The sequence below is a fragment of the Argiope bruennichi genome, chromosome 2, assembly GCF_947563725.1.
Source record: "Argiope bruennichi chromosome 2, qqArgBrue1.1, whole genome shotgun sequence".
Lineage (NCBI taxonomy): Eukaryota > Metazoa > Arthropoda > Arachnida > Araneae > Araneidae > Argiope > Argiope bruennichi.
Window position 1 is genome coordinate 65,241,461 of NC_079152.1, and position 72,089 is coordinate 65,313,549.

At 28.9% G+C, this 72,089-nt stretch overlaps 1 protein-coding gene across 3 annotated transcripts; it reads left to right on the forward strand.

Annotated features, from left to right (window-relative positions):
- Positions 1-6,622: 6,622 nt before the first annotated feature.
- On the forward strand, positions 6,623-29,484 carry LOC129962425 (glucosidase 2 subunit beta-like). Of its 3 annotated transcripts, none has more exons than XM_056076187.1 (5): positions 6,623-6,753; positions 8,677-8,739; positions 13,537-14,000; positions 18,915-19,051; positions 27,841-29,484. In XM_056076187.1, the coding sequence occupies exons 3-5, from the start codon at positions 13,561-13,563 to the stop codon at positions 27,894-27,896; spliced, it is 633 nt and encodes a 210-aa protein (XP_055932162.1). In that variant the 5' UTR covers positions 6,623-6,753; positions 8,677-8,739; positions 13,537-13,560; the 3' UTR covers positions 27,897-29,484. The 3 variants fall into 3 exon arrangements, with proteins under 3 accessions (XP_055932162.1, XP_055932163.1, XP_055932164.1); XM_056076188.1 differs by lacking the exon at positions 6,623-6,753 and adding an exon at positions 6,893-7,032; XM_056076189.1 differs by lacking the exon at positions 6,623-6,753 and adding an exon at positions 7,085-7,127.
- Positions 29,485-72,089: the final 42,605 nt, after the last annotated feature.

Here is a 72,089-nt window from a genome sequence, read left to right on the forward strand (position 1 = left end):
ACGGTTGAGACAATCAAACCAATTGAAATGTTTAAAGTATTATCATGAATATGATATTAATAGAAATTTCAGGTTCTTTTTTACTGTAAATGTAAAAAAATTCGGACTTGAGATTTTAAAGAATCTTAAGTTTCAGGCCTTCCTTAGGTGAAATGCACATTTTTCGAATTATGTTTGTCTATCTGTGAAAATGATAGCTCCAAATATTTTGAGAATGAATTCTAGAAGAATGAAATTTGTATATGGTCTGTAGTATAATTTTGCAGATTTTTGTCAAATTTTGAAAGAAATCCATTCTGGGAAAATCTGTCTGTCCGGCTATGCGAATATAAGTTAACACGATAACTGCAAAACGAAGAGATCTAGATGGATAAAATTTGGCACACAGATTTAACATCTTATGTGTATATATATATAAAATTTGGAAGCAAATGCTTTAATTGACCGTCCATCGATCTGCACTTTCACAAGCAAATAAATGCGATGGCTTAAAAACTTAGTGTGTGATTACAATTGATTATCATAAATTTTTATTGCAATTAAGCCGAAAATATGCGTCAAAAGTACGCATTCACTATGTATTAAATATATCCTAGCGCAATTTACCAAAAACTGTTCACCAATGGTTAATAATGTACAAGAACATTTATTAGAGAGTATGTAAGAAAGTTTTGGGAAACCACTCCAGCTGGTTTAATCTCAGAAGTCATACATTAGTTGAAAGTATAACATCAGATCAAGCAAAATTGAAATGTAATGTGAAGACCACAGCCCACCATTTTTTCATTCTTATGTTAAGTCAGTAAATAAAAGAAAATGTACTATTCTTCTGAAGAATACATTTTGATAGAAGAAAGCTTAACCGATTGCATTTTAGCTTCTTCTTCTTCCTTTTATTTTCTTTCTTTTCGTTTAGGTTCCAGTTACTCGATCCTGTGTTGCTATTTTTTTAGTCTATCGTGTCCGAGTAATCGTATACTATCGTTTTGGACAATTGTTGAAATATCCCAAAATTAATAATAAGAACTACTCTTACAAAATGGTTCCTTATTTCTTAAGTAAATATCTATTCATAAGTATCGGCTTTCAGATTCTAAAGCTTTAGGAAAGGAGACATTTCTTTAAGAAAGGAGACATTTTACATTTCTTTATCATTTAAAACTTAAAAATACTTTTTTACTTTTTTAAGAGCAAAATTACCATATTAACGATTGAACTGAAAACTTGAATAAAGGAAAGTTTTAATAGAGTGACATATTTATAACGTTTGTATATATTAACATAGTAACTAAACCTGTTTTCTCGTATATTCTTCAGTTATTTTAAATTGATTTGTCTTTGTAACTGGGGATATTTCATTATACAAAACTGGTTTAAAGGCAAATAAATAAATTAAAAAAATTAAAAAAAAAGGTTGCATTTGGAAAATTTGAAGATTAAGCAATTATAAATATGTAAATGGTCCCTTAATGAATGTAATTTACATATTCTCAAAGAAAGCATTCTTCCTCGTCGAATAACCTTTTTACATTGATATTAATTTTCATAAATTATAAGCAATAACTAGTGTTCGGAAACTATTTTTAACGGACTGTATATAAAAATCACGAAAATTTTTTTCATAAATTCAAATTTCATGGTTTTCAAGTAATATCTCATTAGAAGCCCTTAACTGGTAAACAATGAAAATACTTTTAATATTACGATTAAAATTTCAGATTAAAACTCTCTTCGAAAAATGTAATACTCATAAAAATTTACAAATTTCTTTAAATGCTGTGAAATTTTGAATCAGAATAAAGGCTGCCTAACGCCTTCAACAATATGGGTTTGAAACAATTTGTGTTTGAATAAGTTTGAAACAATACGGGTATTTTAGGAAGAAATTAGTTGTTTTGAAATTGTGGTTTGATGACGAGAACGACACTTATGTTCGCGCCATTTCTCCAGACATGTCCCTCAAAAGACACTTTAGAAGAAATAACGGAATATCGAAAAATAATCATATCCGAAATGAAAGAAATGTATTGAAGTACGTCTCAGAAATATTATGGAAATTTTCCCACTTCATCGCTGAAAACTGGGCATACATATTCAAACTATTTTATCGTTTCCATTCTTTGTTTTAAAAAAATTCTTAAAAAAAAAAAAGAAAGAAATTTCCTTGTCAGGATTGCTATGGTTGCAACAATCCAATGGAAATTTTATGAAATATTTTAGAGTTTAATGAAATAAATTTTGTTCATTTACCATATCATACCCTTTGTACTGCCTTTAAGGTAATGCTACACTAACATATTAGCTGAAATTCATTAAATGTGAAGACAAAGTGATATAATTCTCATTTATTTCAAAATAAGAATATATTTTAGAAGTTTAAGTAAGACCTTGCACACCTTGCTAAGAAGAAATATCGTCACCTCATTAATTATTTTATGTATTAAAATTCCAGTTTCCTAAAGGCTCTGAGAAATCTTGTACCAGGAAATAATAATCAGTTTAATAGAAAGGACCAAGTTATAGAATTGAAGAAGATCTTTAATATGTCTATCGAAAGATAACTATTCTTTTATAAATAATCCTAAGCGTTTAAACATGGACAGAATAGCCAAATATTTGGATTTGGTGTAGTCTAGAAGAGCAGAAAATAATAATTATGAATAAAAAATGAGAGGAAAAAATAAAACAGAATAGAAAAGAAAAGAAATTTCGTGTCTGAATATTAGTGGCGCCTAATGATTTCAATTAGATCAGAAACGATCGTTTCTTGAAGGGTGTAAAATGCGATTATGAAGAAAGGAATTGAGGAGGCCATTGATCGAAAATCATTATTGAAAATGAAAAAAATATTTCTGTTTGCTTCAAAGTTGCGACCAAGTGCTCTCAGAATTCCACAAGAGTTGAAGATAAAATTCGACACTTTTAAATCCTCCTCATCAGAAGATTGGGGAAGGAAAGCATTCTATTTTCTTGACTGATCTGATTCATTGTTGAAGAATGCTGTTTGTCAGAGTAAGAAACTATTTATCATGATTATCTTCAATGTTATGAAACAAAGTTTCATTAATTCTAAGTGATCCAAAGTTTGGGAAATCTTTAATATTTTACTATTTAAGAGTTTTATATTACTGTAGTGAATGTCATAAATCTCATATACCTATCATAAATCATATCAAATATATGTAAACTACAGGCTCCGTCGAGGCTATGTGTGACGTAATTGGCGCGCCGCTCATCATCCGGGCATTGATGCTCGAAGCTTCTAAAAAAGCTATTCTCTCTTTCGCTTCGGAACGCTCTCGCACACTGCCGCGGTGAAGCTCGAGCAAAAATCAAATGTTTAATTTCTTTAGTTAAATTGTAAATAAAATTATTTTTCAAAAACGTTGCAATAATTGGAGTCTCAACAAATACACGCAACCTTAATTACGACATTACTATTAAAGAATTTCGGTTTTGTCTCTTTACTGGCTTTAGGAAAAAATGTCTCTAAAATTCCATGCCTTGACAGAAACTTATATAAATTTGAGGGACTGAAACAGTTTGGTCCATTTTATCTTCGAAGTGCCAATCGCAAAGCAAGCTCTCTAGCTATGCACTCTAATACTAATTTTTTAATTAGTAGTTTTCGATCTTCTTATGTTGGGAATTTCTACAAGTGCCGATCTTTGTGTATGTGTAGATTGTGTTTTTTCTACTTGTGCTTCATGTATGCTTGTAGAATAAAGCATCTTTTTCGATTATTCAACATGTTAGCCTTCAGTCAATTACATCCACTGGACGAATTTTTAAATATGATCACCAAATAAAAAAAAAAAAAAACTTCAGATTATTGTACTTAATGGTATTTTAAAAGAAATAAATCATAATTCATGATTCTGAGATTTGTTCTTTGTTAGAACTTTTGCTGAGATTTGTTCTTTATTAGAACTTTTGAAATATTCGTTTTGAAACTTCTTTAAATTCATAGTTCAATTATAATACTTTCATTTTATGTAATCAATTTTTTATTAATTTAATTCCTCGCCTTTTACTTTCATACATGAAAACATAGCTTCCGTTAAAAGTGTGAGAGTGAAACACATTCAATTACGAAGCAGATAGAACACATAGTTTGAATAACTGAATGAATAACAATAAGAAAAATATTTATAATTTTCTCCTTAATTAGTCTGTCAAATGCATTTTGGAGCTGAAGAAATATTTTCTTCGAAAGATAAATACTCTTAATTAATTGGTTAGTTATATTGATATAAATATATTAAAAAGATATTTCCTTTAAATCAGTTAAATCGGTAAAGAGGGATGGGCAAGGGATAAAGGTTAGTGATTCCCTTGGTATTTGTCTCATGGACACCTTGAAGGTGGTGAAAATCAAATGTTTAATTTCTTTAGTTAAATTGTAAATAAAATTACCATATTTGGTTTTCACCACCTGTTGAAAATCAAATATGGTACGGAAACAAAAAGATAAAGTTTTGAGTAGGAAAAATTAAGGAACTGTTGTTGCATTTTGTTTTAAGGTTTGGGTCTGGGTTCGAAGGCGTATTTAAAAAAAAATCCTTTTATTATCAATTTTAATCGATTTTCTTGATGATTATGACTCAAAACAATGAATAACATCAATTAGAAAAATTTAAAAATAATTTAATTAATTAAAGTGAGATATTTTAGATAAAGTTTGATGAAATTACAGCAAAATGTAAAAGACTCTACACTAAATTCAAATTCTCCAATTCAAATTATTTTTCTACACAACATAGTTATTGTATTTATAAAGGCAATGAACTAAAAGCTAAGAAAAATATATAAATAAAAGAAAGTTATGGATCTTCGAGCATTTTTTTGGTAAAAATACTGTAAAACTCATAAGTACTAGTGGCAATAAAGTGCTAAAAATAAAAAAAAACTATTAACATTAGACCTAAATCCTTAGTACATTGCCTTCATAACACTCATGGTAATATATATGCAAAATTTCAAGAAAATATATCCATAAGATTTCGTGAAACTATGTTTTGCGTAGTAAAATTTTGACAAAAAACGCATTCTTTAAAAAATGTGTGGTGAAAAGTTTATAAGTCAGATAACAGCGACGAAACGTGGGCAATTGCTTTTGTCTTGTACTCTGGTTACTCGGCTGCGAACCACAAAGTCCCAGGTTCTATTCTCGCTCATAACAATCCGCTACAAATGAATTTAAAGTTTTTATTAGTATACATCTAAAACATTATTTCATTTTAAACACTTAAAATTCACCACTTTTGTAGCAAATACCTTCCTTATTCCCTATTTTATTAATTTTTATTCTTTCTAATAGTCCATTTTATTTTTCTGGACAATTTTGTAACAGGAAAAGATTTGCCTTTTTGCAGCAACAATTCGCTCGTTGTCGAAGCTACTGTATTGTGTAGCATGTAATGACTTGGAATAATACCTAATTCATTAAAAATTTCTATTATGGTAGAAAAAAAACCGTCATATTATAACAATAAAGCTATATTAGTCCCTAAACGCAAAGTTTTCAACTCAACAAACGTATTTTTGGGAATAATTGTCCATAATACATTGATCAAACTTTTATTAAAATTCTGTGTTTTCGCATGAGGGCCATTTTTTAGAAGAGTTTGGTCACATAATTTAATATAAGTAGGCTTAAAAATATTCATAATATATTTTGGGAGTCCTATACTTGAGTCTTTATATTTTTGCCTTCTGAAAGTGCACGTTGGTATTTGCACCAAGAATCCTTTCGTTGTGTGCGTTATCCATGCATTGGCTTTTTATTACTGGAACAAACATGAGCAAATGCAGCAATTGTTGTACTTTAAATCAGCAATGAATTACCAACATTGGATCTTATTGCAACGCCAAATTAGTTTTGTAATTTATTTATGACATTGTCTGTAAGTTTCCCTTTAGCCCCGAGACCTTTAATAGATTTTTTAAAACTCTCAATTGAGTAACCACTCGCTTTTGAACATACCCTACACATTCACATTTCACAACAGAACCTTTAGTGAATTTTAATCAGTGAATATTATTGGTATTAAAGTGCAAAAAACTGGTGCAATAAACTTCCGGTTTTTTCCAAGCTACTTCCGGTTTCGTTTTCGTTAATGTTGTTTTAAAGAAACATCTGTATCTTCTGATATAATAATCGTAGAAACAAAACAAATACAGATTTGGAAACTTAAATAATTTGTATTTCAAAGGAAACAATGTAATAAAAAATCGTGATTTTTAGTCAAAAGCTGACTTGGCAACCCAGGCAGAAACCTTAATAAAAATGTAAACTTCTCGAATCCTTACAAATACCTTACTTTTAAATATACTGAAAGACGATTTATAATGGTATCAAGAAAATGTTAGTTCTTTTGGTTTAAATCGAAACGCCATAATTTCCTAGAATCTTTTTCTTGGCAGTTATTGTGATTTGATGTTCTGCCTTAAATGCTCGTGAAAGATTAAACAGCAACGTAGAATATCACATATCTCCACTAACTGAAATTATTGGAGAGCTTTTAACTCTCCAATGCATTAAATGGGATTCATAATGCATTTTTAATTATCTCATTTCATAAATTTGTTTGGCACGTATATCAGTCCTCTTCTTAGATCACGGGATATCATACGCTTATCACAAAACTCATAGCCAGATTTCATTGTACAATAGTCGTTTGAAAGATATTAGCAAGCTGGCACATTCTCGCCAATATTGATTCTCTCTTCCCCTAATAGTTCTTGCTCTACGTATGTCTTTTTTTTTATTTTTATGAAAGTTAAAAACACAATTCAATCTTCCTAGTGTTTTTTTTCTTTTGTTTGCAGCTAATAGATTTAATTGCAATAGCTGTAAACAAATAGATTATCACATTTTACACTGCTCACATTTCTGATTGCTATAATATGTCATTAAATCTTGATATGGGTATGCCAAAGTTATGCTAAATGAAATTAAATGGCATACCCAACTTTTTTATACAACCAATGAAAGAACGAAAATCTTCGACATTTATACAGACCGGCAAAGTACATAATTTATAGAATTTTTGTTTTTAAAGTGATGTTTATACCAGATAATTTTGAATTGAGCTGTAGAATAGCTAAAATATTTGAATTTTAAAGGTAGTTGATAATCAATAGTATAAGTGTTTATATTTAATTTTATGTTTCTATAGTTATATTATATGTGAACTATTTAAATAAATGTTCAAGTGTTTACGTATAAAGAGAAAATTGCATTATTTAAGTTTTGCTATATCTGTTGGTATATAATGTGGCTATTTTATTTGAAGAACTTTTACTTGTCTGTTTAGTAGCATTCATGGAGAGATAATATTTTTTAAAAAAACATGCACCAATTTTAATTTTGGTAGATATTAAAATTTTTTGGTGATTTCATTTTCTGTAATGTATTTTTTTTGGTTTATCTGTAAAACATTTGACACTTTTTGCAAAAATAAAATTTTGTATTTGATTTTATTCATTTGTTAGGATATATGTTTTATAATGTAAAATTTACATCTATTTAGTTCATAACTGGAATTTTGAGAATACTATACCAAAAACTATGAAGCTTTCTACTTATTGAATTATTTTAACCTCTCAATGAAATTTATATGATTAAATTGACTATACTGATTCTATTTAAATAGTATAATCTCTATAAATTATTTAAATATTTGATGAAATAATCAGTTTTGTTGAAGGTTGTAAAAATCACAATCAGAAATTTTTTACATGGAGTATCAATTCATCAAATATCTGGCTAAACTTATCTAAAATTTTCAACACTGTACAATTATCTGTAAAAAGATAAATATGATTTCGATGCAATTCGGTTTGTAAATTGAATTTCTTTTTCATCTTAAGAATACATATTTATTTTCTTGCTGAACTTGAGAGTGAAAAAATATTGATTTGTCCACTTAGGGGATCAAAGCTTTTTTATATACATATAATTAAAGTTATATATATGTATATAACTCTTGTAATTATTCATTAATATGTATGCCATGTTTTTGAATAGGCAGCTGTCTAGAGCCATTGAGTTGAGTGAAGCTGCAGGCAGATTTGTTGCATTTATTTTATTAACTTAGTTGGCAAATAAAGAAATATGTAAAAAATGCAAATAATATTAAAATAGAATAATTTGAATTCTTTATCAAGATTAATTGATCAGATTCCTTTCTTCTTAATTATATTCACTTAATTGTTATAGTATTTTTAACACTGTTCATCTGTTTAAATATTTTGTAGTAGCATGGATGTTGCGTAGTTATGCTTTATAATAAATAAGAAAATAAGTATAACCTTGCAAAATTAGTAAAATTTATAAAAAATTATTCGAAAATGCGTATTAAATTAAATATATGTTGAAATATGAATATATATATATATATATTGTATTACAATTGGAGCTTTGTAATAGTTGTTAGATGCCTACTACTGTGAATAGATAGGATAAAAGAAATTCAGTAAAACTAAAAAAAATTCAGCCCAATTGATAAGTTAATTATCATTTAGTTACCTAAGTTTTTAAAAATTATTTTCTTATAGTGCTTTGTTTTATTTTATGTCTAAAAAAATGAAATTTTTATTCCTTTTGTTTTGCAATTATTATAATATCTACATAAAGTATAAACAAATGAATTTTATATATTTTAATTGCAGCTTCGTTAAAGAACAGCTGTATCGGGAGTTTGGAATGTCTGCTTTTCCTGCTGTATTTTTTAGGTAAAATTTATGATCATTTCATTTAGTAAAATGGATTTATTTATCTTACAGGCAGTTATTTTTATTTTAATAATCTCTCGAACTGTTAACTGTAATTAGTAACAAACAAAATTAAAAATAGATACAACATTAAAAAGGTTCCGATCCCTTTGTTACTACTTCAAACTGATTTTCAAATTTAATTTTTTACCGTGATTTAATAATAATTTGACAGTACTTGATTCATTGAATGAAAGATCTTAAAGCAATGTAATATATTTAGTTAATACAAGCATATTACTTAAGTGTTGCCTCTGACATGTAATCATTACAAATTACAATCATTACAATCAATTAACTTTACTTAAAAAAAGAATGAATTCAAAAGATAACTATTTGTAACTGAAAATTTTAAAACTTTGGTAACATTTTGGCACATCCATCATTCTTCGTCCTCATTTCCTCTTCTTATAACAGTTACTGGTTCAATTCTTGGGGAGAAAAAAAAAAAAAAAAAAGGTCTTTCTGACATTTTCACTTTTTCACTTAAGTTCAACTTTTCATGTGGATTTTTTTAATGTCTTAACAAATAAAATTCAAGTAATGATACACTGTTGTATCAGCAAATATTCCTGAAATTTCATTAAGAATTCTAAATCTTTTTTTCTACATTTTCTGGGATACATTTCACATCCTTGTTAATAAGGAATCAAAACTTATGTTTAATTGAAATTTAAGAATATTTTAAAATTTACTCCTAGAGAGAAAGGAGAACCAATCTTTATATAACATTATTGTTTGCTATCTCTTTTCTCCAAGAGAGGCCATATTTAAGCTATAGAATTCACAATTTCAAATTTCTTTTAGTTTTTTTTTTTCTAATGGCATACATCCAAAATAAATTTTCTTATAATAATTTTGTACAAACAAATTTATTTATTATTCCTATATGCATTGCATTTAAAAGTTTAAACCCAGGAGACCTTTGATTGGCAGGTGATCAAAGCCAGTATTGATTACCTGATTGTGTATTTTCATTACACCTTTTTAATAAGATTTAACTCTGAAAAGTTCACATTTTTTTTTTGTTCAACAGGCTAGCTTTGAAACTCTTTCGTTCATGATTTTTCTACATAATTAGATGGTTATGCATTTTGATTTCACTTGTACAGTAACATTTATGTCTGAAACGTTCGCTATAATAGTAGGATATATTTAATATTTAACATTTCAGATTCAGGATATATTTAATTTTGAAACACTTTTCAGTCTATTGTTTTTATGTTGCTAAACATGCAGTTTGTCTTGCTAGTTAATTTTGATTCAAATATATGCTTTCTAGCTGTAGGAATCATAGGTATTTTTCCATTAAGATTGTTCCAGCTCATATTATCTATATTTTTAATAGATCCAATTTTATTTTTTAATTTTTTTTATTATCAAATTTTAAATTTGTATTATCAGGGTCATGTATAACTTTGCTTTGACTTATCATAGAATTTTCTATCGATTTTTCTCTTCCAAACCTTGAATGATTCATTTTCCCCAATATTGAAATATTGTTCAATATACTTATCTTAGCCTTAGTATAGTAAAGGCTCTTCAAAAATTCAAACCACAACATAATTCAGTAGAAGATGTTGAAAGTCTGATAGATGGTAATATCTCATTACCCTGGGTTAAAGCCCACATTGGCATCAAAGTTAATGAACTAGCTGATCTGGCTGCCAAAGCTGCTTCATTTTAATCTGCAATCTAGATTATCATCTTGGAACATCTGAAAGAATGATCAAAACTCGTCTTCATAAAATTCTCATCAATGAATGGCAATCAAGATGGATAATGAAAAAGGCCACTTTACTTTTAGTATCTTTTCTCAGGTAAAAAGAAATAGATGTATTGACAATAAATAGTTAGCCCAATTAACTACAAACCATGAACTTTGCCTGCATTATTTTAAAAGATTCAGAAATTGTAGTTGTAGATGTGGTAATGATTATGATGACATTCCACACTATATTTTCCATTGTCCTCTTCTTCATCGTTTGAGAAAATTTATTAAACCTGAACTAAATATTTCCCAAATTATATCAAATAATAAATTGACTTTAGAAGCTCAAACTATCTTGGATTTCCTCTATCATAATGAAAGCAGGATTTTCTAAATTGTATAATAATTTATCCTAGTGTGTCAAGCACTGTTAAAATTGAACAATATCTTGTGAGTATAAAAAAAAAAAAAAACCCAACTCTATCTGGTTTTTTGTTTCTGATCGTGGACTCTACCTTAGACTGAGCCACTGTATATATTTATTTTTCTGTTTATTTTTTCATTTATTTACTTATTTTTTCATTTATTTATTTATATTTTTCTCTGTGCTTTTATTTTTTCATTTGTTTATTTATATTTTTCTCCTTGCTTTTATTTTTCTGTCTTCAAAGTTTAAACTGCCTATTTTTGGCAAATTTAATTATTTACTAATTAAGTTTCAATGATACTGTTACTGAGGTATATTATGTAGGCTCAGCTGCTTAAGCCATTTAGATATTCTCCACTTTTTTTTTTTTTTTTTTTTTTTTATGCCTGCTCTTTTTTTTTTGCTCTAAGTTTTTATTGGGGGGGGGGCTTCGGTTTTTAGCTTCTAGTACACAAGCATATGAAAGATTTTTTTGAATAGCTATTCCTTTGATAGCTTTTTAAATTATATTTTATAAAATTTTAATTATGAGCTTTTTATTGGTGTAACACCACTTTTGGCACACAGCTAATTATCATCAGAACACTTATCATGAATTGGCAACATCTACAAATTAATCCTAATTTATTTTCCTTATTCATTTAAGTGTAAATTATGTCATTCAAATGAAATAATTTATATTCTATAACATATACAACCGAATTAGTTACATCAAGAGCTTTTATTAATGTGTTAATGATTTTTGAGTTAAAAAAAAGAGTTTTCACTGTTTTGGTTTAATAAGGTAGCCAGGCAGCAGAAATAATAAAATTGTCTGTATAGTTCTACTTATTTTTGATTAACAGGATAGAAAATTTTATCCAATCCTTACATACTCTAAGCTGTTTTAAATTGATAAAAGTCACAATTATTAATATGTTGACAGAGCATTAAAGAAATTATTTTTGTTAATTTAAGCTGAATTAATTTTTAATATCTTTATGATTAATAATTATAATCAAATTTGTCTTCCTGTCTGGTTATAATATATCTATAATCAAGAGTAATGGTAGACATAATCTTTTTTTCTATGTATTAAATAAATGTAGTGAGGAAAAATAAACACCTTTAATTAAAATAAACAACTTTATTTTTAAATGTATGAGAATACATTCATTGTGCTAGATGCAATTAATAAATATTCATTTCACAAGATATCATTTATTAGTTATGGGAACTAAATTTTGTTTAGCTAAATAAATTAATTTGACATAAAATATTAAAATACATAAATTAATTTGATATATTTGAGGTTTAAATTTAGTACTTTTGATTAGTACTTTGTAGTTTGTCTTGTCAACCTGAGTTGATTATAATTAATGATTTTCATAAATTTTTCATGACTTTTTTTTAATAAAAATAATTGCTTTTATTGATTTTCACTTTTGCTGATTGTGGAAATACATCTTTACTTTTTGCTTTTTGAAGTCAGTGGAGTTGTATGTTTCTGAGAGTTTCCTAAAGAAATCTTTTTTTAATTTATCACTGGACTTTAAAAGTGGTTGTTGAAAAAAAAGTTACTACAGCATTAAAAAAAAAAATTAAAGGATTATAATGTGGAAATAATGTTTAGTATCTTTATTAGTATATATATAAAATATTTGTATCTAGGTTAATACATTATGCGCTGATCTGAGTGGTTTTTCAATTAGTTTATTCATACTCTTATCATGCTTTTAAACATTAATCTATGTTGTAAGTTGCTTTCTTTTAAATTCTTTAAAACTTTCTTATTTAATTGCTTTAGGGATTAAAAAATTAGCTTTTAATTGGAATAAAGAGAATTTTTTTTTTGCATTTAATCATATCTTTAAAATTGTAAACCTATTTAATCTTTTGAATAAAAAAAATGTATATAAACTTGAATTATTTGTTTTTAAACTGAACATGGAAAAGTGAAAAAATAAAATTGTATCACTTAGAAGCTTAAGAATTACGTAGTAATTTTATTTGACTATGTTAAAAAAAATAAAAACCCACTACTGTTTGGCTGATAATTTGTTAAATGTCTCACAGTTATTTAAATATTTAAAATAGTTACTGTTTTATTTTCATTAACATTTTTGGTTTGAATATGTTGAGATATTCTAAGAAATACATATTCCAATACGAATGGTAGACTTTTTGAGAAAGGATAATTTTCTTCTAATTTGTTTTACATAATTTATACTTACAATTTTTTAATATTTACAAATTCAGATGTTAGCATATCAGTCTCATTTATTTTGAAGTTTACATGGAATCAAATATATCATATGAAATGCTTTTTTCTTTTATATTTTTGTATGCACTTTGAAACTTTTGACATAAATAATATTAATTTTATATGGTTTTAAAATTATAAATACTTAATTTATGAAATTTTAATGTTTGTTTTGTTTTATTTAGTTTCTTAAAAATGTTTTAGTGCTCTAATTATACATAAATAAATCTACTAAAGATAAATTTAATGAAATTTTTTAGTTCTAAAGCAAACAAATAAGATAACTATGGATATGATAAAATATGATATAATTCTTATGTACCTTTTTTTTTTTTTTCATTTCATTCATACTTTCAAATGTATTATTTTTATTTTCAGATACGTGTCTTTGAATGCATTCTGATGAGTTTTTTTAGGTTCAGATATATTTTTCGCCAAAAATATTTACTTGTTTTCACGATCATCGTGATAATTCTATTCCTCATGTATCAACTCTTTTCTGTTGGACAGCTGGGTAAAGAATTATCCAGAAGAAATCCTAGGCCTAGATTACAGACAAATTTTAAGAATTATGAAAAAGCAGATGGCTTTATGCAATCAAAAAGTGCTGACAAGGAAATAAAAGATGATGCTTGGCATGCATCATTGAATACTCAAGAGAATACAAAATTTATTCTTGGTGTGTTGCCTTCTAGTCAAAGATTCTATAAACCTACACCTCGAAATACATTTAAATGTATAGAAAGTGGGGAAGAAATTAACTTTGCCTTTGTGAATGACAATTTTTGTGACTGTTCAGATTTTTCGGATGAACCAAGTACTTCTGCCTGCAATTCTGGAAAGTATGTAATTTTTCTTTATAATATAGAATTCTAATTAATTATTATTATGTTTATATATTGTGCCAAAAATATGTTTTGAATGCTTGAATGGATTACAGTCTTTTTTGAATTTATAATATAATGCTATTTATACGTTTATTAATATATTATGGATTTTTGTCCCACTGCCCTTGTTGTTGAAATTATTCACATCTAAAAAAGTGCTAAATTCTGATAGCTTACTCCAATGCTTCATAACAACAATGCATATTATTTTCATTTTTATTTTGATAAACATTGTCACTGTCAAATCACAAAACTTATCAAACATATAACATAAACATCGCTGTAACATCTTACACAGTGAACAACATAATAACAAATACATTAATTTGAGGATCCATTTATATGTAAAATAAGAACTGTGTTTTCATTGTCAAGAGGGCATAAAATATGTATTGAACATTATTTTGGAAAATAATTATGTTTTTGTGTTTAATTGATTCTATAGTTATTACGATTCAATTCTTTAAATTGACACATGATTAAATAGTTTTTTTTTCTGTAAGATCAACAGCAATTGTTCACAATACAAATGCTCATATAAATGTCACTTTTCTGTTATCATGGTTCAAAATATGACCTACTCCTTCAAAGTACATTAACACTAAGGAAGGGGGAAGGGCTTATACATTTTATTGTATATGCGGTACTTACGTATTATCGCAACCAGGTTGGCGCGATTTGTAAGTTTAAGTAAGAATTAGTCGCCAAATTTGTACAAGTTGAGTAAGAATTAGGGTCGCCAAATTTGGCGATTTATGCAAATTTTGGTCTGGTTGCGTTAATACGTGAGTACCGTATATGCATAGAGTTCTAATATGGATATGATCATGTTTGACCAAAAATGTGAATTAATCAAAAAAATCGATTTAATAAAAAATTATCAAATACTGATCGAAGGACAGCATTCATTAAAGAGCCGGGATAAAGACTGTGGATGTATAGAAAAGTAATTGCTGTGTGTGTCAGTGTGTACAATTTTAGAATATTTATTTGAGAAATGATTATATGTATGTGAAATTCCATTGTACTAGGGTTTGAATCATTTAAGAATAATAATTGATGTTGAAATTTTACTTCATTGCTTTGAAAAGTAATATTAACTTAAATGATGTCTTTCATCTGTTGAAGGGCATTACAAAAAGTAACTATTTTTCATGACATAGCATACGAAATATGGTTATAATTCTACATACAATTGAAAGTTTGGAAAATGTCCTGCAAAGAATTGCATATTCTCTGCCATAAACAGTTTATGAATTTGTCCCTAAGATTTGGTATGTTAACACTAGAATTTGGGCTTTTTTTTTTTTTTTGTGAGGTGAAAATTAAATAATACCCACAGATTCATTGTTTGATTTTGGATCCATTTGCGTATAATATTTTGATTAATTTATGTTGAAAGATTGGATTAAATTGCAATATAGATTTGAATTCCTAAAGTTTTACTTCTTTTTCTTGAGATTTATCTTAATTGCCATGCATACAAATAAATAATAATATGAAAGTTTGTTAAATTTTCTGTTCTGAATGGCATGAGTTTATGGAGTGTATAAATATTTCAAATTGGATTGAAAGTGAAATGTTAAATTTTTATAAAGGATTTAACTAAAAAAGATTCTATCTGTATTTATTTCACATTAGCCATCATTGATGATAAGCTAATATTTATATCCATATAGTTTGCTAGGAATATTAATAGTTTTCAATTAATTTGTTAACATATTTTGATTCCTTCTACAAATTATTTTTAAGCACCAGATTGTGATAGACATTAAGACTGAACTTTACTTCTTTCTGTTGTGAACATGAATCTTCCTAATGGACTCGTAATGCTTTTAAAAATATTACTCTCTGGGTAATCTATTTTTTAAATGGTGAATTATCATGCAGTATTGTAATTTTACTTTCTTATTTTTTATGTAAACTATGTATGTAATAACCAGAATCTTTCTTATCTTTCGACTGTAGAATTTCTTTAATTAATCATTAAATGTAAAGCTCAAATATTTGATCAAATAATGAATGATTAATTTATTTTGAAAAATGTTTATTTGGGTATTCAGTTACTTTACTTTGGCTTTTGTGAAAATTTGATAAAATTTATAATAAACTTTAATACTTTTTGATATTTCTTTATTTTTTGTTTTAATAAAATTTATCCCTTTTTTTCTAAATATCTGATTGTAACTTTCAACTGCATTTTGTTTTAATTAAAATAAGATATTTTTTAAATTGAAGCTATTTGAGTAGCAATAAATTCTATTTGATCAAACTTTTGCATTGCACTATTTAAGAAAGTCAAAGTAAAAGCTTATAATATAGTTGTATAAATTCTAGATTAATATACATTCTATCTGTTTTATCTTTATGTATTTGTGCATTCAGCCTGCACCTGACACAGCTGTTTAAAATTTTTGATAAAGAGATTACATTTTTGAATTGTATTTAATTTATGTATGAAATATGTTTTTAAGTATGAAAGAGAAGAAGAATCGTACAGTAATTTTTTGTGTGTAAAAACAATTTTTAGTATTTATTTATTTTATTATTATTTTTTGTTTAATTGTATGCTCTGCATTTTTATAAATACAGTATTCTAATTAAAACTTTATAAAATTTTTTTGTATATTTAGACCATATTGTTTACCGAGTTAAGATAATTGTTGTAAAAGTTACAAAATTTTTACTGTTCCCATTTTGTTTAGAAAAATATATAAAATAATTATTCATATAGTGAGTGGTACTATATTATGCAAAATTTCTGTATATAAAATTATCAAATTCAATTATTTGAAATTGTTTGAATTTTAATAAAGTTGGAAAAATAATGCATAATTTTGACAATTTAATTCAAGGAACTAGAATTCTCTGATTTAAAGAAAAACCACAGTAATAATAATAAAAAGAAATAAATACAATAATTTTTAAAATTCTATAAATTGTACCTTTTTTCTTTTTTTGTAAAAATTAGTGATTAACTCATTTCCTTTGTGTGTTGTTGAAGTAATTATATTTTTTATCATTAGTAGACTGACATAACTCAATTGAATTATAAAATGAATTGATAAATATAGAATGAATATTGACTGACAATTGAATTATAAAATGAATGAATATAGGTGAAAAGAAAGACAAAGGCTTAAAATATAATTCTACTGTTTTGCTGTATTCTTTTCACTTTTTCATACTTTGCTTTATTTTTATTTGCTAGTTTTTCAGTCACTGTTTGCTTATTATCATATCAAAGATGTATTGTCTTAAAAATTTTTTTTAAAATGTATCTTTATGTTGATTTTGCTTTTATTTTCTACAACACAGCTTTGTTATCATGAAATAATACACATTTTTAATATTGTTGAATCAAGTTATACTGATTAATTGGATCAGAGCTTTTAACATGCATAAAACAGGGCATACATTATTATTAGTCTGATTTTTTTTTTTTTGAAAACAATGAATTCAATTGAAATTATTTCTTGTCATTTATTTGATTAATGTTGATTTGTTTGACTAATCCAGATGAATTATAAACTGCTATCATTGAAAAAAAAATGTTAATTTCATATTCACAATTATAAATGCTAATTTCATATTCACAAATATAAATGTTAGTTTCATATTCACAAATATAAATGTTAGTTTCATATTCATAATTATAAATATTAATTTCATATTCACAGGCAAAATGATTTTTCAGAATAATGACATCACAGCTACTTTGGAAAATTGAAAAGTAGTTAAGTGACCCTTATTCTTCTGTTGACTAATTAGTCTAGCTCTATGCTATAAATTTTTAACTTAATTACTCCTTTTTTTTTGTGTATGGAGGAAAATACTTGCTAGACATAGGAGAAACAATTTTTCCCCTGTCAAAATTCAATATTTTATATTTTGATGATTCATTAAATTTTTTGAAGCAGCAAACTTTTCTTTTTATTATCTTTTGCACTATTTAGGATGATTATTTGATTGAAGGTTGCATTTATTTTATAAAGAATTAAGAAATTAAAACTGGGCCTGTAGAAGCACACAAATTCCAATTGATGGTTTTTGTGTCATTATTACTAACAATATTTGCTTATAATTCTGAACAGTACAAGTATAAATGTTGATGCCAATAATTAGTATCATTTGAATAGAATTTTTCTGCATGTTTTTATTTACCTATAAGAACATTTTTGCTGATTGAAGTAAAATAAAAATTTTCACATTATTAGTTTTAGCAGTTTTTATTTTTAAATGCAAAGTGGACAAAGTTTCAAAACTTAATTTTGTTTTGTCTTGTTTTATGTTGATATTCAAACATGGCTTCAGTATTCATTTTCAAATTCAAATTTTTGTGACGGCAAGCATGCGCTTTAATTTTGCTTATTATAGAAGAGGATACTATTATGATCTTCAAGGGGGGGAGGGAGACATTGTTTGAATTTTTCATCGAAATAAATGAATTTTATAGCTTTAATTTTTAATCAAACATTTTAGAATTTTTTAAAACATTAATATTAGATTTTAAAGTACATCGGTAGGTGTAATTTGCCATTTTTTTATTATTTTATGTTGTAACATATGAAATTGTACTACATATGTTTAAATATATATGATTTTTAAGTATTCTGGTTTATGAATATTTTAAATAACAAGCCTTACTTTTATCAGTCTACGTTAGGATATAAACAATGCACTGTTAAACTATCAAAAATTTTCATCATTTGGTGACATTAATATTAATGCTTTTAGATTTTATCTCCACATTATGTGTTTTTAAAAGTTTCAATAAAATATATTTATTTTTGTTATAGAGTTTTTGTAATTTTCAATTTCAACGATCATTCTTCAAAAATATTCTGATTTTCTTATATCTTTTTCAAGGTTTTATTGCACTCATCAGTCCAAGCATAGTATCAGTTCTGTGTTATCATACAAAGTGAATGATGGTATTTGTGATTGCTGTGATGGAAGTGATGAATGGTTGCATATCACACTACCTGAACATACTTTAGTTCCTGGTAAATATTCATTATTTTTTGCACATTTGTTTTTGCAATTCAATTTCTACTAATGTTTACTTTTTGTTTCAAATTTTAGTATATTTAGAAGATACAATATTAAGCATCTTACAAAATCTGTTGCATTCATAAATAATAGTAGTTGAAAATAAAATCTTATTTGTAATCTGACTAATTAATTGATTATAGAAAATAGCTTCTTTAATTGCTGGATGCATTGAGGTTACAAATGAAAATATGTAGGCCCACATAGTAATTTTGAAATAATTTCTGAAAATGTTGAATAAAGTATGCATGTATAAAAATAGCAATAAAAAGGAATAAGATTTACTATTTTTGCCCTTGTTTACATAAATTATTTGTTTTCTTATTCATAATTTAAGTAAAATACATATTAAACATATCATACACAAACATAATTTTAATTTAATACATATTAAAAATTTTTGTGATACTTTTGCTACCAGATATTTTTTGTATTTGCATCTTTAGTGAACTGTATAATCAGAGATCTTGCTGACTTCTGAATTAATTATTGATATTTTACGAGATTCTTTTAAGTATGGCAAATGTCTTCATATTCAATGGATATGACATGACTAGTATGTTCACAATATTTATCATGTTCTGCAATTTGTGTTTACTAACTTAATTTGTACATTTCTTACTAAGATTGATTGATTGTATTTTCTTGTGTGCAATACCAGTTCTAACTATTCTGCACGAAACAATATGTATTATTGTTGTTCAAGGTGCATATATTAATAAAAGAATAGGAAAACAACTTAGTGATATACAGGAAAGAGACACAAAAACAGAAAAATTAAATCAAATATGATCCTCCAAATCAATTTCTGACATAAAATGAAAAAATTTAAATTTTTGGTATCCCCCAATAAATATACATGATTAAGATGAGATTGTTGAAATATTTTATTTTAAATTGTTAAAATTGTTACATTTTGTGAAATATGCCTAATGGATAAAACTGTGTTGTATAACATTTGCATTGGCTCACCCTTTAGCAGATGATTATGTTTATATATGACACTAATTCAATGCCTCATTAATTTTATAATCGATTTAGAATTGTAATATGCTTGTTGGAAACTTGTCGTTGATGGTTTTATATAGTAGAGTTTATTATGCACTTGATTATCCCAATCTATCTGCCATTTCTTTTGGATATTAAAATTTATATTTTGAACCACAATATTTTGGGGAACAAAGCAATTTTTAACAATAGCAGTTTTTACTGCTGTACTCCTTCATTTTCTGAAATACTTACATCCCATGGATCTTATATATAATATTGTTTTTAAAGAAAAAAAATTAGATTCAAATGTACCAAAACTAATGGGTGGCTTTGTCTTGATGTGCTCAAGAGGGCTTCAATAAAACTTTTCAAATCTGTATAAATAATCTATTACTTTGCAATATTATTGTTTGTAAAGCTATCACAATGGCATAAATTTTGGCTATAAATATCAAACAGTAATCATGTATCTTTCCAGATCTTATTAAATAATTAAAAACTGCAGCAGAACCAACATGTTTCCTTGTTTTAGCTGATTGAAAATAGTTGAAATCAAACTGAGTCAAATTGTTAACTATTTTGATATCCACTTTTGTTCAAGGCTGAGTTAAATGTTGTATTAATGTTCAAATTCTATGTCCAAATGAGGTGACATATAAAGGTTTATGTGCACAAAATGTCCCAATAAAGGATTGAGAACTCTTTCATGCATAAGGTTTTGTTATTTTAAAATACTATTCCAGAGAAATTTTTTGTCACCTTAGTATAAATCCTGTACTATATCCATACTGTTTGATATCCTTAGTCAAGTTAATATAAATGACATATAAACTATGTACAGATTAGGTTAAAAGGTTCTCAATGAAAGCCTGAGTTCTAAATAATGTGCAGGATTTAGTAACTATAACACTGATTTAGAGGCAGGTTCATAAACTCTGAAGCCATAGTCTAATTTTAATATATTAAGGGATTGAAAACTTGAACCCCAAATTGTATTTGCTAAAGCTTTTAAAAGATTCATTGTCTTATTAAATTTTCATTTCAGATAAAAAAGCTTATTTAAATGCTAATATTTCATCAAAGATAATAACAAAAAATTTGGTCTCTGATGCTACAGATATAGTAGAGTTTCTAAGATAAATTTCAGAATATGTATAGAGCCCATGGATTCTTCAGAAGAGAATGCAACTTACTTTTTGATATGATAAAATAAATCATTTTCTATCTGTGCAGTTATTAAAGTTTCTCACTGCTATTTGTAATTACCATTCGATAAAACTCATATTAACACCTGAATGATGTATCTGAAAGTCATTTACACACTATGAACATATTGTGGTAATTGCTGAATAATGCCATTTAATTTAATGATAGATAGAATTTCACTTAAAATGCTTCTCTGAGGAACACTTTCATGTTTTTTAATGTTGTCCGATAAAATATCATCGTTTTGAATCCTAAAAGTTCTTGTTTGAAGAAAATTTTGTGATAAAAGATTGGCAAATTTCCTTGAAAATCCATGTTATGCAAATCTTTTAAAATGCCATAATGCCATGTTCTATCATAAGCTTTGTCTGTGTTGAGAAAATTGAAACAGAGAGTTTCTTTATCACAAAATTGCTATAATAACGGTTTCTAATATTAAAACATTGTCAGGGATTTCTCATCCATATCAAAATCCTCCTTTTTTTTGTTGAAAATTTGATAAAGATTTTTTCCCTTACCAATGGGCTACACAAGAATTAACCATTCTGTCCATTAATTTACAAAAACAGCTTTTTATTATAAAGAAGAACCCTAACTTTGAAATTAATAACTCAGAAATAGTGATAGATAAAAGTATGAAGCCTGTGGTATATTTATTATATAGAAATTGTAAGAATCTGATACAGAAACTTTAAAATTTTAGTTTCGAATTGCACTGATAGATGAAATTACAGGTGGCATTAATGGGTCCTTATAAAGAGAGCTCAGCATGAACTACTCAAAAATTTTCAATAGACATGACTGATGTGTTAGTCCGACATATGAACACACTCACACTATTGTTGCATCTAAAAATGTAGTGATTCTTGCTGCAGATTATTGAAAATCATCTGTATAAATTTGTCCATAGACTTGCAACTGAATCTGAAATCGAGTCATCCAAAATTTACAGAATCATAAGAAGATACTATAAATGTTTGTACAAATTCTCGACTTGATTTATGATTCTGGTTTCAATGTTGACCAAATATAGCTTACAAATGAGGTGCATTTTTATCTGTTCGTAACTAATACAATTGCCAGTTTTGGGGTATTGTTACTTAAATTTACAGTTTTATTAAATTTACTGTTTGGATGCAGTCTACTCTAAAGGCATCACTGGGCTCTTGTGCGAAACAATAAGGACTAATTATATTGTGCTCTTGCAATAGTTTATCACTCAACAGACATTGGGTGATTAACCAAGCTTGTCATAGTTCATGCAAAATGGTGCTGCTCATATGTATTATGAGATGCTTTTGATTTTTTGAATAAATGAACTTCAATGATGGAGTTACTATGTTGAACTATTCAACATTTAAAGAATATGGAGACATAGACTGGCCTCCATATTCACCAGAACTCACCTGACTATTTTCTGGGATGCACAGTCATGGACCATTGCATACCGTAATAATGTTTTGATACTTGATGAGAAGCTTGTATGTTGATTTCTGATGACACACGACAGAGTTGCTGATAATTTCATTCTTCATCTGTGACATGTGTATTGTGTAAAAAGGTGCATATTTGAATTGCTTTTGATATGAATATTATAATTAGATTGGATTCTTTTTTTATGTAAGAGCCATGATTTTTAATATACTACACCAAATAAGAGTGAATGCAATGTATAATTAAAATTTTAATGATATTGTATCAGGTTCTTATTTTTAAAAATTTCTTTTAAATAAATATACCACCAACATCAAACTTGTATATGTTACTATTTCTAATTTATTGATTTCAAAGTCATTTCTTCTTGAAATACCTGTACCTTGATTACATTAACTTTTATATGAAATAAAAATTGATGATGGTTTTAGTTAAGGAACTGGTATTTTGGTTTCTATGGAAATAATTTGATTTTTTTTTAAATATAAAAATTGTTACCAAATATGGTGAATTTCTAATTAAGATTTTTTACACATATTAAAATGACAGTTTTGGAGAAAATAATTTTTTAGTTTCTATTAAAGGTATGGTAATTTAGTCAAAGCCATATGATTAAAGCCATCCTAGCCAAAGCCATATGATTTAAGGATAGGATTGCACAAATCAAATCTGCCAATAGAGGAGCACAAATACCACTTGTTAATGATTCTTGGATGCACTTATGTACTTTGGGATTACAAATAATGCAATCACTATACTACAATCCACATCAACCACACACACAGTCTGCTTAAATTGCTGAACAAGTTTCGCACAGGACATACATAAATGGCCTTTTTTTGGAAGCCAGGTCTGCCAGCTAACTTTTAAATTTCCTAATTAAACCAGTTTCCAGATTTTGCTACAATTTACATTTTAAAATAATATACTTCTACCATTCATTAGTTTTGCCACAATAGCTATACAGTGTTTTTGTAAGAAAATGCCATCGTATATCAGTAACTGATTAAAATGAAACTTTCTATGTAATATCTACTAGTTTTACTCAGTAAAATATTAGTCAAGTACATGTGCCTTTCAGTGATCCCAACCATCTTTTTTTTTGCATAAGTCATTAAATTTTTTCTTAATTATATTGCCAATTCACTTTTCCTTGTAATTTAGTCACTTTTAATTGCACTTTATTCAACTATAGTAGAAATGAGAAATCAAACGTCTAAGCAATTAAGATTTTTGTTGTGTGCCATTCTTTCACTGTACTCTTTTTCTTCAGATACATTTGTAATCTCCTTCTTGTATTTAAACTTCATATATAATTTATTTTCTAAATGTCAACATATATTTATGTTTTAAATTTTTAAGTATATCCTTCCTCATATTTGTAATAATATAGGCATATTGTATTAAAAACTATCAAAGCTTAGGAAAAATGAATAACAGCAATTTTATTGGCTAAAGTTGTTGAGCCGGCAATCCAAAACTAAACTCTAAGTTCACATCTGTACATGTTATTGAATAAAGGAGTAAAAAATGATGGAAATTTTGATATTATATTTTTTTTGTATTAAAAAAACTTTTTATATAAGAAAAAAAATTTAAATAATGATTTTGTATTTTTCAAATAGACAGAAAATGAATAAGTGTTGGAAATTAAATATGGAAACAAAGAAAGTCTTTATTTTGTAGTGACTGATTCTTGAAAAACATTAAAAATAGTATTCTATTTTGTGGTGACTGATTCTTGAAAAATAATAAAAAATTAATATTCATAAGCTAAACAGGCATTGGAGATTCAATTCAGGCTTAAAAATTATGATAAAATGCTAATGCTCATATGTATTTTTTTGTAATCCAGTATCATGATTCTAATTGAAATTGTAAATTGAATTTTGTTTTTGTTCATGAATTCTTATTGACAAAAAAACACTTTATCTATCAATAGTTTTTAGTAAACCTGCTATTATCAACAAAGTGGAATGTCTGGAAAAATAATGCAGACATTCATTTGAAGTTTTAACCAGTTATTCTCTTCTATGTAACATATATTTAAGTAGAATTCCAAAAACTGCTCAAATTAAAAAAAAACATTTTTTTTTTCCTTTTTTTAAATTGGCATTTTTAAAAATTTACTCGTGTCTTATTTAAGCTATCATAACACTCTATAGCTCATATAATAGATCTTTTTAATATATATGAATTTCAGTATCTTAAGATTGCCTCCCTAACTAATAGCATTTTATTTAAATATGAAAAATCAGTGTTTTGAAACTTTCACTATCTCTCATCCCCTTATCCATTAAAATATAACAAAATGGGGTTTGAGACACTATTTTGTTGGATTCCGAGTCATGTCGGAATCATTGGCAATGAGCTAGTGGATAATGCTGCAAAGAGTGCGTCTTTACTTCTTCAGAGAGACATCCCATTCAGAGATGCGAAAAAGGCAATTCAACGTCATTTGTACTCACTCTGGCAGAAGTCGTGGAATGTTCAAAATAATAACAAACTTCGCACTATAAAACCTATTATTTCATTCTGGCCTTGTTTACCAGTGCGAGAGCTAGACGTCAAATTGTCTAGACTCCTCATTGGCCACCCACGTTTTACTCATAAACATCTTTTATTCGGCGATCGAGTTCCTTTCTGCACGAGATGCAAAATGATTTTAACAGTTCTTCACCTTTTAGTTGAGTGTTCTGATTTTAATCATCATCGTTTAAGATTTTTTAATGCTTTGACAGTGGACATGCAAATGCTTATAGGGGAATATTCTCACAAAAATCTCTTTAAATTTTTAAAAGCAATTGGTTTTTTTTATCGTATTATTTAACATTTCATTATGTTACCACTTTTTTATATCTTGTTCACTAAGTTAAAGAGACATTGGCATGTAATTTTATCTGTCAGGTTTTACTTTTACATAAATTTACATAAAAACATGTTCTTTATATTTTTACCGTATGTCTGGCACAGTATGGTCAGGTTTGGCTTTTGTGCCACTAAGCCTCACAATCCATTAAAATATAGTATAGTATTCTATGTGTAAACTTAAAGGTCTATTTTGTTGAACCAACTCAACAACTTAAGCCAATAAAATTGCTATTATTTGTTCTTTCCTGAAAAAGTACAATTTGACTGAAATGTAATACAATTTAAAGCCATAGATTTCAGCATAGCAGTAATGTCTTCAGCATATATTTGCATAAAGGCTTCATTTTCAATGTCTCCCATTTTTAATGCTGGATTAATTACTAGCAACCAAAGACTAGAATTTAAATTTGAATTCTGAGGTACTCCAATATTGTATTTCTCTTTCTGCTAATCTGTCTAGAGATATATTTATCCTGGAAAAAAATTAAAAAAAAAAAAAAAAAAAACCCTCATCAAAATGGTTGTAAACATTTTGTGTTTAAAAGGCTGTAAATAAGTATGCACACTATTTAGTATCATTGTATAGAGTTGTAAATGCATTTTGTATATCCGCATTCATTATACAAGATATGGTTTTTATTCTCCTTTTCTTCAGCAAAAAAATCAATGATATACTTCAAGACATTTCTGGCTCTTTTTCCTTTTTGGAAACCATAATGTTGAACATTGAGTAACAGATTTTCTTTAATTATCTTGCCAATATTTTGGTCATCAGTTTATGGAGCACTTTCTTTCATATAGGAAGTAAGCACTTAGGTCAATAAGATTTGTAATTTCTCATATCATTAGAATCTTTTCAAATCATTAATAATTTAGCGTTACTCATATCTTTAGAATCTTTTAGAATCAATAATAATTTGGCATTGCTCATACCTTTCGAATCTTTTAGAATCATTAATAATTTAGTAATTTTCCATCTGTGCAGATCTATATTGTATAACTACCTATATTTAGACAAAAGTTAAAAAAAAAATGTGATCATAATTTATATTATAGTTTTTCTGTATAAATTCCATGTTCCAGATATTAAATGTTTTCATGTTAACCTTTTGGCTACGATTGATATATCAGTATGTCCTGCATTTATTTGGGCAAGGACACACATGACATTCTAATACATCATAAAATGTACTATTCTTACTTACCCAAAAAATTAAATATGCTCCAAATGCAAAAATTTTTTTCAAATAAATATGTACTCAAAGGGCTAATAAACAGGTTTCAATTTCACTTATCATGAAGTCTTCTGTGTATAGACATAAATCAATTCTAACAATAATTCAGTTATATCTTCAAAATATAAATTAAGATTTCCTTATAATGTGTGTCATTTCATTATTTTCCTTAACAGTTTGTCAAGTTTTAATTTCCACCTTTATACTTTTAATTATATCTGAAATTGTACTCTGGAATTCTTCGCAATATTTTTCAAACATTAACTAAAACATTGTTTTGCACTCTTAATGACAAGCTTATATTATGTTGGATCCTTTTTGTAGATAACCTGTTTTATCATATTTTTACAACCATATACAGCTACACAGAACTTCTGAATTTTGTTATGGACAGCTTCTAAAGAATATAAATTTAATATAACAGACTAAAGAAGAAAATGTTTGTATTTTGAACTGTAACATTTTTTTAAGTATGAAGATCAGTGTTCATTTATAGTATATATTTAATTGAAATTTTTTTTTAATCATAAAAAGTTAGATTAAATAAATTTCTAAAATTAATACATCTAATCTAAAAATCTAATCTAATTTTAAAATTTTTGAATATCTATTTGTAATTTTGCAAATTATATTTAACTTGGAATTAAGTAAATTGACTAATATAATGATTTACAAGGTTTATTTGAAGTACAGTAAACTTATTTATTTTCAAGATCTTAATATTTATGGACATAATAATATGTTGTGGACAAGGAAAAAAAAAGTGAACGAAAGAAATGATAATTCTTTGAAAGCAAATAAAAACAAGAGATATGTGATAAAAGTGATAAGTTTTATTAATTTGTTCTTAAAAATAGAGAAAAATATCTTATCTGCCTATTTATTATTAAAGCTTTATTTACTTGTGCTAATTCCTCATACTTGTTTGTAATTATTATTCACATATTTTTAGAGCTTAAATTGTTTTCACATTTAAAATTGATTAACATTTATTTACATATACTTAGGTAACAAGCAGAAAGGAATTTTTCAAGTGCCCTGTCCTGTGAATTGCATCTCCTAACATTGATTTGAAGCCTTCTCTCATTTCAGCAATCTGAAATTTAATAATTGTTGTGAAATGATCTGTGAAACAGTTAAGCCTCTTTAATTCATTGTCTCAATCATTTTATTGTAGAATTATTTTATTTCAACAAAGTAGTCCATCTATATCATGTTTTGATATCCTTTTTCTTATTTGATGAAATTTTAAAATATACATGACTAATCGATATAATTGTGTAAATTTGTTACTTTGATCAGATTATATTATTATGTGCTATTTTTTTTTTTTTTTTTTACATATCTTGTGCCTTTTTTTGTTGACAGTGTACATATTCTAGATAGTTTCAATTTTATTTGTTGTCTGTTTAATCCAGTTTTAGTATTCATGAATTGAATGTTAGACAATTGAAATAACTCTGACGATTCATTCATATGGAAGATAAAAGTAGGTCTGTCTAAAAATATTTAATGTTACAATAGATAGGCAGCTAAATTTTAGTTTTATTAAATGTTTCTTTATGGATAATGATTTATGTACAGTACTATGTTATTCTTGAATCTTCTTTAATTTATTTAGCAAATATATAAACTAGAATTAATAGATAAACTTTTTTTTGTATAATTTTATATTTTACAAATCTCATCACTAATAATGATTTAATTTTATTTTTCTTTAATAATAGTCATTGCCAGAAACATAAATATGTTCTGATGCTATGCAACAGTAAAAATTTCTGTTGAATTTTGCAAACTGCTATTGTGTAAGTAGTATATAAGTGAAAAGTTTAAGGGAAAGAAAATTCATTTTAACAATAGTCAAAATAAAATGCTTTAAAAAATCATTCATATTAAATTTTATTATTGTCTTTGTTTTAAGCACTTTGAACAATGCTTCATATTTCCTTCATACTCAGATATATGATTATTTATTTGTTAATTGTTTTAATCATTATATTTTAAATTTAAGTGACATTTTTTTTTTTGCTCTAACCATTGTGATTTTAAAAATGTATTTAATTATTTGTGTGTAAAATTACCCTCCCCCCATTCTTTAATTTAAAATGGCAGCATGTTAAAAATAATTAAACATGAATTTAAAAAATTCCTACTAAAATTATAAATGATTTATTACTTAATGTATAGCATTTAAACATTATATATATTAAATGCGTTTTAATTGAATAATGATTATTGGTCTTTAATGTTTGCACTAATGATAAATGTTTGTTTTCTCTTGAAACTAACCTTTATGAATTTCTTTTCTTATATTGTTAATCAAGTAACTTTATAAATCAAATTTTTAAGTAATAATGAAAGTATTGCCAGTAACAGATTGCATTTACTTTCAATTTTTTGAATTTGTTAAAGAATAAATGAAAAAATTAGATAAACAAAAGGTATCCTTTTCCTTCTGAGATCCTGTTTAATGAGGCTTTGCTGCATTTGAAATGAAAATGTTTGTTTTAAAAATTGCTACTTGTATTTTTAACATATTGTTATTTTGTATTTAGTTTATTCTTGTTGTATGAAACCCTTTTGGCATTATGTGTTGCCAATGGCATTCCATGTATAAATGTTATTGTGTATTGTTATAAAAAAATAATAAAAAGGACAATTATACTTCTTTTAATCATGTCAATTTATTTTTGTTGAAATTCGAAAGCTGTATTTTTAATTTGTTAACATGCCAGTTTTTAAGATTGTGTTTAACTTGTTACGTACTAACAAACGTTTTCATTAGAAGTAAAAAATTTATTTTAAAAAAAAAGATTCTTCAGATAGTAATTGATTAATATCTTAAAGCAAATAAATAAAATAATTCGAATTCACAAGGTATATCGTAGGATTCTGTTATTATTGATAGAAAGTTTTTTTCATTATTTCTTCAAAATCTTTACTAATAAATAAATATTTTTGTTATTTAATAATATTTAATAATTTTCTCAAATTTGTTTGAATCTTAAAACATTATTTAACAGTGAAATTATCAATGTTTATTCTTCTCTTAACAAATTAGCTCAGTCAAGAAGACCAAAATGATGTCTTAAAACAGTTAATTTGAGATCCTTTTTATAAATTTTTAGACATTAATGACCAGAAATACACATGAAATTTGCTGATAACTGAAAGATGTATTAAATGTCATAAAATAATACTCATGATATTATGTTGAATTTCAAAATTTAATTTATCCGTGGAAAAGTGTTTATCAGCAATTTAAAGAATATAATCTAAGTGCAATCTTGGAATTTCAAACTAACTAATATTTTATAGATATTAGTTCATAATTTCAATTGCATTCACATTTTTATAGTTTGCTTTGCAAATTTAACAAACTAAAATTTGCTCAAAAAAGTTCCTTATAATGTAATTATGGAAAAATGAATTATTAGAACTTTATATAATGCATTCTAAAAACTTCTATATGTCAAAAAAAAAAAATTCATTCTGTTTAATTTATTACACATATAAATATATGCTTGTTAATGTATTCATATTCTTAAGATTGCAACTACTTGTTATGTTGTCACAAACGAAATCAAGAAAACTGAACTTGTGAATTGCTGTTGATTGAAATAATTTTTTACATTGACTAATACACTAGGTTAGATGACAGTGTTGCAGCTCTCAATGAACTAAAATGAATATATATATATAAAATATAAACTTTTTTTTTAAAACTGCAATAAACTTTCTCTTCGTGTTGAATGTGATAAATTCAGTGCTGTATTTTATCATTTACCATCATTTATTTCTCTTTAATGAATGTGCTGTTAATTGGTTAATAGCCTCTAGAGTTCTTTCAAAAATCATCCTAATTAAATTCCCTGCAACACAAGGCTAAGAAAAATAAGTCAAACTATCAAATACTATGAAATCTTCCAATGCTGGAGTAGTATTATCAATAGATGTTTACTGCATCAATAGATCTTCGAAAATAACTGCAACTCTAATAAAAGATTTAAAAATAATAACCTTTAGTTCATTTAAACTGTATGAATCTCATTTCAATCATAATATAAGAAGCACCAATCAAAGTTCCTTATGACCTATTATAAGAATTATTGCACTTTATCTTTGCAATAAAGTTCAATATTCTGAATGCTTTACAATGTTTTGGGGATAGTGATTTGATGTGGCTTACTAGAGCAAAAAACATTTCTTGATTTACTGCACTAAACATAGGGTGTGTACTTACATAATACATGGTCGTGTTCCCAAAAGTCAATTAAAAACTATCTTATTTTGTAAGTAGTCAATTTGTTTATTCTCAAAAAAATAAATAAATAAAATAAAAATGTATAGGCCTTAAAATATGTAAAAGAAACATATGTAAATATGCTAGTGAAATCCAATTATTTTTTTAAAAAATAAAAAGATGATATGGTATTTTATACAAGATGTCTTTTAAAATAATACTGGAAGGATTAAGACAATGTAGTCATTGAGTATTAAGATGTGAGCATTCTATCAGAATGTGCTGAACTGACATTTGTATTAATATAGTGTATGATATGGTATGGTATATTATGATTTTTGACACAAAGTCCATTTTTGGACAAACTACACCATTCACAAGTTTTTTTAAGTTTCAGGATAATCAGTAAAAAATGTAAATAAAATATGTGAAAGTGTGAAACATCAAAATTTAAAAATATGTGTGAATTATGACAAGGTAAAATCTGTGAATTATGGGAAAAGGTAAAAAAGCACCTAAAATTTTATATGTTGTGAAAAAATAAATGACTTAAAAATTCTAAAAAGCCTTGGGGTAATGTTTTTTACTCTTGAGGATTAGGTCAGGTCAATTAGGATTAGGTCAGAATATGTAAAACAAAATTGACCACACCACAGTCCGTACAATAGGGGGCTCGTTCGCCACACAACAAATGTCAGTGCGTGTTGTTAAGGAAAAGGCTTAGTGAAAATTTAAAAGTTTCCTTAGAATATACAAGAACTGAAATCTGCTCTTCCTTGAGATTTCTTACTAAATATTAAGCTATTGAAGTATCAATTATTCAAGCGTTTCTGCTTTTTGTCAATTGTGTTACGGTATTTTTTAATGGTATATTTTATATGGATGTTTTCAGTTAGCATTCGTTTTAAATTTTTGTAATAGCTATCTCTTAATAATGTGATGCATATATATGTGGATCAAGCCTAAAGCCATAAGTATGATTAGATACCAGTAGGAAAACTGAAATGAAAATAAAAATGAGAGAGGAGAAAAGATTTAATGATTAATGCTTATGAAGTCACAATTTTTCTGCTTTAAAATAATTTTAATCTTGACGAGAGAGAGAGAAAAAACTACATCATCTTTTATCAGTCCAGAATTACATAAAAATTATTGCACGATTCCATAACTGACACAGAAGAGATAACATTTTTTTTTTTTTTGAGCTTACAGAAAGTTTTCAGATGCCTGTCAGAAAATGAGCTCTTTCTAAAACGATGAAAGCCTACGAAAAAAATACACGCATTCTCATGACGCTCTAAAATCGTCTTTCCTTTTCGGATAAAATAATATTCCAAAACTATACTATTCTCTCAAAGTCTACCTGAACCAGTACTATGCACAAAGAAAGCTATTTGGAAAGCAGCCAAAACATTTTTTTCCCCCTCCGAGATGAAAATATCTTTGGTGAACTGCTTCTCCAAATACAAAAGAGTTTTGCATGGCAATTTTCCCAATCCAATACGGGCGTTGAAATGTGTCTAGATATTTCATGCTATCATTTTCCAGCTTCTGTTCCTGCATAAGCGAAATGCATGAAAAAAAAAAAAAAAGGAAGCGTTTGCTCATCTCTTTCTCGGTAAAATCTGATTGTGAAGCTACAGGAATTCTGAATTTCATTCATGCAATTTTGTTGTGTGTATTTCTATTTGTACAGTGACATGATGCTTTTAGGAAAGTTTTGGATTGAAAAGGAAAAAAAGATGGATAAAAAAAAACGGTCCAGGAAGTCTCAAGATGTGCCAAATCTTATTTCTGTCCCTACTGGATTGGATAAAAGAATGTGGAAGAAAAAAAGTGAATTATTAAAAGTAAAATAAAAATAATCCAGAACTGTGTTATTATGAATGAGGCTCATTACTTGCATTTATAGCAATTCAAATTTCACAATGATTCATGAGCTTAATTCTGAATCGCCATCGTAGTAAGAAAGTTGAGCTTCGGGACCAAAGTTTAATAGGCACGAGAAAGAATTTTGCTTCAAACATATATCTACAGCAAGTCTGGTGCATATTAAAAACGTTAGATCAAATTTTCCAAATTCGCGGTTCGTAATGATTATCGTCGGACAGTATTTTATATCAGAAAATGCAACAATATCGTAATCTGTGCTTAATACCAACAACTTTCCTTACCGCCAGACAACTTTTGGAGATTAGTTGTATGCTCTTTTCTAATAAAAGGTGTTTTTCTCAATTTTTATTTCAAGTTATTTGATTACTAAAGAACCAGCTTTCAATAAAATTTGAATTTTACATAAATATGAGAATACTTTTTAAAAAACGCCTGCTACAGAATGAACTTTTGGTGGGATGCTTTTCTTGGTTATTTTTTAGTATTTTCTAAAACAATTTCAATGTAGTTGTTAACATATTTATTAACAATCTGAATAGAAATTATCTAAAAGGTGAATTGTATATACAGGTGTTTATCAAAATAATGGAAACATCTGCTACTATTTTAATATCTAGAAAGCGCTTCATAGATATTAAAATCAAATTATAGCAATCAACTTTTTTAATATAAAAAGTATATATATCAAGACAGTATGAGGTCACTTTAGTGAATCGGTATAAGTCTGGAAATTTTGTTTTCAATTTAAAATGGGAGGCGTCTAAGAAGCCAAATTGTAAAAGCTTACCTGGTTGGAACAATTGTGACTAAAACATGCCAGCTTTTAAGCGTATCTAAAGGTACAATGTCTAAAGTAATGACAGCGTATACACGAAGAGGCAAGACAAACTCGGCAAAGCAAAATAGTTGACGAAAGGAGAAACTGAGTGAAAAAGATCGGCGGATATTGGAACGGATTATAATGTCTAAGCAGAAAATAAAGGCAGCCAAAGTGACCGCAGAGGTCAATCAGCATTTGGTTCTATAGTGTCAATAATTGCAAAACATTTGCAGTAGGGCAATAATTCCTATACCAATTGTCACAGATGTTAATTCCATATGGTACAATAACCATAACAGCTGGTCGATTGATAAATGAGCGGTCATATTATCAAACGAATTATCTTTCGTACTCTTCCCCACAACAGGGTTGGTACAATATTGGAGGACACCTGCATACGTGTATGGTCATGTTTGTCTTCTTCCACCTGTCAGGCATTGAGGTGGATCTGTCATGGTATATTCAGCCATGCCATGGCATTATGATAGGAAAATCGTAACCCTTAAAGAACGGATTATTGGGGAGAAGTATAGAGAAGTTTTCTGCTGACCAGGACCATCCTATGATGCAAATTTTGTTCCCTGCAAGAGATGGAATTTTCTATTTATGCAGCTGGACATGTCCAATCTTGATTTGATGAATAGTAGGACGAAGTGAAATATCTACTTCGGCCCGCACAATCTCAACCTCAATATGATCGAATTTTTATAGTCAAATTTATTGTTGATTCCGGAATCGACATCTTCCGCCGGCATCTTTACCAGAACTTTCATAATATCTCCATGATAAATGGTATAATATTCTTCTAAACACTATACAGTACATGTACAATTTTATTCCCTGGAGAATCTAAATTGTATTACATGCTGAAGGTTACGCTACGATTTATTAATAAAGACTGTTGTATTCTTTTATGGCGTTTCTATTATTTTAATAACTACCTGCATGTTTAGTTATAATAATTATATACCACTACATCCTACTAAACGAAAATGGCATTTTAGGATTCCTTTTCTTTGGTCATTTCTGATTGTGTTAACAACAAATCTATTTATAACTGCATCTTACTCCGTTATATATGCATTTATTATCATCTTATGATATACTGTTTACATGAACATAATGGAACTTTGTAAACGGCCTTTTGCACTTTGGCGAAGGAACAGACATTTGGTGGAGAATATTTTGGAGAAAGGGAGAAAAAAGTGGCCTTCCAAATTTTCCAGCATAAAATTGCCTTTTCTTTGCAACAAATTGTTCCCTTGGAAATAATATATATATTATTGGTAATAATATATATAATTATTCTTGTATAAAAATGGTTAAAATAAATCTTAAAAATCACCTGGGGTTACTTAACTAATTCTTAACGTTCAGAGACAGAACCTTTTTTTCAGAACAAATTTATTCCAAATCTAAAATTAATTAATAAAAAAGAAGGAAATAGATTAAAAATTAATAAGTCGCATAATTGACGTCACAGAACCATAACAACAGATTAGAAATAGACAGAAACCACAAAGTTTGATTTATTGTCGTTTGCACTGAAATACATTATCTGCAGAATAATTACACGTCTACCAGAGGCAGAATTGTTTCATACTAAAACTGACTTTGCTAAATGGACTCAATGTCCTTTTATTTCTGCATCATCATTAGTTGCTAGTATTTATTACTAAGCAAATTCAATACAATCAGTTTCACCTTATAGTCTTTATCTACAAACGAAACGCAAAAGGGGGAACCCAAAGTTAGGGAAAAGAAATTTCCTGCCTGGTAGTCGGTTCTCACTTTCCTCCTGATGAGTTATGAAGTGTGATAAAATCATACATAAAATAACATAACATAAATTTTAAAATTCCTGATCATACGTGATTACTATTCATGAACTATAAAATTTGCCTGTGGTCAGTTATTATTTTTTTATTACATAAATGCATCATTTCCTCCATTAATAAATATTCTTGTAGCCAATAATAAAATAACTTCCATAACGTCATTAGCATTCCTTTGTTATAGCGAAATGAAAAACAAAGTGAATTAATTAAATAAAGCTGCAGAAGTTGTTCTGGAAACATGATGGCCTTTAGAACTTCTTTTTTTCAAAACATTGTTATGGATAGAGTTATTTATTCCGCTGATAAATTAAGTGATCAGATATGTGTTCAAATTTCAGTGAAATTGGAATGCCTAAATTTTACAAACACCTACATTCCAAACCAGCTACTCTGGATTAAAAAATACTCCAAACATGATATGAAATTATATGCTAATTTTAAATGTTTGAAAATATTTAACCTACGGAGAAATTATTGCACTTATGAAAGGAAATAAATATGCTGTCAGTTCCAGACTTACGAATATTCAATTTGAAATTCTTCTGAAATTAAATTTGTTAATAAGATATTTTATGAAGTAGGCAAATTGGCATCAGAGAAGAGATGGAAAGGACAGGATCATTATATTAACTTCAGCTTTGCCTTTTTTTTGTGCCATTCTCCATTTCGTTTTCTCTTTGACAATGTACAATTTTAATATTTTCAGAAAATAATAATTAGTTAAGCGATGAATTAAATATTAATTTCATAGCAGTTCCAGGGGTTCACATGGTTGGGAAAAAGAGGAAAAACTAATTACAAGATTTAATGGTAGTAAAAGACAATACTTTATCGAGGGAGACAGGTATTAAATATTTTAATCTTTAATATACAATTCATTATTAATAAATAATGCTTATAATAATTAATTTTATATTATAGACTCAAAAGTAGAAAATAATGGAACACAAAGTTTTTATTGATTACTTTAAACGTATTTTAAAAGAAATTTATAGAAGAGAAATATATAAGTAATAAGAAGAATTTTAAAAGAAGTATTTTAAAAGAAATTTATATTTATATATTTATATTTTTACACACATTTTTATAGAGAAAACAATTAATTTTTTTATTGACTCAATCTTATTAAATGACATTAATAGTAGTAACTTTATGAATAAATTTTAAATACAAATCATATGCTGAAAACGTTTGAATGTTTTTATCAATTATGATCCAGTAATCAGAGCTTTTAAGAAAATTGAAAAAAAAAAAAAAAAATGCAACCGAATAATTCAGAAATTTTTTCATTAATGAATCGTAATTTACACTAAAAAAATAGAAATTACTCTATCAAGTAGTCAAAATTTTGCATTAGAAAAAAAAAAGATTTACGTATTTAGTCATAATTTAGGTAAAAACTGAAAAAATGCACGAAGAATTAAAATCGCATCAAAAACTTCAGCATTTTAAAGCTATCATTTTCTCATTTTAACTAAAGACACCGTACACTTTATAGCTCACTTTCTATAAAATGGTGGAGGTAAAAATTTTTCAACTACATCTTTTTCTCAGTAGGTTGTAAATACAGATATGGATTAAAAAAGAACCTAGTGCTGTTAATCTAATTTTTAGATAAAAATATGCAAAAACGCTTAATTTTAAAATACTAAAGTAGAAGAATAATCACTGTCTCTTAAATTGCTTTTTGATAACAACGCACACCATTATGCAATTCTTATAACGATGCTCTTGTAGGAAAAGAATTTAATAAATTAAAAAAAAATCAAAAACAAAAAGACTCAGAATGAATAAAACTGCCACTAATAATTTTGTTGATTTGTTATATTAAAGTTTTCCAAGTACACAAAGAAAGACATTACAGGTCTCTAATAGGATGAATATATATCAGTTTATTCGCAACAAATCACTTTCAACGACATCTATCGGCCAGCAAGCAATTCATTTTTTTTTTTCTTTCGTTTAGAACTGATTCTTTTTTTAATTTTATCTCAGTGCTCTTAGCTACTAATTGAATCCCAGGAATCATTTCACTAGCATTTTTTATATATGGCACTTAATAAATATGGCATTAATGGCTTACTTAATAAAGTATTTTTAAACTTCAAATTTTGACAGATACTTGTACTATTTTAGAAGTCTTACTCTGTTATTCTCAATTGTACTGCATGTTTTTTGAATTTTTGGATATTTCACCTAAAGTTTGAAATAAAAACTTTAAATGGATATGTTCTTAAAAAATATAATATTTGAAAGATAAATTAACATTGAACTTTTATATGTACTAAATAGTATATATCTTAGTTTATGTAATATATCACATGATAGTGAAAATTTTTTCCGATTCATTAAGAAATATTCAATAAAATTTTCTAACCCAAAAAAATTTCAGCGTACAGCAATAAGAAATAAAACTTTAAATTTAAAAAAGAAAGTGATAATATATTTTTACATACAATTATATTACCAGGAAAGTAAAAAATGTTTGTAAATGATCAAAATTTTCGTTCTCTTATGAAATAAAACTTAATCAATAACTGCTGCTAAATTCAAAAATTTTATGAAAAAAACACAAACACTTCTAACAGGAAGATATTTAAATGAAATGGCATGCCGAAACCACGTCTTGATAATTAACAATAGAAGAAAGAAATCCTACTTTGATCATAAATCACAATCAGGATAACAATTTCATAAAAGCAAATGAGATATCTAAAACATATTTGACGGGAATTTTTAGGATTGCTATAGTTTCGTTTCAAATAACAATTGGATTTTCAAACAAACGCTGTAAGATAAAAATCATCATGGTTTAATTAATTTTTAGTCTATTTAGAAAATTCAATTAAATTTTATTAAGGTTAAGCAATTTAAATTAATTTATGGCATTTAAAATAGCAGTATGTTAGAAATTTTTGAAATTAAAAGCATTTCAATATATAAATGCCATTTTAGGAAAAAATATCTGAGTAAAAAATTAGTGCTCGTATTATTATTAATGTTCCTGTAATTAGTTTGTTTCAATTGAGACGCTTCAAAATAATGAAAATATTCCAAAATTCTTTTTTCGTTTTTCAACTAATCAACACAATACACATCTTCTAATCAGATTATTTTTTAAAATAAGAAATAAATTTTGAATTCAGAAAATGTAATTTCAATGTATGAGCTTTGAAATGGAAAAAATTAAAAAAAAAAAAAAAAAAAAAAAAAAAAGAGCGAGACAGAGAATTTTTGTAACTTGTTATTGGTTAATATTTCAGTCTAACAGAAATGAATTATTATATTTATTACTAGCCGCCTTTGGCGACCAGCCGGTTCGCCAATCTTAATGTTCGTTAAAATTTTAATAATTAAATATTTTATGCAATTCCAACTTTAATAGATTCTTCAGCAAAATATTTTAAAACTTCAAATTTTGATAGTCATATAATTCACTCATAATATTATAAAGGCCTTCAGTCATAACGTGATATGTATCTCTCTAATTTTCTGTTACCCCTCGTAGAATTTATGCTTTAAATTAAAGTGTAAAGGATTAATCTGCAATTAATATAATAATATTTTTTACTGAAACAAAGCATTTTTTTTAATAATATGATTACTGATAATAGAGTCACTGAGCGTTTAAACTTTATGGGCACTAAAGAATATCTTTCTTAATTTATATAATATCTCAAGAATTTGTCAACAAAATTTTCTCAGATTCATCATGAACGGATCGATTCATTAACAATGTTTCATTTTAAATGCATCAAACACTAAGAAAATAAAATGAATCGTTTAAAATAATCGGTCGAAAACAGGTTTAAAAAAACTACTTAAAAAACGATGCACTTAAAACTATAAGCATATATCAAAAAATATATAACTAACATAAATACAATTTAATTACAAAAGCATGCAATTAGCCTAAAAATAATTTAAATCATTGAAAACAGGTTAAAAAAAACTACTTAAAAAACGATGTACTTAAAACTATAAGCATATACAAAAAATATATAACTAACATAAATACAATTTACTTACAAAAGCATGCAACTAACCTAAAAATAATTTAAATCATTCGTTGATAATGGTTGTCATGGCAACGCAATGCGCATGCGTGAATTTTCTTCGCCAGTTACGCTAACGCAAATGCGTGAATTTTTCTACGCCAGTTGGGGTAACGCTATGCAGATTAGAAATTTTTAATTTCCTTTATTCTGTGTTATTTTAATTCAAAAGTACTTCAGAATGAATCTGAAACATGGATTAATTAACAATGTTGAATTTTAAATGCATAAAACATTAAGAAAATAAACAGAATCGTTTGAAATAATCCGCCGAAAAATCTTAACCCTAGCCTCATTACTGTTGGGAGAAAAAAAGAACTAAAGCCTAAATCATTTGGCGTTGGGGAAAATGGAAGATTATTTTGGCGGAAAAGTTGGCGGTGGGGAAAATGGAAGATTTTTTGGCGGGAAAGTTAGTTTTTAATTAATAATTAAAATTCTAATTAAAATTTCAAAAAAAGGGACCCCAGGTGCACATTCCCGACCTCTAAGGTATACATGTACCAAATTTGGTAGCTGTATGTCAAATGAGCTGGCCTGTAGAGCGCCAACACACACACACACACACACATTGAGCTTTATTATAAGTATAGATAGATAATCCCACATATATCGTTATTTTGTATAAACTAATAGTCTTATTGGTTTTGGAAACCTAGGTTCTCTACTAAATAAAAACAATCCCTAATGTTCAAGGATATATGTAAGACCAGAAAAGGGATTTGCCTCTCTCGACCTTAAAAGAATGTCGTAACATTCACAGACCAATTTTACTTAAATCAATAGTTGTATTTAAATGGTATCGAATTGTAAGGAAAAAATATGAATAATCTTTTTTGGAGGAATACCAATGTTTTAGGTGTAATATGTGTTTTGTAGGTGGCTTCACACATCTGAGGTTTTCTTCCCTTTGTCACAGAAAAACGAGATTTGAAATTTTTTGATAAAGATTCTTTCAACTAAATTGATGGCTTCTCCTTTTTAATACGAGGCATGAAATCCGAAAATACATAAACAAATCATCTGTCATAGTGGTTTACGGTGATTATAAAATGCTGGTGGTAGTGACACGAAATCCGAAAATACATAAATAAATCATCTGTCAGAGTGGTTTCTGGTGATTATAAAATGCTGGTGGTAGTGACATGAAATCCGAAAATACATAAATAAATCACCTGTCATAGTGGTTTATGGTGATTATAAAATGCTGGTGGTAGTGACATAAATCCGAAAATACATAAATAAATCATCTGTCATATTGGTTTATGGTGATTATGAAATGCTGGTGGTAGTGACATGAAATCCAAAAATACATAAACAAATCATCTATTTTCGGATTTCGTGTCACTACCACCAGCATTTTATAATCACCATAAACCACTATGACAGATGATTTGTTTATGTATTTTTGGATTTCATGTCACTACCACCAGCATTTCATAATCACCATAAACCACTATGACATATGATTTTTTTATGTATTTTTGGATTTCATGTCAGTACCACCAGCATTTTATAATCACCATAAATCAATATGACAGATGATTTGTTTATGTATTTTTGGATTTCGTGTCACTACCACCAGCATTTTATAATCACCATAAACCACTATGACAGATGATTTGTTTATGTATTTTCGGATTTCGTGTCACTACCACCAGCATTTTATAATCACAGTAAACCACTATGACAGATGATTTGTTTATGCAATTTCGGATTTCGTGTCACTACCACCAGCATTTTATAATCACCGTAAACCACTATGACAGATGATTTGTTTATGTATTTTCGGATTTCATGCAGCATTTTATAATCACCATAAACCACTATGACAGATGATTTATTTATGTATTTTCAGATTTCATGTCACTACCACCAGCATTTTATAATCACCATAAACCACTATGACAGATGATTTGTTTATGTATTTTCGGATTTCATGTCACTACCACCAGCATTTTATAATCACCATAAACCACTATGACAGATGATTTATTTATGTATTTTCGGATTTCATGTCACTACCACCAGCACTTCATAATCACCATAAACCACTATGACAGATGATTTGTTTACGTATTTTCGGATTTCGTGTCACTACAACCAGCATTTTATAAACACCGTAAACCACTATGACAGATGATTTGTTTATGTATTTTCGGATTTCGTGTCACTACCACCAGCATTTCATAATCACCATAAACCACGATGACAGATGATTTATTTATGTATTTTTGAATTTCATGTCATTACCACCAGCATTTCATAATCACCGTAAACCACTATGACAGATGATTTGTTTATGTATTTTCGGATTTCGTGTCACTACCACCAGCATTTCACAATCACCGTAAACCACTATGACAGATGATTTGTTTATGTATTTTCGGATTTCGTGTCACTACCATCAGCATTTTATAATCACCGTAAACCACTATGACAGATGATTTGTTTATGTATTTTCGGATTTCATGTCACTACCACCAGCATTATATAATCACCATAAACCCCTATGACAGATGATTTGTTTATGTATTTTCGGATTTCGTGTCACTACAACCAGCATTTTATAATCACCGTAAACCACTATGACAGATGATTTGTTTATGTATTTTCGGATTTCGTGTCACTACCACCAGCATTTTATAATCACCATAAACCACTATGACAGATGATTTATTTATGTATTTTTGAATTTCATGTCACTACCACCAGCATTTTATAAACACCGTAAACCACTATGACAGATGATTTGTTTATGTATTTTCGGATTTCGTGTCACTACCACCAGCATTTCATAATCACCATAAACCACTATGACAGATGATTTATTTATGTATTTTCGGATTTCGTGTCACTACCACCAGCATTTTATAATCACCATAAACCACTATGACAGATGATTTGTTTATGTATTTTTGGATTTCATGTCACTACCACCAGCATTTCATAATCACCGTAAACCACTATGACAGATGATTTGTTTATGTATTTTCGGATTTCGTGTCACTACCACCAGCATTTTATAATCACCGTAAACCACTATGACAGATGATTTGTTTATGTATTTTCGGATTTCGTGTCACTACCACCAGCATTATATAATCACCATAAACCACTATGACAGATGATTTGTTTATGTATTTTCGGATTTCGTGTCACTACCACCAGCATTTTATAATCACCATAAACCACTACATAAACAATACATAAACAAATCATCTGTCATAGTGGTTTATGGTGATTATGAAATGCTGGTGGTAGTGACATGAAATCCGAAAATACATAAACAAATCATCTGTCATAGTGGTTTATGGTGATTATATAATGCTGGTGGTAGTGACATGAAATTCAAAAATACATAAATAAATCATCTGTCATAGTGGTTTATGGTGATTATGAAATGCTGGTGGTAGTGACAGGAAATCCGAAAATACATAAACAAATCATCTGTCATAGTGGTTTATGGTGATTATAAAATGCTGGTGGTAGTGACATGAAATCCGAAAATACATAAATAAATCATCTGTCATAGTGGTTTATGGTGATTATATAATGCTGGTGGTAGTGACATGAAATCCAAAAATACATAAACAAATCATCTGTCATAGTGGTTTATGGTGATTATAAAATGCTGGTGGTAGTGACATGAAATCTGAAAATACATAAATAAATCATCTGTCATAGTGATTTACGGTGATTATAAAATGCTGAACGGTAAATTTCGAAAAATCGAAATAAAAATGATGTTTAGGCTTTCGATTGACTTGGAAAAATGCTGTGAAATATAATTTCAATTTCGAAGGCAAAAATCAGTAATTGAATAATTGAAAAGAAATAAAAATAGGTAAACTAAAAATTTTTCTGAAGGATAATAAAAATTAAAAGAAATAATTCAATTTTATAATATAAATAAATTAAATAAATTTCAAGATTTTAAAATAGATTAAAAAAACAAACAATTTTTTAGAATTTGTTTTGGCTGAAATATTGGTTTCTGTAAGATATTATTCTCGGAATTTTATTTGAGGAGAAATCATTAATAAAAATCTGAGAAACATTTTATACAGAAGTCTTGAGAATTTCTGTCAAAAACCTCTAATAATGCAGCAAAAGTTTTCAAATAAAGTTGAAAACTAAGATTTATTTTAATAATTTTGTGATACTATAAAACCAGTACATTGGCACATTAGGTAGTGCTTTGATACTAATGAGAAAGCGATGAGAAAAGTTGCCAATTTCTTAGAATAGCAAAATAATCCGTTTGTAATATCTAATAATGCAGTTAATCCAAGAAAATATAAAACTTAAAAAATAATTAGTATATGATTTTATGTAGTTGTATATAGTTCATATGGTATCAAAGGCATGGTTTTTTGATTATTGTTAAATATGATAACTGCTGTTTATTTTTCAGTGTCAGTTTGTTAGTCCTTTGTGCTCTTCCGTCTGCATTAATAGGTTAATACTAATTTCTAAAAATCGGGAATTTGATAGTTTTTGGCAACTAAAGGTATTTTGTACGACTCATGGATTAATACTTTTTTCGAAACTCTTATGTCAATCACGTTTAAGAGTTTTGATACATTCAAGATATAATTCTCATCAATTTCAATAAACAGCATGTATTCACGACAAATTTGAAAAATATATAACTGCAGTTGGAAGAAAGCCATAAAAAGGAACTTTTCTAAGCTATATTGTTTGTATTTTATTTAAATACATTTATGTGCCATTTATTTAGTTATCAAAGAAAAAGAATCATCTCAAATCTTTAAGTAAAATGTCAGAAATACATATGGTATATTTATCCTTTCCTGTAACATCATGGAAGGTTGTTTCATATTGCTTAAAGTAGTTACCTTTGTAATAAATCTTGTTGTGATACAAATGATGAGGGAAATTTAAACTTAACAATGCAGTTTTCTATGACGAGTTTGAAGCTAAAAGAACCCTAGGAATTGTAAGTAAGGCGATAATTTAAAGGCAGAAATCGTGAGATAGTTTTTGAAAAAATTACACGGTTTCGACCGTGGCAGATGGACAAAATGAAAGATTCTAGTATCACCCGTTTTTGTCGCCAAAATAGCCAGATTCGTTGCCAAGTCGCCAAGACTGGGGAGACATTCATAGAGTCAGTATCTCAGCTCTATGGGGTCATTAATTCGGCACCCGATTAGCATCTAATAGAGTTGACTATAAAACTATCTTTCCTATGATGGAAGTAATTATGCTGGAAAGCAGCATTACAGATTTATAACATTTGGAGGTTCCACTGAATTCTCTTTTCCTGCTGTGTCCTGTCTGGCAGCTTTGTGTGTTGTTTTAGTTCTTTACTACTGATTACTACTTGTGGGCTGCTGTTTGTTCTAAGTGTGCTGCTGTGTATTGCTTGTGTACGTCTCGGCTGTGTATTTGTCGTCTGTGCCTTCGTGTTAATATAAGGCGTTATTCATTTTTGAGGCCTGCGTAATTAAATTCCCTTTCCAGAATTTGGCAATCTCTCAATTTAAGAACCTTTTCATTCTAATTTCACACAACCAACTGATATTGCTGGAAATGTTCAGATTCATTCATATCGGTAATGGAGATAATTTTATAAATATGAACACAGATTATTTCATTAGCACTTTTTTTTCTCTCTTTAATATAAGAGATTTGAACTAAATTTCGAATCATTATAGTGAAAGATTCAATGTAACTTCCCTGTAGATAATTCAATATTTATTTCCAAGGCATCACAAATAATCCCCTTTCATAATTCATGTTGTTTAGTTGGATTACATAAATAAATTTTATCGCAAATATTTAAAATTTGAATATTTATTTAATATAAAGAGAATTATGAACGTGAGCGTTCACATATGTGCAAGTTCTATTGTTTCAAAGCCAATGTGTCCATATTACACGAAACTGTTTTGAAGTATTCTTTATTTAGTTTTCTGTTATAAAATTTATTTTCATGCTGCATGAAAATAATCTTTTTAATATACTTTTTATTACTCTTTGATATATTTCATTTTTCAATAAAATAAAGATCCAAATATTTTTTTTTCATAAGAGAATTAATAATTTATTATGGATAAAATTGAAAGAAATTGAAATATTAATTTCTAAATTCCAAACTTAAATTTGAAACTTCTTGCGATATACTTTGAAATGCATTATTTTATCAATATGGGTCTTAGCTTACTAAAGCAGTTTGTTTCAAGAAAAACGAATAATAATTATGAAATTTGATTGATAATAATTAAAATATGGTTGATGTAAATGTAGAAAAAATAAATGAATTTGTAATCACCATTGTTACAAATTCATTTATTTTTTCATTACGGAATAATTTAAAAGGAAATTAATTATGAAATAAATTTACGGAATAATTAATCATTAATAATAATTATTCATAAATTTACGGAATTATAAATCATTACGGAATAATTAAGGTATTTCATGTTATACGGAAATTAATTTCCATTGTTAAGAAATATTTGCGAGAGATAAGAAAAAAATATTGATAATAAAAAGAGCATAAGTATAAAATGGAAAGTAACAATTTCAGAAATTGTCTCTTTTGGATGCTTAATTGAATTTACATTTTCAGATTTATCTGCGTTCTAAAAAATGAGACCCTCTGCCTTTTCTCCGTAAGAAAGTCTGTTTATTTTACTACAGCCATGGATTGATATAATTACACTCGGAAAATAATTCAATAAAATGTTTTAAAAATATTTTCTTGTAATATATTAAATTAGTTCATGTTAATGTGTACACAAAAGTTGCTCGTTAATGCGTACCCAAGTCATTAGTTTATGTTAATGCTTAATGTTTTTATTTCTGTTGTAATAATAAAAATTCACTTCATTTTAATACTTTAATATACGCTGAAAAATACCTATTAGCAGTTTTATTTACCTAATATACCTAATTCATTCACTCGAATAATGAAATATAATTATAGAATCGAAATGAATTAATTAGAATCGAAATTCTAATTAATTCCCTAATTAATTCAATTCTAGTTTAATTGAGTGGTTGTCTTGCGAAGAATTTAGAATCGAAATTGTGAAGGCAGGCTCCGTGAGATTTCAAATTTTCTAAAGAATTGCAGCTTTATAAGACGATCAAGAATAATAATGATAAAAAAAAAATTGCGGAATATGATAGCTCAGAATACATTCCTTGTTTGAAGACAACGTGGCGTGCAAATAAAAAAAAATTCGGAAGAATTTTTAGAATGTCGCCAGGTATTTTTGACATAATAATTAGAAATTAGTACCTGTACTATTAGATAAATATTAATTATACTTTAAAATTATGCCCCTTCTTATTTATATACATATCGTAAAATTTTATTGAGATTATTATCAGCATTCTACAATATACTGATTCAGGGCAGAGGCGGTCTAGTGGTATGGTCCGACCGGGGTAGCGGAAGGCTCTAGGTCCGGAAATCGATTTCATTAACGATCCATTATTTTTGGGGACCTGGTACAAGTTAATATGTTGGGACAAAGTCCTTCGTCTGATGTAGTGCTGAAGTTTGGTGAGGGGTGTGCTAGTTCAAGTGTCGTCGTCATCGCTTGGCCATGGATTAGAATTTCGAGGTCCATCCCCAAATACCCCTAGTGTTGTTCTAAAATGGGATGTTAATATAATTAAACTAAACTAAGCCGATTATCTGCCAAATAAACATATAAAAGCCTTTTCATTTTGAAACAACTGATTACAGCATTAAGTTATTCATATCCATCCGGCACCAGGTAAAAATAAAATTCATCATGATGCAGAACTGTTAGGTTGACGACCTAACCGGGACATATGTCTTGCACCCCAGGGAACTCGGTTAAGAAAGTAGATATGGACACTATAGGCCTTGGCCCACATGGGCTGTTGTGCCACTGAGTTTAGTTTAATTTGATACAGAACTTAAGCAAATTTTAAATTCTTGCATCCTTTTAATACTTTTTTTTATTAGAATGTAAATTGAGGAATATTTAATGTTGTTATCCATATAAGTCTGTGATTATCCCTATACATAAACCTGTTGAGGATTCATAGATATTTACCAATTATAAGCCAATTTCTCAAAAAGTTACTTATGTAAACTTATTGGAAGAGTGGTTAATTCTGTTTCAATCCACTGTTTACCCCCGCTTCTAAATTACGAAGTTCGCCTCAAAAGAGTCCCAGTACTGCTTTTAAATAATTTTAATATAAAGAAATTAAATCTACATTGATTAATGATCACAAAAATGGATACTGTATTGAAACGTTAAAAATTGATAAAAATTTCAGTTTAAAACATTTTCTTTTTTTAAGACCGTAAAGCAAAAAACGATATTGCTGATTGTTAATCTCATTTTACTTTCTTTTTTTAGAAAAAAAAGTTTCATTTTCTTTATTATTTTCCTTGGATGCTTGCTTTTTTATTTCAAAATTATTTAACTTTTTATTATTTCATTTTCTTACCATCATAATGGCTTCAGCAATTTCTTACCTGTTTCTGAGACAATCAGACGACATTTAAATATCTTGAGAAACGAGTCATTTTTGCTTAAATTTCATCTTATAACGTTGTGCTTGTTAATATTTCATAGGAAAAATTATTGTAAAACTCACTTTTCATTTTCGCATGTCATAACATTTGAAAAGAAAATAAGGATTTTAAAAGAAGAATAATTATTTGAATAATAAATAAATATTTACATTAAATAATTGTCATGTATGAACTTTTAAACTGTGTGCATTCATAATGCGTGAAGACAAATTTAAGGTCACATAAGAAAGGGGAATAGGACAAGGAAAATCACAAAAGAATGATATTTTATTGTCATTTGATATTTAATTTAATGATATTTAGAATATCATAATTATAAAGAAAACACTCTCATTATCTATCATTTTTTTCACATGCAGTAATTGTCCAAAATTTTTTAAAGGCCCTGAAAAAATTTCTCAACAGTAAATAAAAGTATTCTCAGCATTTCTAACAAAGATATATATGATACTAAAAGACAGATCCTTCAATTTTGAAAGAAAAACGACGCCATTTATTTTTTTGAAGTTCTTTTGCTCAACAAATATTTGCATTTAAATGGTTTGAAATTGTAAGGTTAAAAAAAAAAAAAATGAGGATTTCTTTTTCGAAGTCTCAGATACGATATGCATTTTTTATTCCAAATATCTGAGGTTTTCTTCACTTTATCTTAGGAAGGCGAGCTTTGACATTTTCCCCTAGAAAATTTCTTTCAACCGACCTGTAAGATTCTCTTTTTCCCAATGCCGCCATAAGGTAAAAAAAGCTGATCATCTGCCATTGTGGTTGACTGTTACTAGAAAGTGTTTGCAAGAGAATCTCACTTTGAATGAAAAATGTCGATTCTGCTTTCGATTGCCTTAGAGAAATGTTGTGAAATAAAATTTCGATTTCGGATAAATAAATAGTGTTTTTGTGCTGCTTTTGTCGGCGTATTTTGGTAAATGATATGAAAACATTTTTAGTTTTATTTATTAGAAGTTATGTAAAGGAAAAAATTATGAGTTAGTCAAAAGAACTAAAAATAAACAAATATTAAACAGTTCATAAAGAAATCTATATTAAAAAAAATTGCTTTATTATCTAAAAAATTTAAATCAATAATTGATTTTTTTTACGTATTAGGTTTCTGATAATATATCATCACCATCCAGATAAATTTTTCTCGAATGGCTTTACGATGTGTAAAATCACTAAAGAGAAATTCCGAGATATTCATTATCAAACAGATTATTAAAGTTGAGAGGTAATTGCATTTAAAAAATTCTTTTAAATGTAAAATGTTCGGTTCTCCGCGGAAATTACATACAATTTCCAAATTACTTCATTGTAATAGGAACATGGTCACTATTTCAGAAATTTTCGAACACTGTAAAATTCTATCTATGCTTATATAAAAAAGGGCGATGAAAAGATTTTAAAGTATAATGTTTGAAGTATTCTATTTGTAAGATTAAAATAAATTTTGATTTCTTAATTTAAAATATATAAATTATGATCGGTATAAATTTTTCTATATAGAAGCTATTTTCAATTTTATTTATTAGAAATTATGTAAAGGATAAAATTATGAGTAAATCAAAAGAACTAAAAATAAGTAAACATTATATAGTTCATAAAGAAATCTATATTTAAAAGAAATTGCTCTATTACTACAAAATATTTTGACTAATAATAAATAATTTTTTACGTATTAGGTTTCTGATAATATATCATGACTTTCTAGATGAAATTTTTCAAATGGCCTTACGATGAGCAAAATCACTAAAGAGAAATTCTGAGATATTCATTATGATAAACTAAACTGAAAAAAAAAATTGTTCAATATAAAACGTCCAGTTCTCCGTGAAAATCGCATTAATTTTCCAAGGATCTTCAATGTAATAGGAAAATGGTCGCTATTTTGGAAATTTTCTACTACTGTAAAATTCCATCTAACAAAAAGAGACAATGAAAAGTTTTCAAAGTTTAATTTTTGAAATATTCTATTTGCACGATTAAAATAAATTTTGCGTTTATCATTTAAAATACATAAATTATGATCTGAATAAATTTTTCTATCTAGAAGCCTCGTCAATTTGCATCATTGCTCTCCAAAAGACAAAGTTGCTCTTTCAAAGGAAATAGGAGTTAATTCACTAAGCTATCTAATTCCTTCTGAGAAATAGCTTGACGAAGAGATAAATATATAGAACGTACTGTAATAAGCGCATTGATTTAGATTTGAATAGCAATTGCCTAAAATGGAATATTTAAAGAAATATGTTTAAATATAACAGTTTGTAGGAACATAACAGAATTCCTCCATTGGAAGCGGAGGTTTCAAGTTCGAGACCCGATTCCACCGAAAAAAAGTGAATTTTCTTCGCCGGTTACGTAACGCAAATACGTGATTTTTTCTACGCCAGTTGGGGTAACGCTATGCGGATTAGAAATTTTTAATTTCCTTTATTCTGTTTTATTTTAATTCAAAAGTACTTCAGAATGAATCTGAAAGATTGATTCATTAACAATGTTTAATTTTAAATGCATCAAACATTAAGAAAATAAACAGAACCGATTGAAATAATCCGCCGAAAAATTTTAACCCTAGCCTCATTCCTGTTGGGAGAAAAAAAAAAAAAAACTGAAGCCTTTGTCGTTTGGCGCTGGGGATAATGGAAGATTTTTTTTGGCGGAAAAGTTGGCGGTGGGGAAAATGGAAGATTTTTTTGGCGGGAAAGTTAGTTTTTAATTAATAATTAAAATTCTAATTAAAAATTTGAAAAAAGAAACCCCAGGTGCACATTCCCAACCTCCAAGGTATACATGTACCAAATTTGGTAGCTGTATGTCAAACGGTCTGGCCTGTAGAGCGCCAACACACACACACACACACACACACACACACACACACACACACACACACACACACACACACACACATTGAGCTTTATTATAAGTATAGATTACAGCCACAAGTTTCTTTGAAACTACAGCTCTCCTAGAAATATCCAAATATTTGGCATTTGAAATATTTTCTGGTATTCGGAATCTATGGGACTATACAGTTTTACCGGTTAGTTAATATAAGCTATATTAGGAAATTTTTGCAAAACAGGGACATTAAAACTAAGTATCAATATATGGTAGGTCGTTGCTTTTCATCATGGCTGATGATATTACATTTTGGTCTCTTAAGCACTTAAGTATGTCATTTTTAGTAAATCAAGGAAATGAAGGAAAATCAAGCTCATATTCTGATATAATACCACGTGATTGATTAAATAATCTGTGAGAGAAAATTGAAACTTTATTTTCATCCCATGAATTCAGTTTTTATAGCGATCTTGCTTGCTTTAGGATCTGTAACTGAATATCGCTAACTTAATTTTTGCATTTTTTAAAATTGACTTTACATCAACCATTCCATGGATTACTTTATATATTAAGATGGCCGATACTGTCTGAAAAGAAGTTTCCTTTTTTTTAATAACATAAAAAAGAATCCATATCATTCAGACGGTATGTAGAAGTTGATAGACACACTTCTTCATCAGGAACAATTGTTTGGGAACTCATAATGTTGTAAATGCGTTCATTCCAGTAAGTCCCCGCCCATCACCGAGTCCAACAAGGGAAAGCAGTTGCCAGTTCTGAATTTCTCCAGTTTAATTACTTATCTTAGAGGTAGCACCGAGATAGAATCCTACATAGACAGCAGACCTAATTCTCAAACATCGTTTTTCCGTTCCCTAAGAAACACACCACCAAACAATTAATAAAGAGGTCAAACGATTGACACATCACCATTGACTGACGTCCAACTTATAAAGCAACATCGGCCAAAGGTACCTTTGGTCTATTTTGTCCCTAAAGATTCTCTAGCACGGTTAACACATCGATTCAGTATTTAACTAAATTTTTAAATGAAAAATCAGCCCAAAATTAAATGAATCATAAAATAACCAACTCATAAAAAAGTGGAAGTTTGAAAATGTTAATAAGAGAAGGATTGCTAGAGCAACTCGAGTTTGCTGCACCTGTATTTATCACGAACAGTAGTAAACCTCTGGGGATTAGAAAAGATCCCTGAATACCTCGGATTAGGGACATCCTTAGTTACCTATATAAGGCGAATTCCTGAGTGGTAATTGAAGTTGTTTAATATGTATAATTATTCCAATTCCTATATTTAACAAAATATTCTTATTTATTTTCTTAATCGGTTTTCTTATGAAACATTTCCGAACATTCATAAAGCAAGAAAGGAAGGAGAAAGGAAGGAGAAAGAATAGAAAAGGTTTTACTAACTCCTGTTCTTAAAATTAGACTTCAATTCAATAAAAGCACGGGAACACAGATGCTAGTTTTCAGAAGTCTGAATTGAAAGAGCATAAAGCATACTTGAAATAATTTTTTTAAACCAAAAACAAATAAAATAATCGATTCTTTATCATTTTGATATCGGTCAAATAACCACTCGATTTTCGGCGTTTTTCTTTTGCTATTGACTATTCATATTTTTCTTTGCCAATGTTTATTATGGTACAAAAATTTATTTAGTTACAACATTTCCACTGCATAAAGTTTTGTCTATAATACTTATAAAAATGTTTATATTTTATGACAAATTCCATTTTTAAACTAAGAAAACATTGAAAAGTGTACAGAAATGGGCACAACATTTATAAAAAATAATATATGCATAATTTGTTTTTAAACAAATTATTTAAAAACATTGTAAAAATAGTTTCGATATTTTTGCGTTTCTTTTGATAAATAATGGATATTTTTGGTTTAATTAATTTCATTTCTTTAATTTATAAAGATATGTTATGAGATAAAGAACATAGTTTATTTTTAGCAGCTCTATGATAGAAACAATGACATGCCTAGCCGATTGTATAAGTCCGTGATTTAAGACTAAGTGGTAGCATGTTTTCCATTAGCGAACCTTGGCCTTAAAGAAGCCTAGCTTTAACTAGAGTATATCGTTTAATTACAATTTAGCATTAATTATCTGAAATGAAACTGCTTTGATAATGGCTTTTGTTAATTGGATGGAGCAATTTACTTAAAAATATGTGAATTGTGTTTTTGGAAGTAACATTACTTTCTCTTACTTGACACTCATTTTACACAGGAAATTTAATGGGGAAAACATTCTTTTATAGAATGCTTTCAAACGCTGTTGGAGTAAAAAAGAAAACGAAACTGGATTTCACTCTTTAAAATTAATTTACTTTACTCACTCTTTTTTTAGTTAACTTTCCTTTTCTTTTTTGCCCTTTCAATTGGTGATCATTGACGTTTGAGTGATATGTTGGAAAAGTACAATACAACTAGTTACTGTGTAATTGAGCTAACGTTTTAAACTCCAGCGTTAATTTTCATATCAAGAAATATCCATAATTCTAATTGGCTTCTTCTTCAGAGTATTTTGCTGGAATTTCATTCCAAAAGAAAATTTGAACTAAAAAGTCCTAAAAAAACTGAAAGTTTTAAAAGAGTTTTAATATTAATACCGTAGCTGTAAAAATATATTTTTGATGATACCTAGATAATAATGACATTGCTTATCATATTATGCATACTACACTGATAAAATTAAAAATGCTTCATAATTTTAATTATTGTATCAACTGGCAACCTTTCAAAACAACAGTTTCAATATTCAGAGTATGTAGATTTTGATATTACCAAAACGTAACCAAAAATATTTATTTTATATAATAATACATTTTCGTGTTAAAATGTAACTCTATAAGGGAATTAGTACATTTGTTAAAGAAGATTTGTAAAAAGCAATATTGCAATGATTTTATATAAAAATAACTGTATTAAATCATTTCGAAATTGAAATAATAAAATTGGTTTTAAGAAAGGAATTAATGTATCTTTATAACTTTGAAATTTATTTATATATTAACTTCTGTCTAAATCGTCACGTTGAAGATTTTTTTAAATTTTACTTTTAACTTTTAGTTGCTCTATTCTTTGCTTTTATATTTTATTGATGTTTTTTGGTTTTATGATTTAATAGTCTTTATGTAATTTGGTTTGATTCAATTTTACTGTGGTCTTGCTTAGATTTAAATTTTGAAATAACATTTTGCTTATTATTGAGTAATTTATTGTCTTTGAATTTAATTTGAATTTAATTCTTATCTTCAAAATCTCAATTCCTTGGGATTTTCGGGTCATGAGGGGGAAATATTTGGACGAAAGTCACACTCTCACAAGAAAAAAAAATCCCTGGTTTGAATCCCTGCCTGAGTGTGGCCCTCGAAACAGTCTTCAGACCGGATTCATCATTTCTTTCTTTTTTATTCCATTTTTGCATTTAAACGTAATATTTATTTCTAATTTGTTTAAGTTTATTTGTGTTTTAAATGTAGCAATATAAGCACTCTCTAAATACAATGTATCTTTTCTTAGTTTTGATACAGGAAATATTTACTTTTAATTTAATTTCATAATGATTGCTGTTTTTGGTTGATATTTTCTAATATGTATGACTTAAAAGAAAGCGCATATATTAATTATCATCTTAAGTTTGCATACACTGAGTGGCCAAATTATTATGATTACCTGACAGTTTTATGCAAAATGAGCTATTGCGTCACAATGTTGCCGCTGGAGGGTGAGATAGCGACAAAAAAGGAATGCAAGGTAAGTGAACCCTAAATTGCACTGTGTTACGCGCGATGATACGGGCGAAAAACGTGAGGGCGAAAAAAGGATGATTGTAGGCGCTCGAAGCGTCGTAACCAGTGTCAGCAAAACGGCTGCTCTTGTGAAGTGTTAGAGAGCAGCAGTTATTAATGTGTACTCAGTACGGGTCTCAACGTCAGGCTTGTAGTTGTTACAGGCTACTGAATGCTCGAGTTGAAAGGAGACTTGCCAGAGTTGTCCACTCCAACAGAAGAGCAACGGTACGTCTAATAGCGGGGAATCTTAATGAAGGAGCAACTGCGAACGTCTTTGAATGAAGTGTGCGAAGCATATTAATCGTATAGGCTATGGGAGCCGACGACCTGCCAGCCTTGAACAAGAGGAGACGTCTCCAGTTTGCAAAGGCTCATAAGGATTGAACAGTAGATGACTGGAAAAGGGTCATGTGGTCGAATGAATCGCGTTTTCAACTACACCATGCAGATGGCAGGTTTCGGACATGACCAAAACAAAACGATGCATGTACTCAAACTGCATTGCCACAACACTTCAAGCTGGTGGAGGCAATATTATGGTTTTGGAGATGTTTTCTTGGCATTGCATGGGTCATTTGATCGGTCATTTCTGTGGAACAACATCTGAATGCCCAAGGGTATTTAAGTAATCTTCCAGATCCAGTACATCCTGTTATGTTATCTTAAGTCCTGCCGGGGATGGATACTTTCAGCAAGACAATGCTCCTTGTCATACAGCTGGTATTTTCGTCGGATGGTTCGAAGAACATGACACGGACTTTACCTGTCTTCGTTGGCCCACACAATCACCAAATCTTAATCCAATGGAGAATTTTTGGAATGAGATCGAACGGGACATCCATCCAGTGCTATCCAATCTGAAGGAACTGGAAAGTGCAGTTAATCGGATATGGGGTCAACTTTCTCCTACCAACATCTCACAAAATCTATGCCAAGAAGAATTCGAGCAGTATTAGAGGCTAAAGGTTGTCCAACATTGTATTGAGGGTGTGCTGATAATAATTTGTCCACTCAGTGTATAAGGAATAATATTAAGTAAAATTTTGAGTATGAGCTTTTTGTTTCTTAAAGAACTGTTTCTGCCCTCCACCTCCTCCTCAAAAAAGAAAAGGAATAAAAAAAAAACCCTTCGCATTAAAATGCATATTCTATTTAGAAGGCTTAACGTACCGAAAAATGTTTTTCATAGCTTCTTCTTCTCTCTTCTTAGCGTAAGTGGCGATTATTCTCGGGTTAACTTACGAAAGTGATTAAATTCGACAGTAGTCGATACTTTTTAATCGTTCATTTAATTTCGGTAGTGTAACGGAAATATAAGGATGGAAAACCCATTTCATATCTAAGGATACACATTAGTGAAATACCGTTTAAGCCCTTTTCTGATATATGGGAATTGCCTCTTTTTATGATCTCTACTAATTGTGAGATTCTGACTTAAAAAAAATAGTGTTGTTGTTAAAACTTTATTAAATAAACGTTTTAGATTCTACGATCGTTTTTAATTTTCAGCAATTAGTATTTGGCAGTTTCAATTTGTTACCAAATGCCTTAATAAAAGAAACAATTCTGATTTATATTTTACTTTTTCTAGAAACACGAATAACATGGCAATTAAAATTAAAAGTAAGAAGTTTGTTAAAATTTAATCAGCATCCATCAAAGTCTGCTTACTTTCATGAAGAAGATATTTAAACTTGTATCGTGTTTATTTAACTCTAACATCCAATCACTTTTCAAGCGGCACTCCCTTTAACTTCTAGACTTTCTGAGCGTCTCGCTGGGAGACATGGGCTTCCCCAAACTCAGGGCAGTTACTCTCTGTGGGCTGAAGTCATAAATCTGCCATCGTTCTACTTTGAGCAATTGCCTTGCTTTTCTCCGACAAGTTGCCTTTACTACCGGCCTAAGTGTTTCATTCTAATGCATTGATATATTTTAGTGTGAAGCAAGTTTTATTTTAGATTTCCAAACTATTTAAATCATTGAAATAAAAACTGGCCTTAATATCAATCTCAAAAACATCTTTATTTTTCAACAGACATTTAGAATATTAATTCAATGTTTTTGGAAAAATTGGATAATACGTCATATATCAATATGTAATTTTTTTTTTACATAATGTTTGACATACATAGCGTATATATCAATGCTGCAAGGATATTTTTTTACATAGTATAGATGTCAATGCAATTCAGAAATTCATTTAATACTCAAAAATATCCGTTGAATAAAGAAAAAAAAAATTGGAAACAGCACTTTGAAAGTCATTTCGAAAATGAATATACACTATGTACTTTTTTCAACACTAAGCTAAGATCTTTTCTTACTATCTTCAGTATTACAGTTTTTAAATATAAATTGTTATGCTCATTGAATTTTTGAATATAAAATATTTTTAATTTTTGATCGTAATGCAAAGATATTGCTCAGACTTTTAATTTAATTTTTAAGGAAGTTTTCACATTTTGTTTTCAAAGACTTGCGCATTATTTTTATATTTAAATCATAAAAAAATAATAAAAATAAATGCGAGATAAACATATATTCCAAAAATCTTTATTTTGCAACTCATTTTTACTTATCTTAAAGATTTGTCAGACCTAGAGAAATGACCATTACGAAAACCATTACGTCAAACGTTATATATCTCATTTATCGAATTGCTCTCATAGAAGAGATAACATGTTTTTAAAACTTCATTTAATACTGACGTACAAAAAGCTGTATAAAATCCGAGAAAAATTTCTCAGCGAAATATATTTCGCAAATACATTCCTTTAGTTTTCAACCTGCACATTTTACTTTGGTTCATAAATATTACTTTTTTTAGTATAAATCATACTAAATATTTCAAGCTGCATTTTTGATTTTGAAATATTTTTATTTTTCTACAATATTAAGATCTTATTAAAATATATTTTTGGACGTAAGTTCCGAATTAAGTTCCCACAAATTTACGCGTGAGTGAATCACGTGTACATTTTTAGTAAATCATTTTTTGATCCTTGAAATAAAAGCTGGGACAAATGTCTACACAAAAGCCTTATTTATCATCTTATTTTTATTAAACTTTTAAACAATCGTTTGTCAATCGTAGACAATATGCCATATATTACTGCTTAATTTTTTTTGTACATTAAAATAATTCAGAAAATAGACGAGATGATCTTAAAACTTCATTTTACAATGAAATAAGGATAAATGAGATTATAGAAAATATTTCAAATGATCAGCTAAGACATTTTTTGACCAAACCATCATCTTCACTTGACAGATAACCGTCACTTTCATCAGTAGGGTAAAAGTGTTTTAATTTCTTCATCAGTGAATTCAAGTTTACTTTTACCCATAATGAAGAAATAAGCGTTTAAATAAAAAAAATTACCCTGATAATACAAAAACCGATTCGCTGTAAGTAAAATAAAAGTTCAAAATTGAAGATAAATTTTCAGAATAGCATTCTTAAAAGGAATTTGGTATATAATTTATCTCAAGCTTCGAGTTTTTTCCTCCTTCATAATCTTTTTGGGGTCCTTTAGTACCATTTGAAAGCCTTAATTTGTACTCGGCATCAAAAATTCCGACTGTCTTTTGATGATCGAATAAGATGCTTCGAATATAAAACGACTTCCCTCCACAGTAACAAGAGTCGCTACCTATTTTGTGAGAAAATTGTAGTGTAAATAGCTGCAGTGTCAATGCAATAGTTTTTCTTTATATCATTATAATAGTTTTAATATTGAATAGAATCTCTGGTGCTTATTCGAAAAATAAACAACGTGTCGGTATCCTTACAATCATCGTTAACAAAGAACTTCAGTGGAAAATTTATATAAATAGTTATAAAATCTTTCCAATTTTGCGATAATACGTGGAAATAGAAACTTGAAGTCAAAACACTAGGAATTAAAACTACAAAACAAATTCAAAATACAAAATACGTGCAATCAACTTATTGAGTGATTCAGCGCGTCATCTAAATGCTCTGAAATGCGAATCATTTGCATATCCCAACCTCTTTTTCCTTTTATATGACTTTGACGTTAGTCAGATCATTCTTTCCTGGTGTTGCAATTTTAATGCTCAGCAGTATACATAATCCTCTATTTGCAGTATCTAAAGAAGTTATACTGGAGTATTTAAGCAAGAATCAGCTGGGATTCGGAGCCAAACAATATCATGGTGTACCTTCATTGATTCCTATGCTACTGGGTCATCATGTTTTTGATACTCCTTAAGCGAAAATCCCGCTTATAGCACATAAAGTAATAACCTATAATTGCTGATCGAATGAATGATAGAGCACCTTTGTTTCACCTTATCCTAATTTTCTACTAAAGACAATAGATTTATTTTTAAATTTGTCGTAATAATTGCTTTTTTCTGAAATAATTTTTATATTTATTGAGTACGCTTTTTTTCGGGTTCGAATTTGGATAAATATTTTTGAATCCATTTCAAAAAGTGAGCAACCTTTAGGAAATATCGCGTATTCAACTTCGTCCACTCTAGCTGAGCAGCCCCCTCGCACGAATCTTTGAAGAAGAGGACGCTTTATAAGAAATTTCTAGATGCCTATAAACTGATAAAAACTCAAAGAATTGATCGATTTTCATTTTATTGTTGCGTGCGTCATAAAAAATGATTCCGTTTAACGAACTTTATAAAATGGTTCTGAATTCTGTTAAATTGGGTCCATTATGTAAACTGTTAATGTCTCTTCTGAGTTTGAGCAAAAATGGAATATTTTAGCTGTGTTTGGTGCTACATTCGAAGAAGAAATAATAATAAAAAAAAATGTTCATATATTTTTCAAGAACTGCTTTTAACTCATAATGAATCAAATAATAATGGGTAAGTTACTTTATTGCTTTGAGTTCGCATAAGTATAAAAATGAACACTAATTAATTTTATGTATCGAAGATTCGAAAAATTGTTTTACTGAAATATTTGTTCATAATAATCTTTTTCTCGAAGAAGGTTATTTTAATTATTTTAAACAACTTTTTAGAAAATCGAGTATATAACAGAATTTATGCAATTATTGAATAAACCATTACTATATAAATGACGCTGTCGTTCACTAGATGAAAGAATGAATCTATTTCAAATGTCATTTCCATAAAACTAATAATCAAGCTTTGACTCGCTGAATTTTTCGTCAAATTTATTGCGCATTTTGACTTGAAAAATCGCGATTTTATTGAGACAAAAGCAGTCTAGAAGTTCAATTCTTGTAAGCCAGACTTCATTCATAAAAAAAAAATCTCACCAAAAATGTATTGTTCATGTTGCATCTTACAAATATGGCTACGTAAATTAAATATCTCTCTATATATAATAGAAACATTTATAAATTTCTTTTTACGGAAAATGGCAAATTTGAAAAAGCTCAACTTCGTCGTTCGACTAATATCCTGTTAATTTTAATGTTCGATCCTTTATAATTTTGCAGATATTCGGTAGTTTAACTTCTAAACTTTTCTTTTGCTTACTCATTTGAACGAATGTAAGTATGATTGTAGCTGAACTTAAGTGTAAAATAGGGTCATTGTAAAATCCTCCGGAACTTAGCTAAAAGTCACTTCAAGTCGCTTGAACTTCAAAAACATTTTTTTGAACGAAATAAAAAAAAATGCACGTTTTTCGCTCAATAAAGCAGCCAATAAATTCCTGTATTAGGAATTTGATACATCCCCAAATTCAAATTTGCTTGTTAATTTCTGAATCTCTACTTATAATAAACATGAATGTGTGTGTTGGTATTCTACAAGACGGATAATTTGACCTAACGCTACCGAATTTGGCACATATATAATTTTAAGTGTGGTAATGTAACTTTTAGGGTATTTTTTGAAATGTTAACTAGAATTTTTATTTTTTAAAGAAAGCTGAATTTCGTGAGTTTTGTGATAATTTTTTAAAAATATTGATACAAAAAATTTCTAATGCCAATTTAACAGTCGGGGAAATGTTTCCAAATTTTGGTAATTTATCTCACTAATATTCAACAATCGATTATATTCAGAAATTTAAACCTCTCCGTTATTTCATCAAATATTTAATCGAGTGACTCAAAACATTGTTGAAAGCTAAAGATTCTGTTTTGCATCGGATTAGAAGAAATAAGTTATAGTTTAGTGAAAATTGGACTATCCGCGAAATTACATTTGACTTTATTAGAATGGTTTATATTCACATGAAGAAATCGATTAAAAAATTGTTAAAATATGTCAAATTTACATCTCGTAATAGCATGGTATTTTAAGCTTGAATCGTCGATCTAGTCCTATTTCATTCGTCAACGCATTCTAGTCGAAGAATTTTAATCATTTGATTTGTAGAATAAATGCCGGTTTAAATCTGTTAGAAGTAAAAGTTATGCTTTGGAATTAATGAATAAAATTGCGCCTTTTAAATTATAGAATTGCGTTGGCTAAAGTATGCGATTGAAATATGTAACTAAACAAATTCTCGAGTTTTATTACAGCGTATAAGCATTGTTACCGTTCTTAAAATTTGAATAAATTAAATGCACACAAATAAAATTATCACTGAATAGTTAATTTTTAAATTTCTCTGAAGTTAGCTTTTCATCATAATTTCTGGAGTAGTCAAGGAACATTTACTACTAAAAATGAATTTTGGTAGGAATTTAATTTTAAAAAACAAATCTTGTAAAAGTGAATCTTTCGAGTAATACCATTTCTCGAATATCACTGTTTACTAAAATTGACAGCTGCAGGTCCAAATCTTTGTCTAAAGAGCGTTATATTCTGTGCGTAATTCCCCTCGCGATTCATGGTAAGTTTGTCTTGAAAGGACAATTTCTTAATGGTGTCGAAGTGTAGCGTATAAATTTTGACAGTGGAAGAGAACAGTGAATGAGAACAGGTGCTTGAAAATGGCTTTGGCGCGGTGGGGCCACCAATGATCGGCGCGCAAAGATTTCTTGAAATGCATAATTTGAACAAATGCCAATACTTATAAATTCTTGATTAACATTGTTAATACAAAGGGCTAAACAATGAATGTTGCATAAAACGTATAAAAGTAGGCTTGTTTATACTTAAAATATAGGCTCACAGCTTTTGCCTCCCTAGTTGATTTGAATTTTAATGGCCCATTTTGCAAAATTGTCGCATAGTTTTTTAATTTAATGTCATATTTTTCTTGGAAATCTTTCATGTGGTGAAATGTTACGATAATGAAATTTAAATTTACATTTTGTGAACATGCTTAAAGCCTCGGGGATCAGATTCTTATGAAATAAAATCATTAAAATATGATTATACATGGTTTCTCATTTATAGATAATACTTCAGCTTTATATTTTTCTCATAATATACTTATTGCATTCCCACGGAAAAACACTAAAACTTTGCAAGGCTTACAGTGCTTGATACAACACTTAAAGCGTATTTGTGCGACAATCTTTCTATTGTAACATTAATGAAAGCTGAATTAGGTACGTTCCTTCATTTTTCCTAAAATAATAAAAGCCTAAACCTGTAACGTTAAGGCAAGCTCGTGTGTTCTATGTAATGAGACGTTCACATATTTTAATGATATTCTATTGTGTATAAGTGTAGATGGTGCATCATTGTTTGATGCAATTTGTCTAATTCTGGTCCTTTTGCCATTAAAAAATCATGACTTCTGTGATTATGAAGCGGCTCAAGGATAGAATTTTTGTTACTGTCAAGTTGTTTCGCTTCTTAGATTAATGAGAAATTAGAATTTCGCTGAACGACCATAATTCCCTCAAATCTTATTCGAGATGTGATATATTCATTAAGTATAAAATTTTACACAGAAATTGATATGAAGGGCAATTAAATAATGCATCCCATTTCGTTAAGAAATTTTTAACTTATCATTTATAACTTGGGCCAAGGTAACCGCAATTTCTCTTTCAGGTCATTCACAACGGGCAATTCCACTACGATGTGGGAGCGACACCTGCATCTTTGTGCGACTCTCCTTATGTGATGGACTGTATATTTTGAAGCTATCGCCGTTGCAAGGATCATTCGTCCAACTTTTCGACTCGAAATTTAATCCAAGTTCTATGATAGTTGGAGAAAGGAACACCGTTACTATAGTGTAGTGCTGTTTTTGGATGGAGGGCGATATTTTTTCCTGAATTTCCTGCTGTCGCATCGCATTGGACTAACTAGGTATGCCTACATAATTTTGGTACCCTAGCTGCTTGGAGGTTACTTGCGTCTAATATTCGGATATCATGAATTCTTCCCTATTAATTCAGAATACTAGAAGTTTGGATTTTAGAGTCTTCCACGAATTTGCGAGGTGCCGAAAACATTTTAAAACAGTCTAGAATATAGAATTGGAACACCCGCTCAAAAACCAATAAACCAAACCGATAATAATCTGTCAATAATTGCATCCTCTCAAAGTAAAAACGGAAGTTGAATATTTTTCTGATACAATAATCTACTAAAGTTTACGATAAATTTTCCAAAATGAATCTCACAAACTACAGTTTGGTTTCATTAATTTTCGCGATAGTTAATTTAGAGATCAGCTCGTCCTCTAAATATTGATTGTAACTTTGTTAACCACTCAATTAAGTTCCGGTATAGCTTTATTTCGGGGTATTTCGAAGTTAAACGAACTAGTTGACGATTCTTGAAATTTCTTCCTAATAGCGTTTACTTATTTCATTCGATATATTATAAAGTAATCAAATTCCAGCTTTCAGGCTGTTATTCAAACTTCTGTTTATGAATTGATATGGCAATTTCGTGTTGCGAATTACAAATCCAAATTCTTTAAAGTAGAGAAGTTTCAGTCAAAATATCTAACTACTCAATCAAGAGGCGCACCTATGTTTCGAATAAAAATTAGTTTGGCAGTTAACTCTTGATGTTCGATTACTTAAATAAACTGTTAGTTAAGGTACTAAAAATGAAAGTATCACGGCCTATTTTACGCTATAGAGGAATTTCCTTAATATTCAGAAATTATGTGCTAAATACGAACCATTCAGATCGAGGTTAAGATATACATTATATAAAGGAAATTTTTCTCCCGGATAATAAAGTGAATTGGACGAAGTTGGAAGGACGAAATTTTTTGAAGTGATTAGTTCTTAATGATAGAGTGGTAACGGAAAATCGAATCCAGCGAGGACAGAAGGATATAAGAAAATTAATGATATTCTAATTTTACTATCCATCTCAAAGGATGTTAAACGACGTCATTTTTCAATTAAGCCTGAAATACTCCTCGCTAATTCGCATTTGGAAACCGTATTTCGTAATGAAATTGCCGATTAGTACCCTAAACATTCTTTTACTTTTTGACATAATTATTTTTCTGTGTTCAGGTTTTTAAATGTCATAAACAAGTTTCATATAAATTCTTTTGCTTTTCTATATTAGTTTGTCCTTATTCTTAATCTTTGCTTATTTTAACGTCCTTCGTGTAATCTACATTAATGGAATAAATTTTGTATTTAGTATTTCTGCCTTTTAATTGTATTCTTTAAGGAGAGTCATTTAATTAGCATTACCTAACTTCATTGCTTAGTATAGTCTCTTTATTTACTTAAATCAACGAATTCTTGCACCAGATATTGCATAAACTATCGGAACATTTCAATCGAGATATATTTTAACCATTTCCGGCCAGAAACGAGCCATGTTAATTTAACACTTTAAAATTTCATTAACTGGAATTTATAAACTCAGTTTTGTATCCAATTGATATGAGCACATAGAAATCTGGAATATTGAGATCGGAAATTCGAAACGGCAAATTAAAGAAATGCCAAGGAAGAAATTAGCGATATTACGGTATGTTTTCAGTCAGAATCGTACATCCAAGTATCTATTCTTAAATTTGAGAATCATTCTTGTGTAATTAGATACAAATAGAATTAGAATTGTTCAAAAATATGATAGAGAATTAATTGCTGGATGTCGGGTTTGTGTAATTTGGCACCCAACTCTGAGGAAATTTAATATTTAAATTCATAAATTGACCAAGAAAGCGGTACAGAATACTGGTAATATTTGTATGCAATTTATAAATTTTTTGAACAAATCGCATGCTTTGCTCTGTTCTACTACTCTTCTTCAACTCAATGTATTAATGAGAACTAGCATAAAAACCGCTGGATTAAGTATTTTATAAATTTAGTTTTTAATTTTAGAGCAAAATATTTAGTCTTCTCGGAGCAATGAGGATACTGGCATGCATTCTAGTATCAGGTTGAGATGGATTATGCGAATCGGATAATTCCCTAGTGATGCACATCACAAAAGACCTCCTATCTTATGTCCGAGCATGATTCACGGAATGAAATTAATGTACTTTGTTTCGGGAATTGGAGTGGTGTGCAATCTAATTTGTGCATTGTTTCATTGGGCAGTGAGTGGAGTGACAGTTTTGTGAATTTGAAAATAGTCAATGTGGGATAAAGTATGCAAGCTACTTCACCATGCGTTATGGACAAGACATGATTGTCTTGATTAACTAGTCGTGATATCGGATATTGTACGTAATATTGAGAGTTGGTGTTAGCGGGGGTTAGTAAGGTGGGGGAACTATGGACTATGGATGGGGTTGGCGGTGTGGATATTTCCAAGACCCATGGATTGTAGGTAGAGCAGACGGTGTGGGTAATGAGCGCTTGAGTTGTGGTTTTCGGGGATTGGTGTGGGAGGCGTGGGTAATTCGTGTGCTAGTTGTGGTTTCGGGGAGTACTATTGACGGCGTGGGCAATGCCTGAGTGTGAGTTGTGGTTTTGACGTTGGCGATGGAGGCGTGGGCAATGCCTGTGTGTGCTAATTGGGTCTTTGAGGATGGTGATGGAGGCTTGGGCAATGCCTGTGTGTGTGTGCTAATTGGGTCTTTGAGGATGGTGATGGAGGCTTGGGCAATGCCTGTGTGTGTGTGAATTGGGGCTTTGAGGTTGGTGATGGAGGCTTGGGCAATGCCTGTGTGTGTGTGTGAATTGGGGCTTTGAGGTTGGTGATGGAGGCTTGGGCAATGCCTGTGTGTGTGTGTGAATTGGGGCTTTGAGGTTGGTGATGGAGGCTTGGGCAATGCCTGTGTGTGTGTGTGAATTGGGGCTTTGAGGTTGGTGATGGAGGCTTGGGCAATGCCTGTGTGTGTGTGTGTGTGTGTGAATTGGGGCTTTGAGGTTGGTGATGGAGGCTTGGGCAATGCCTGTGTGTGTGTGTGTGTGTGTGTGAATTGGGGCTTTGAGGTTGGAGGCTTGGGCAATGCCTGTGTGTGTGTGTGTGTGAATTGGGGCTTTGAGGTTGGAGGCTTGGGCAATGCCTGTGTGTGTGTGTGTGTGAATTGGGGCTTTGAGGTTGGAGGTGGAGGCTTGGGCAATGCCTGTGTGTGTGTGTGTGAATTGGGGCTTTGAGGTTGGAGGTGGAGGCTTGGGCAATGCCTGTGTGTGTGTGTGAATTGGGGCTTTGAGGTTGGAGGTGGAGGCTTGGGCAATGCCTGTGTGTGTGTGTGTGTGTGTGTGAATTGGGGCTTTGAGGTTGGAGGTGGAGGCTTGGGCAATGCCTGTGTGTGTGTGTGTGTGTGTGTGAATTGGGGCTTTGAGGTTGGAGGTGGAGGCTTGGGCAATGCCTGTGTGTGTGTGTGTGTGTGTGTGAATTGGGGCTTTGAGGTTGGAGGTGGAGGCTTGGGCAATGCCTGTGTGTGTGTGTGTGAATTGGGGCTTTGAGGTTGGTGATGGAGGCTTGGGCAATGTGTGTGTGTGTGTGTGAATTGGGGCTTTGAGGTTGGAGGCTTGGGCAATGCCTGTGTGTGTGCTTGTGTACTTTGATCAAATGGAAAATGCTGAAGGAAAAACTGGGCCTCATTTGTGTGTTGTGCAAGGATTTGGTCATTCTAATTATTCACAATTCTTTACTTTCACGTTGACCACCATTATTTCAATACAAAGTAGGATATAGGCGGCGATGATCTTGAAACGTTGCTTTGAAGTAGGAAAACAAGGGAATGCTCAATAGAATGTTTAGGCGAGTCCGAAATTAACATTAAACCAGGTCTTTCTTGATAATTTTTAAAATCAGTTTGGATTTGAATCCCATGAATTTAACAAATGCATACATATATGACATAATAATCGTCTTTTTTGTTTCAAAGTTTAGACTTTACATGGGAATAAGCTCGAACCAGATTGAATAATAACAGATAAATCGATTTTTCTGATGCTATTAATTTCGTGATAATATTTCGGAGAGTCTCTCATAATTATAACTGTGCTCAAATCGATAATTAAAATGCATTATGATTTTAATGAATAATCGAAATTCTTCATGGTATAATAAGGATCGACAAATGGCACTTGAATAACATACTGATGAACGGAATAGATCCAAATTAGTATTTCAGTGAAATTAGATATTTGATTTCCAGAGTCTTTGGTTTACTGGGTTTTCTTTAAGACTGATCTCGATATAAAAAATCTACTGGCTCCTTAAAAAATGCAATTCCCTGAATTTCCTAGCATATAAACTTTAGATTTTTTTTCCAATTTACATTTACTTATTCGTTGAGTGGCAATAAATTTTTTTTTTCGTGTATTGGAAATTAAACAATTTATTTCAAAATTTCTATATCTCGCTTAAAAGCTGTCTTTTTATTTTTTAAATTTCAGCTCGTGGTTCTTGCCATCTTGAAATCTGTATGCGTAATCTTAAATTTATGAAGCATTTCTTTCTTCTAACCATCCTTTCATCCCCTCAATCTTCAAAGTAAAATAAAATCATCAACCTAGAATATGAACAGTGATATTGTGGATGCCGCTCTTTTCTTTCTATGTATGAATTTATTCCCCCTAAATGATTTTACATCTCACCTCGTACGGAAAAATTCGTTCAATTCTGTTCGCGTTTCAATTAATCCTAAAGTGACTAGATATACGTTGAGATGCAATAAAGTAATTTTTACTCAAAGTAACAGTCTATTTGAGCAACCACAGGTCCAGAAGTTAGAAATAATTTAATTTATTCCATATCAAAATTCAAAAACATAAGTTTGAATGATCTCGTGTATTGAATGCGGATGAGTTCTATTTTACCTTTTTAAATTGAATGAAATGAAGTAATTAACCTGATCAGTGATAGGAAAAGGTTTAGAAATGTAATCGAACTAAGCGTTGGAGATATTGTCTTTAATTGCAGCTATTTTGAGTGAATATGAAAGTAGGAAAATTTCGTATTGTATTTCTCTATCCTTTGATGCATAAAAAAAAATAACTTATCCTTTTCATAAAGCTTAAACAGTCGGTACAGCTTTAAGGCAAAAAAGGTTTTTTCATTCGTGAGCAAATTTTTTTTATTAAAGCGTGGGATAATCTGTTATTTGTTGTCTTTCAAAATTTAAAATTAAACTCTGAACTGCTTGCTGCCCATTCGTATATTTTTAAACTTTAAGAAAGCTTCTAAGACGCATTGAAATCTGAACATTGGCTTCTTGATTGAATACGGAACAAATAATAATCTCCGGATATTCTACAAAAGCGACTTTCAAGTGACGAAAGTGCCATAATTATGTGGATATTACTTGGTATAGTCTAATGATACAGGAAAGAGCCATTGCGATTTGTTGCTTGTGCCGTTTCTGAAAATATGTAGAATGAATATTTATTTTGATAAGTTTTAAGGTTAAAATAACCTTAGATATCATTAAACTGCCTCACTCATGCCAGGAAGTTTGTTTTGGATTCATTAAATTTTTCACTCATTTCACCTCGCAGAAACTATCAACGAAAGAAATTCTGCAGTTATTTGAGCAGGCTCTCTATAGACTCTTCAGATGTTTGTCTGAGCAATGAAACAACGCTTTTACCCATACGTGGAATGACTGCCTTCTCAGCTCTTGGCATAGATTGTGTTGATAGCAGCCATCTGGATGGCCAGGCGACTTCCTCTCGGTTCCGTACAGAAGTAATATCGGTAAGTTACGCTATTTATAATTGTAATATCGAAATGACGATTGGATGCAATTTTTTATCAATGGTAACTAGATCTATAAAAATTACTTTATTGCATTAGTTTTTCATAGGGTGGACAATTTACGTGTCCATGCCGTTTTGTTTGACAAAGGCACGACGTCAAGCACCGGTACTGTTTTCTCAGTTCCATGTACATGGTATCCATCTGCGCCAATGCTGGATGCGAGGAAGTATTTTAAAATGACATCAAAGTACAAGAAATTCCAGGACACGGTAAGTTTGCAAATTATATTAAAACTAACAAAGCGACATGACGTTTGGAAACGAATTGTATTTGATTTGTCTTGTAAGTAAGTTTTCTGGAAGCTGCAAAGAGAAGTGAAACATAATTTCCAAGAAACATTTATTGAAATATGTGCAACCTTTTGAGCCATCTCCAACGCAAGAACTACCGGTATTGAAATACATATGTTACACTATGATGGTTATGTGCATCTCATCACTTGGGTATAGGGATTGCAATACCGGACCAAAATTTCAATACCGGTATTCGGTATTTTTTAAATCTTAATACCGGGATACCGGTTTTAATACCGGTATTAGAAATTTTTTAGAAAAAGAAAACACAGGTGTTTCTTTGTTTTATTTGCCAGAGAGTGTAAATATCACAAAAAATAATTTGTAACTTATAAATTATAACAGTATATAATCACAAAAAAGTAAAGGAACATCTTATTTATTTAAATCACAAAAAAAGTGTAAATATCACTATTCAGTCTGTGGTACTATTACAAATTTTTGAAATGTGATCTTAAAAAAAACATAATGCATCAATTGTACTGTCATTAAGCTTGAAAAGTAATTTTGTGTAAAAATTACCAGCTGTTGAAAACGCTCTTTCGGCATTTACGCTAGCTGGTGGTACTGTTAGCAATGTGCGATATATTTTTTCAAGTATTTACCTCTAAATCCCTCATCTTCAAATAAATCGATTTATCGTCGAATGGTTTTGGATATAGCTGCTTTCTGTATTATATTTTGGTTCGTTGAATTATTTTTTATCTATCGTTAATTCTAATTTTTGTTCAAGAGACAATTCCTTTTCACTATTGACAGTAGTGACATCATAATCTTCAATAATTGAACCGAATTCTTCTGTATGTGGATAGGTTTGTGGGTAAAAAATTTTAGGAAAATTTACTCTAAACTTAATCAGATTTGAATTGGTTATTTTCCTTTCTTCTTTTTCATTTTCATTTTTAAAATCATTATAGTTATGTAAATAACATAAGACATTTTCTATTTTGGTATGCCTTTCTTCTGTGCGATTTTTCAATGTAATGTATAATTATTCAGATAGTGATGTGTGCTTTTCTTTCAGTGACTGCAACATGAAACATTCGCATTAGCTGTTAATAAATTAGAATCTCTCAGACATAATGCCTCAATAGTCAGTTTTATTGGAAGTAGAGCTGATATAGTTCTGGATATTAAGTGGAATTCACTATCTGAAAAATTAATTTGCAGTTTTAAGTCGATTATTGCTTTTTTGATTGGATTTCTCAGTTTCAAAAATCATTCCATCATTAGGAGTAAACTGTTCCAACGTGTTTTAGAATCTAATATTAACATATATTCTGTTTTATTTTCATTTAGTATATATTTTAGTAATATATCCTTTTTTATAGGGGAACGTTTAAATATCTTAACAATTTTTCGAACTTTATAAATTATAGGAAGCAATTCTTGATAGGTTAATATTTCATCCTCATTAGCAATATCTTCTTCAATAATTACATTGTCATTATCTTCATTGTCAATATCACTCTCACACTTACTCTCTTCTAAGTTGGAATCCGAAGTTTCTATATCCAAAGTATTTGGATTCTTCTGTTCTTTATTTTTTTGGTATAATACATCTATTACTCCTAATTGAATTCCATGTGCATAGCACAACTGCCGATTTGAGCCAATCAACTTTCCAACTTTTTTCATAATTGTTGCTCCATCAGTCGTTTAGGATACAATATTTTCTTTCAGGGATAATCCATGTTTCGCTAATTTAGATTTTAGCTAATTAATGGCTTAATTAATTGCTTATTAATTTCGCCCGTTAGGGAGACATAAAAACAAAAACGTATACTATTTTGCTATGTTCGCGATCCCTGAACATTTAGTGGAGACAATTTTAAGTTTCTAGTAAATACCGAAAAACCGGTACTTAAACTTGTGAATACCGGTATTACAAAATTTTACAAATGGCTCAAAATACCGGTATTCGGTATACCGGCATTGCAATCCCTACTTGGGTAGTACAGAGCCAGGAACTCCAAAATCATTTATTCCAACACGCACCTGTAACAGGACAGAAAATGATTAGATAATTGTTTTGTGGCTATATGGACTGCGGAAAACTTACTTTCTAAAATGAAAAAAATGTATTACTATTTAAAAAATCAATGCTTTTCGACTTTCGATAAAATGCAACCGTCTAAAATTAAAAATGAATGTTCCTTAAATGAAATTCATATAATTTACCACTAAACATTTTGTGGGTCGCTTTAAAGAGTATTTATTCTATAAGTTTACTCTCTAAACGTTAACTTTAAGTATATCGGCAATTATGCTTAACGGGCAATTAAAAAATTAGATACACGATTTATTTTCCTACATAAGCGTATAGCTCTCGGTAAAGATTTTAAAGTATTTTTTTAAAACCAAATATTTAGATGCATTGTTTAACAAATGTATTTCAAATATTGCTAATAGCTTAATTTTATAAAAGGAAAAATTGAACTGATGTGAGCTTCAAGATTTCCCGATTAAAACGAGAAACTTTTAATTTTTGAAGTTGCAAGCAAATTCTCATCATATTTTAGAATTTTCGATGTAAATGAAAATTGAAAGATAAATGAAAAAATGAAATGTAATTGAGTGAATTGAGGAGTGAGTAATTGAGTGAATTGTAATGAGATGTAAATGAAAGGGAAAGTAAAATACATACATTCTTGCATTTTATAGTTTTCTTGCTAGATTTCGTATCTAATCATTAATTTCTTTTCAGATGTTGAAAGGCTTTGAAACAAGTGATAACGGCACAACAGATGATATGAAGCCTCTACAAGCGTATATTAGAATTCAGATCCTATGGAATCTGACTGACAGACCAAAGTTTTATTGGATGATTTATAAAGCTTGAAATATTAGACTAAGCTTAATGTATC

Excerpts from the sequence above, each read along its gene's own strand:
- LOC129962425 (XM_056076187.1), top strand. The coding sequence starts at position 13,561 with ATGAGTTTTTTTAGGTTCAGATATATTTTTCGCCAAAAATATTTACTT. Across the intron at positions 14,001-18,914 it reads TCTGCCTGCAATTCTGGAAA|GTTTTATTGCACTCATCAGT; the intron begins GTATGTAATTTT and ends ATCTTTTTCAAG. Across the intron at positions 19,052-27,840 it reads TGAACATACTTTAGTTCCTG|GTAACAAGCAGAAAGGAATT; the intron begins GTAAATATTCAT and ends ACATATACTTAG.